This window comes from Protopterus annectens, chromosome 4.part0, assembly GCF_019279795.1.
Source record: "Protopterus annectens isolate FY-2018-M chromosome 4.part0, PAN1.0, whole genome shotgun sequence".
Lineage (NCBI taxonomy): Eukaryota > Metazoa > Chordata > Ceratodontiformes > Protopteridae > Protopterus > Protopterus annectens.
This window is the reverse complement of record NC_056733.1, coordinates 92,787,802-92,859,890: the sequence shown is the minus strand read 5'-3', so window position 1 is coordinate 92,859,890 and position 72,089 is coordinate 92,787,802.

Sequence of the window (72,089 nt, the reverse complement as noted above, 5' to 3'; positions counted from 1 at the left end):
TTTGGCTGAGTGATGTTGTACTAGGTTTTTGAGGGCAGGACACTTATTGGGGAGGTAATAGATAGAATGACAGAGGCAGAGCTGATTGTAGGTTAGGAGGTTGGGCAGTTCAAGCCAATGGAGCTGTCTCAAAGCAGTACAATGATGAGTTCTATATGAGCAATTTGCAGCAAAATGGGCAATTCTGTTATAGCAAGCTTCCATTTTGCTTAGTTCAGTTTTGTTGAGATTAGTCAGAATGGGAGATGCATAGAGTAGGGTGGATAGAAGTTGGGAGCCAGCAATGGCTGATCTTGTGTTGTTGGTAAGAAATGGTTTGATACGGTAGAGTGACCCCAGTTTGGCATGTACTTTTTTAATAGTTAAGTTCAGATGACTATCACATTTTAGGTGGGAGTCTATGGTTATTCCCAATAGCTTAGCCTGTGCCACTGGAGCAATTGGAGTAGCATTTGTGGAGTAGATAGTGAATTGACTGTTAGTGTTTTTGTTAGAACTGGTTATAATCATAAGCTGAGTTTTCTTTGGATTGAGGATAAGTTGGGCTTTGGTAAGCTAGTTTTCAACATCAGAGAATGCTAGTTGAGTTGTTTGCAGGAGGGTGGGAATGTTTTGTGCAGCACAGATTAAGGTAGTGTCATCTGCATACTGAATTATAGATGCATGCTGTGTGGAGGTGTGGAGGTCATTTGTGAAGACTGTGAATAGTAGTGGTCCTAAGATAGAACCCTGTGGGACTCCTATAGTTATGGGCAGCTGAGGAGAGAGAGAATTTTCCCATTTCACAGCTTGGTACCTGTCAGTTAAGTAGCTTTGGAACCAGGTAAGAGTGGAATTAGATAGATGATATTGGTTTAGTTTGTTTAGCAGGATTTGGTGTGAGACTGTGTCAAATGCTTTGGACATATCCAAAAAAAGAGTTGACACTTGCAGGCCTTCATTTTTGAGACGGTTTACTGTGTCTGTGAAGCAGAGGAGAGCTGTAGTGGTACTATGGGCAGGTCTGAAACCATGCTGAGTAGGTGACAGGATGTTGCAGTCTAGGAGATAGTTTAGCATCTGGGTATGGATGCATTTTTCTAGGATTTTGGCCAGGGGGGAGAGTAAAGCAATGGGTCTGTAGTTATTAAGTTCAGTGGAGGTCCCGCCTTTATGTATGGGTGTAACATAGGATATTTTCCAGAGTTTGGGCACATAGTTTTCAACAATTGATCTGTTTATGAGAGTGGAGACTGGGATAGCAATAGCATCTGCTGTAAGTTTCAAGAAATAGCTGGGGAGTAGGTCGGCTGCTGTTGATGAGGTTTTTAGTTTGGAGAGCATGCTTTTGATTGAAGTGGTGGAAACTGTTTTGAGGGTAAAGCTTGTATTAGTGTTATTTGTGTTGGGGGGGATAGTGAGGAAGGAACTGTCCTGTGATACTAAGGATAGAATTGAGTTCACAAAGTGGGAGTTGAATTGTGTTTCGATGGGAACTTTAATGCCAGGGGTGGTTGCTTTGGGGATAGCCTTTTGGGTGGATTTTAGTAGCTGGTTTACATTTTGCCAAAATTTTTGCGGATTGTGTTGGTATTTAGTTTGTAATGTTGTGTAGTAGGATTTTTGTCCAGCCTAATGCATTTTTTTGCACGGTTGCGCAGTTCTTGGTACTTAGTTAGGCTTTGTGTTTCTTTGTTTTTTTTGATAGTAACGCCAGACAGTGTCTCTGGACTTGAGGATTTGTTTGGTTTCTTTACTGAGCCAGGGGTTTGTAGAGGTTCTAACCTTGATTTTGCACAATGGAGCGACAGTGTCTAGGTGTTGTAGAAATGTTTTGTTGAAATATGCTACAGCCTGGTCAAGTGGGAGGGTTTTTAGGGGAGTCCAGTCACAGTTACACAGTAAAGTGTTGAGGACCTCAGGAGAGAATTTTTTTGTGTTTCTAGTGGATATATAGTTAGTGGTTTTGCATATGCTTGTTCTACTACGTACAAAGTATATTATGTTGTGGTCACTTAAGGTGTCTGGGAGACTGCCTGTGTGAGGGTACAATGTGGGGTTGCTAGTTAGGACCCAGTCAAGGATGGATTCCCTTTTAGATTTTTTATCACACCTAGTTGGAATTTGGACTAGCTGCTGGTAGCCATGGGGATTTATTAGATTACTTGGTGATTCTGATATACAGGTGAACCAATCTAGGTTGAAGTTCCCCAGAATAAGGGTTTCTTGTGAGTATGTGGAAGAACACCAGGATAAGAAGTCTTCAAGGCTAGCAGGTGTATTACCAGGTGGAATATAGATCACAATTGTGGTGATGATCTTTTTAGGGTGAAGTTGAAGTTGTGAGATAAGTATGTCCCAATTATTGGGGGAGGGGTAGGAGTTTGGTAATTGATGGACAGTTAAGTTGGACTTGTAGAGTAAGGCAGTTCCACCCCCTTTACGAAGTGGTCTGTCTTGTCTAATGATATTGTAGCCGGTAGGGAGAACTTCTGAGTTAGCTATGTTTTTATTTAGCCAGGTTTCTGTTAAAGCAACTAAGTCTGGGGAGTAGTGTGCTATTGTGGCCTGGAGTTCAGGTATTTTATTTTTGATACTTCTAATATTAATATTTAGCATTAAAAGATGGTTGGTTTTGCTGCTGTTGTTGATTTGCCCAGGGATGAAGAAAGTGGGGGTGTTATGTTCTGACATTTGTGTTTGCGCAGTTATACATAAATTCATAGCTCATCTATATATTCTTACCTACTCAGCTGACATTATTCTGTGACCTATACTAACGTTTGGCACCTTGAATGTCATGTAAAATACTTTCAAATATGTTTTCTGGTTTGCTGCATCCCAGCAGTATTATTATCTACCTGCTGCAGGATATCCAATATTGTCTTAAATACTCTAAGCTAATAGATCTCCATCTCCATACATCCCTGCTAATAATTATCCCAAGCCCAAGCTTGCAATATGTTTTCACTGCAAGTGGAAGGGGAGAAAACAGGGAGTCCTGTGGGTCACAGTCACTGTTTGTTTTTTTCTAATAAGCTTCACTGAGTTGTGATGCATAATATATAGTAGGAATGGATCCATAAGGGGTTGTAAAGTAAAGCTGTCTTCATGAATTGCTGAGTTGGTTTTGTTATAAGATAAGTTTACAAATTTACAGTTTATTACAACTGGAGCTTTTTGAGTATGCAATATGCTTAGTGTTTAGAAAGACGATTATTTAGAAGTAAACTGATAAAGTGGGCATCTTTATGGTGATGTTGAATGATGAATAAGTACACAGGGGTAAATGCTGGGGATGGGGCTACATAAGTTTAAAACTGTACCACAGAGTATTGGAGGCATTTTGGCTTAATTTATTTTATTTATTTATTTTATTTTACATTTGTTGACCGGGCTAGTCCAGCTGGATAATTTCCATTTTCAGTGGAGGCCCGGGGAGAAAAGCTCCTCAGATTAAAGCAAGGTTATAGAAATGAAACATTTACAATAAATGCCTGTGACACAGACAGAGAGCACTAATGCATACATATTAGTCTAGATCAAGTAATAAAAAACATATAGTGCTATTTTTTTTTTTTTCAGTCATTCATTAAGTTATTAGTGATCATTGAGAAAGGTTGCAGTTTTGAAATGAGGAAATATGATAGTAGAATAAAGATAGTAGATTAGTCTGGGTTGGTACAAGAGCAGAGCCAGAAGTTGTTCAGATGTAAAAGAAGTTGTTTTTTAAAAAGATGAAAGGAGCCTAGAGAGGTAATGTGTGAGGAGGTTATTCCATAATTTGCCTACTGAGTTAGAGAAAAGGCAGTTACCTGCAGAATTTATAATTCTAGTTGTTTTGACTTGTAGCTTTTCAAGGAACGCAGTTGTTTCAAGTTATTATAGGGGTCAAGAGGTTACTAAGAGCAGGTGTCTTTGCTGGTTGATATAGAATGTTATGTGTTATTAAGAGTTGTTGATAGATAAGTTTGTTAGGAAGTTCCAACCAGTGTAAGTGTTTTAAGTTTAGACAATGGTGGGTTCTATACTGGGATGCTGTGGCAAAACGAGCTATATTATGGTAGGATGTAGTCAGTTTCCTAAGATTGCTTTTAGAGAGATTGGTGTAAATAGAGGAGGCATATAGTAGGGTTGAGATAAGATGTGATTGTGCTAAGGTGGTTCGTGCTTCTGGTGTAAGGAAGGGTTTAATTCTATACAGTGAACCAATCTTTTTATTAACTGCTTTTATAGTGTTATTGATATGAAAATCATAGCTAAGATTATTATCAATAGTAACACCAAGCAGTTTGGTAGAAGAGTCGGGGGAGATGAGGGAATGATCACTTGCAGTAATAGTGAAGTTTAGTTGAGAAGATTTGTGGGTAGGTGAGAATAGTAATAGTTTTGTTTTCTTGGGGTTGAGGAGAAGACATCTTTTTGAGAACCACTGTTCAACGGTAGAAAAGGTAGATTGTGTCAGTGAATGGAGTTCAGTTTGAGTGGAAGCTGTGCAAATGATGGTAGAGTCATCTGCATATTGTATACAGGTAGTGTTTTGGATAGATGATTGGAGAGCCCGTAGGGCGAACGGAGCGGGCAGAGACAAGAGAGGGGACAGCCAAGGAAGACAATCAGTAGTAAGGGAGAAAGAAGCAGGTAAATTAATTAAGTTTAGTAGTGTGAGAAAGCTACAGAAGGTCAGCAGGCTAGTGTATCCTAGGTATAGTCAGGAACACAGAGAAGGGTACTACAAGGTGCTCAGACTTCAAGAGATCTCATATTTTAATGAACTTGATATCTACGTTTACCTCTTGCAGGAGACTATGCCTTTTCCTTTCAAACATGACAGACGTTAACAAGGCTAGGGTAAGTAAGGAATTTCATTCCTCCATGGTGGAAATGAATGGAAGAAGAAAAGATGTGGTAATTCTGTACAAAAATTGCAGAGCGGAAGAAAGGAAGCATAAAGTGGCAGTGAAGAAGAGAGTACAGATAGTCCTGGTGCTCTGCTGAGGACAACGCATGCAGGTGATAAATGTATATGTTGCCAATGTGGATAAAATAGTTTTTTTCAGAGCTCTTTTGAATCGATCTACTACTTGACAATAATTTGATCTTAGGAAATTTATTTAGCATTTGTTTACCAGTAAAGTCTGACTTGGAGTGAAGCCAATTTTCAGCAGAGGTCTGGGGAGAAATGCTCCAGACACATGTCTTTGTAACATGGGAGGAAACCCACACAGATGCAGGGAGGACATGCAAACTCTGCACAGAAGGCACCTTAGCTGAGAATCGAACCAGAGAACCTCTTGCTGTGAGGCAACAACACAACCGCTGCACCACTGCACTGTCCTTATTAATATTTTTTTCTTATCCAGTGATAGATACAGCACCCCCTCCCATGCAAAGGCCAGTAAGTGAATTAGTAGGGCTGCCAAAGGACCTGATCAGTAACCTGGATATGGTAGATTCCTTGAAGGATATAAACCAGGGGCATAAGGCTTTATGTACTATTCTTCTGTGCATGACTAATTCTCAAGATTAGACTTTTTCTTGGACTTCCAGTAATAATCCTGTAAGAAGATATGTTCCCTGTTTACTCTAGTTTTTTTCATTCTAAAGAAGTTTGAAGTAGGCAGTGAGTGTAACTATAGTGTAGTTTTACAATACTAAGATTATTGATGCTTAATATGAGGAAAAAAACTAAAAAGAAATCAAGGAAAGCAGAAAGTCTGATGTTAGAGGTGAGGGAGAAGTGACTGTGTTTCACCTAGGACTTTATAATAGATGAGTCACTGAGTACAACCTGATCTTTTTGAATATAATGAGATGTAAATGTAAGAACTTAAAGAAAGTGATCATCATAGAACAGAAAATATTGCAAAATCTAGAAAAGAAATGGGTACCTACCTGAACTGGATTAAAAAGAGGAAAGCATGAACTGGGGAGACAAGTGTAATTATAAGAGGATTGTTGTTCTTTATACCCCTTTAGTTATAAGTGAATAATTTCACAAGACAGGTAAGCAGTTGACATGTATAGTTAAGGTATTTGATTGTTTTCAGTTTAACTATTTTTATGTGGCTGTTTATTTCACATTTTATAACATTTGTAAAAAGCTTCTCTAAAAGTCCGTTTTATATAAATAAGCTGACTGGGTCAACATAGAGGACACATTTCAAGCAGTTCATAAAGTTTAAAGCAATAAAGCATTGTCTAATTGGGGATGTCTTTATATTTGTAAGCACATATCTGTTGATTGCATTAAGAAGACTGATTAAGTTGAACTGAACATAAACAGTAGATGGGATTTATATCTTGGAGTGTAACTGAGCTTATAAATCCAGTTGAAGGGAGTAAAGTTCTCTGTTATGTAAGGAAACTTGATCCCTTGATTTTAGCCCTGCAAGAGGCTCATTTGGATGACCATAAATACGCATGACTAGTAAAGGGATAGTGCTCACGAAGAATAGCATCTGTCCTGCAGGATGCAAGAAAGGGGGGGGGGTGTTGCTGACTGATTGATTTCTCCAAATCTTTTGGGTTTCTAATAACATGGTGGGAATGGACCCCATTCCTAAGTCAATTGCTGACTTGTAGGCAATGCCGTGTGTCCTGGAAGATACAATAGATCCTTGAGGTTGTTATGTGGGGCTGTAAAGTAAGACAGCTGTAATGTTTCTTACAATCTTTAGTGTTTACTTTCCCCTGGATGTAGCTGATTTTTGAGGAACAGTGAGGGAAGTGAATGCCTTTCCGGAAGGGTTAACTCTTTATCTAAGATAGGAACTTGGAAAGTGCACAAGAAGTTGAATAGGACAGGGGTGATGTTGTGACTTGGAGACAATGCCCTGTGTCCTGGAAGATACAATAAATCCTTGAAGTTGTTATGTGGGGCTGTAAGGTAATACAGTTGTAATGTTTCTTATAATCTTTAGTGCTTACTTTCCCCTGGATGTAGCCAATTGGATTTTTGAGGAACAATGAGGGAAGAGAATGTCTTTCGGGAAGGGTTAGCTCTTTATCTAAGATAGGAACCTGGAAAGTGTACAAGAAGTTGAGTAAGGCATCAGTCACTACATATGCCATATCTGGGGAAGTATATCGATGCTTATGTTTCTTTAAACACCTATATTAAATTCTCATATTGTAAACAATGACATAGATACGTATGCATTGTTCGAAAAGAAAAAACACAGTAAACATTTTTCATTTTTTATGTATTATACATACATGTTTTCTTTTAACAAACATCATTCAATCCAGCATTACATAAACTGCTCAGTTCCTGCATTTCCTTAAGCCAGAATCCTCCTCCTGAACGTTATTCTGCGTGTTTTGTTCCCACAATTTCCATTTATTTCTGTGTAATTTGCTTCTTCCCTTTTCAAAAAATTTACTTTAACTTCTTTTATCTCCTTTACAGTATTCAGTACTTCAATTACTCTTGGTTTACTTTTTTATTTTAATTTTCTAGTAATCATTTTTGGCAGCCAGTAGCATTATACTTAATAAGGCTTTTCTGTATCTGGGCAATTCAAATCCACTATACCAGCTCAAAAACATTATTTTGTTAGTTATAACCATTTGTTCCCCTAACATTTCTGACAAGAGTACTCTCTATGGAATTTACTAAATCTGTCATCTCATTACATTCCCCAGAAAACATGTTCCCAATTACCTCTTCTCACTTTCCCATCACACCTACAGCATTTCCTATCTACCTGTAGAACAATTGTCTTCTGAAGTCTGCTTGGGGTATAAAATATCTATGCAAAAACTTCCAAGCACAAATCCTAAACCTTCTGGACATTGTTGCATATTTGGGAGTCAGTCAGATGTCCCTCCATTGTTCCTTTGTATACTGCTTTTCCATTCTTTCTCTTCCCAATATTTTCTAACCTACTCTGAGTGATTCTTATAGTTATCATGCAATGTTTTAGATGCCCTACTAATTTCTCATTTTAACTGCAACTTCTGTTCTAGACTCAATTAAAACATCTGCCAGAACTGGTCTTTCATTTAGCACTCTATCCCTTTCTGTCTTCATATACTCTGTTATCAATACCTGGTAAAAATAGGCAGTCTCTAAGTTGCAGTCCAAACTTCTGCTTGGTCATATTTCACACTATTACCTTTTCATGTCTAGCTATCTTAGTTATTTGTCCCCAATACCGCCATTCCATTCCTAGTTTTCTTCAGTAAATTCCAGTCCCCTCTTGTCTATTTTCTATACCCCGACTTGTAGCCATCCCTGTTTATAAAATCTCTTTACTCACTTCCCTTGTTGACATAGTTCTTAGAATACTTTCTCCACTTTATGAATATAATATTCTATATGGTTGTTATTATTCTCCTTAAGGACCTGCATCCAAAATCCTACTCTCTTCTTACTTCTCAAACTCATCCCTGTTTCAGCATCATCCCTTTCCACTTTGATTCATAATGGTTTGTATGTGAGTGTTTTTATAAATATATATATATATATATATATATATATATATATATATATATATATAAACCTTAATTCATAGCTCTAAAGTATTTCTTCCAATCAAGCAATCCTAAAACATGTTGTTCTATGGAGAGAATTAAGTTATTCCACTTAATTCTTGCCCTCTTCCCCTTCCAAATAAATTCCTTCAGCTCTTTGTTGATTATGGTCCACAATTTTTCTGAAGAGATTTCAGACCTGCATAATCTAAAGCACTGCTCTTAATTCACTGTTGGGTGAGGAAAGTAAACCTATATTTTCCTGTCTGTGAATGATAAAGCTGCTTTGTGTTTTACCTGCTCCATTTTGCTTTCTGTTTTAAGAACTCTGCTTGGCTTGGTATTTTGTTCTGTGTGAGAGATAGACATTTAATTAGTTAGGCTGCACATTTCACATGTTTTTTAATTGGTTAAATTGTTTGAATGATACTTAAATGCACATTGAATTTCTGGGCTTTTGTCTTTTTTCTGAAAAGATTTCAAGCCGGCATAAACTAAAGCACTGTTGGTGATTTCCTACTAGTGTTTCCCCTCCCCTCCCCTTCATTAATCTGATTTTTAAACCTGGTGATTTTAAGCTGCCCACACCTGCTGTAAATTGAACTTAATAGGCTCTTCCCTTTCTACACTGCTGTTGATATCTTGAATTATTTATTTGCTTTTCCTTGTGCTTATATTCAGAAAGTACATTTTGTCTCTCATTGTCTGTTCTACTGATTTACGTGCTCTGAATTCATTATCTAGCTAGTTTTTTTACACTCTAGCAAGCACTTTATTTTACATCAAGAGGTCAGTCAATTTTCCATTTAGTGCACTGGGAAGTAGCCAGTTGTATTTAGGTTATGGAAACACTTGAGATTTCTGCATGTAGTTTTATTTGCTGGAGGGCTTATTAATCAGCTTATCTTGTTTTTAGTGCCTTTATGAATTCTGTACAATTGAGTGTCTTTTGGCTTATTTATAGAAAGTGGAGACTTTTATTGAATAATCACACTTTTATAAGCTGTTTAAAGTACATTGCTGTATCCATATCTTTAAGTGTTTTGGGTAGCATTTCATATCGTTTAAGTTTGTTTGTAGTAGCATTTCACTTCGGACACTCCTTTACATGCAGTGTTTTTACATTGGGAGGACTGGGATTATTCATTTAGTGGCAGTAGGTGTTTACCTAGTCAGTCTGAGCTGGAAAGCACACAAAAGGGTGGTAAGCATCTTTTTGCACTTCCCTTATATACTGTGACTGTACTTCAGCAGTTTCAAAAAAACACTGTATTGTCTGCTGCTGCTTTAAGTAGTTAACTGCACTGTATTACATTATATCTGTTAGTTGTAGGGCTGTTGTAGGTAGTTTGTGTGGTCTTGTTACACTTGGGCTCCAAACCAGCTATTCTACATTAAAGCGTGTGTTTTTCTGCACCCTTGTTGCAGAAGTGTGCTGATGTATCCTGCCTGAGTTGGGGATTGCTGGTGGAAGTCTTATTGTGTGCTTTCCTGACTGGTAGTTAGCTTAAAACTTGTTTCTCTTTGCTTGTATTTAAGCCTCATGTTGGAGTGGTTCTGCTCTTTGTGCAACAGTGGTTTACAGTGCCCTTGTATAGACGCAAAAGCCTAGAAGCTCAGTTTTTCCCTAAACAACTGTCAGTGAAACCCTTCCAAGCTTTTCTGCTGCTCTACGAGCAACTCAGCTGAGCACTGAGCAGCATTGCCTTATTGATTAACCTTAACCTACACAAATTATAGGTCCCTCTTGTAGTCTCAGTGCTACCAACACAGTCCTGTCAAATTAACTGATTCCTTTCCCTAATAAAACATACAGTAAGAGCCTGCTATCATGGATGGGCAGTTTCCCATCATCTCTCTGGCCAGCCTGATAGATACGGGCATTCTGAGGCAATGTAGCAATTGTCATATGTATACTGACAACCATTTATTCATAAAACACACAAATACTTTATGTGAGAGATGTAGTTACACTATGAAACTGGAGGCCAGACACTCACATAAGGACAAATCGAATGCCAAACAGGTTGTCAGCATATACATACTTCCTGCACTAAATAAGGACATGACACATAAGCCCACATATGTGGAGGTACTCACTAGTAACTTACCACAAGTTCAGAGGCCTCCCACACAGGAACCACTTACACATGTACCAATGCAAAAAACAACCACAACACATAATAACACACACACACCAATGTCTCAACAAATAAGCCCATAAAGTGTAACACCACAAAATCTAACATACTGGTCATAGATGGCTCCATTGCGAGACACATGGATGTTCCCCTCACCAGGCTGGATAAGGAGCAGGTTAAGGTTAGCTGCCTGTCAGTGCCAGGATCCATCAAGTCATTCAAGCACTCATGTCAGTCAACCACAAGTACTGGTATGAATCTGTCATAAACCATGTGGGGGTGAATGATTTGAGATGTACCTCACTTACTGTATGAAAAGAAAAATGATTGAGTTTTCAAATTATGTGTCACAGGCAGATATAAGCCTAGCCTTAAGCAGCATTCTACCTTCTCCAAGAATGATGCCACAATACAAACAAAAAGTGATTGACTTTAACAATTGGCTTAGCTTCTGGTATCAGTCCAAGGGGATACAATATCTGTCAGCCTGGGAAGACATGGTTGACAGGCCACTGTGCCTTGCCAGAGATGGTCTGCACCTGTCTCCTCTAGGCTTTCAGATACTGACAATGGTATTAGTCACCCCTATTGTGCCTTTTTAGGCTATGTCAAAATAATCAACCTCCCAGCATAACAAAACCCTCTCTAGATAAACTCAAGGTACTGCTGCTTAATGCTAGGAGTCTAAACAATAAACTGCACTCCCTGGAAGCACTCCTCTCATTGGAAGATGTTGACATCTCTGCAGTCATAAAGACATGGTTCAAAGGCATGGGAAGCACCCTGGTGATGCAAGGCTGCAATTACTTCAATATGTTCAAACCACAAACTCAGCATGAAAGAACCAAAGGAGGATGTTTATAAAATAGCATGAAACATTACTTCTCTCATCCACTTGAATCACTTATCAAGTGGTGCCATCTGTCAGGTTAAGTGCCCAAGGAACGGATGTTGGCTACAGTCATTCTATGGCACAAAGGAGGACCAACCACCAATCTTGGTAACTACAGGCTCATAAGTCTGACCAGCCTCATATGTAAGATGGAAAGAATTATCATGGACATGATAAATGAGGACATAGGTAACTGCAAATGCTGGAGCCATCACAGTTCAGCTTTGATTAAAGAAGATCATGCCTATTATATCTGGTGGACTTATCTGAGAGTGTCACCAAAGCAATGGATGAGGGCAAGACTGTGCACACAGCTTACATTGACCTGGCCAAAGTTTTTGATACAATACTCCCCTCAGGAATTGCAGACTAGCTCATTAAATTGAGTATAAACCCTATTATCACCTGCTGGATAGCCAACTGGCTCACTGACAGGACCCAGGAGGTCATATAGGTGAGACCACTTCCACCAAAAAGCCAGTCGCTACTGGAGACCTCAGTACTGGGCCCACTCCTTTTTGGCATCTATTTCTCTGAAGTAGAAGCAAAAGCTGAAGGTTTATGGCTGACTAAGCTTTTAGATGATAGCAAGCTGGGGGTTATCATCAACACCCCCGCAGACACTAGCATTCTTCAAGAAGGTCCATCTCTGTCTAACAAATGGTGCCAAAGCTATGGTTTTAAACTCAGTGCTAAGAAATGCATAATTATATCCTTTGAGAAGTCTGTCATCCCAGCTAATTACCATGTTGATAGTTCACCCATAAGAGTGGACCCTGTGGTCAGGGATCTGGGTACGCATGTAGACAGTAGCCTTAACTTCAGCCACCATATGGCCACAGTGGTGAGGAAATCCTTTTATGTTGGGCAACTTATAAGTAAGGGCATGGCTTCTAGGTCTAAAGAGGTCATTATCCCATTGTACTTTGTCCTTAACAGACTGATCATAGAATACAATCCTCCCTTCAGTATGCACCTGTCCAAGAATATGCAGCAACTAGAGCAACCTCAATGGTTCCTCACAAAAAGAATATAAGGCATAACAAACCTGCCTTCCACAGAGCATCTTAAAACCCTTTCTCTCTACTCAGTCTCCTATAGATTGCTGAGGTGTGATCTATGCCTGGCTTTCAAGGCATCCACAAAAACCCACAATTATGAATATTCTGCAAATTCATAAGTCAAACAGTACCAGAAATATAATGTCTAGGAACCTGAATTTTGTCTATGACTTAAACAGAACATGTTGGAGAGACAAATATGCATCCCAGAGATTGCCCCTCCAACAGAAGAGGGTTCCCTTCCATGTGAAGCTGATTTTGTCTGTTACCCAATTTAATCACAATCCAGACCAGTAGATGGGGAAAAATAAATTTACACTGTGCCTGATGCCAAAGTCCTTTATGGAGAGAGAGGTAGCTTATAAATGCCTGGCCCTCAATGTCCTATTTGGATACAGGATGTCATTAATCTTTCAGGAAAACTGGGCTAGGCTTACAAAGGTCATCTGGGTCATTAGCCTAGTAATAATCTATGAATCTATAAGAATTAGAAGCAGAGTCCTCTTCTGTTTGATGGCTCATTTTTTTGTTGGATAAACTGTTGTAGTTCCTGCTTAGCCTGTTCTGGTTCAAAAAATGACTTTGTTCCTCCAGGAAAAAAAATATTCTGAAGACAACTGGATACAGCTGCTTGAATCTCACACCTGCCTCTCAACATTCCATGACTGGTGGAATAAATCTGTTACACATCTGCTTGGTGTACAGTGAATAATCATTTCCTACAAACACTCTTCTGTCTCAAATTTTTTAAATTTTAACCTTTTGCCAGTGTTTTGTCAGGATCAACTCTTTCTACTGGCAGGTTTGCATCTTTACTAACATGGGTCTTGACTGCGTTCACATGGCCATGTTTGCAGCATACACATGGTATGTCCTTTCAAATAACTGCTCCTGCTGTGGAATACCACTGCAGTTGCTTATTTGTGTAATTATAAAATTAATACAGTTTATTCCTTCTAGTTTCTCTGGTACTGCAGAAAATCTTAGATTTTCCCTACATGCTCTGTCCTCTAATTCTACCATTTTTTGAAACATCTCTTTTTGAGACTTATACTCAGCCAGCCTTTTCTTCATTTTGACATCTGATTTTTGCAGTTTTATCAGTTCATCTGAATATCTTTTTAAAGCTTCTTCCATTTTTCCAGTCTCTTGTAATTAGCTCTGAACACATTTGACTTATTTTTCCTCTAGATTACTGGAAGCATTGTCTTACACCAAATATGGAGTTTGAACTGCGTTTTGTTGAACATCTGCAGGATTCTTCACAGTCAGTGTTTTCCCCTCACCTTTTCTAGTTGATTTTCTTTCAAGCTGTCTTAGTTTCTTCTTTGTTGGCATCTAGGCAGTGCACTTACTAGCTAGTAACTGAATTTACCAAAAAAGTCAGAGTTCCTGGCCTTTGTCTTTCAGTTTCTTTTTTCACAATGGAAGACCTGAAGTTAAGCTGTTGATTGATGTGCAGCCATCTTGGAGTGCCAACATGCTACACTTCTTGGTATAATTCAGTACTCTTTGACTTTTGTTCATAAGTGTAAGGCAATTTATATTCAATGATAATATGAACAGAATAGCTGTTACTCCCACCTATTATACATGATATTTAATTTGAATGTATACATTCTAACTTCTAACTTTCATGCACACTTTAATGTTTGGCAAGATGATCTCTTATGTAGTTGCTTCTTCTCATCTCCATTTGACTCTATGTCACATTTTCAATACTTATTGTTTCAGCCAAAACACTCAAAAATATATATATTTTTTTCATTTGAACTTAGAAGAAACAGTTGCCCCAAATCAGTGGCTGTACCTACAGGCATTACCTAATCTAAAATGAAGGTTACCTATGCAAAAGTGAATGTTATGGCCAGTGTTCCCACATACATTAATTATTATCTATTTTTTCTTATCTCTGTTCTCCTCTTAGATTTGAAAATCAGTCTGCATGCTTTCAATAAACATTAACTTTTAGCCCTAAGAAAAAGTTAAAGGTTACGTTTAAATAAAATAACTGAATTATGCATTGTTTTATTAAACGCATTACAGTACCAATGCTGCTTTGGAGACAACTATTTGTATTTCTTATTCACTTCCAAAAGTTTAAAACTTCATTTATTTCACTGAACCACTTGCTAATGTACCTTTCAATGTTAATTATACAATTCACTCCACAGACAGTGTTCAGATGTCATGGTTAATTGCTTGCAGTTACATATGTCTTTCTCCAACTTGGTAATGAAAACAACAGCTAGTGACTTTGTAGATATATGAAAGATTCTTTGCAAATTTCACTCTGAGCATATTGTTCATCCTTCTCATGATTAATTATGTGCACCTGTGTACTTCTTGTTTCCTACTGAAGACCACTACTAATGGAAAAAAAGATAGCTTATGACTTTGCAAATACAAGAAAGCACTATCATTTCCATTCCTTAATCATTTTATCTTATTTTTCAAGCCTATTTGTATAGGAAAACCTTTGCCTAAAGCTTAAAAACAAGGACATTAATGTGTATGTCTACCTCTATAAAAATGAAAAATTATTATCTTAATTCTATATATCATCATCTCCTTTCGGCTTATCCCAGTTAGGGGTCACCACAGCAGAACAATGTTTCAGCAGAATGATTGGCAATGTAGTTTTATGGTGCTGAGTTGCCAGCCCGGTGCCCAACCTTCCACAGAAGGCACACACACGCGCACACTCACACCTAAGGCCAATTTGGTCCAATCCGCCTACAGATAACAACATTACATTAACTTTAACTTGCTTCTGTCCAGTCTTTCTTACCCTGGATATTTTACAACTTAGAAATAGTAATTTCTTGCTTTAATAACTTTAAGACATGTACCATACAAAACAACTTTAAAATATAGCATGCAATTTCCATCATGAAATTTTTTATGCAAGTATTTAGAACAACTGTTTTACATTCAGTTATTTCTTCAGTCCCCTCATTTCCTTCTAAACAATGATGATATAAAGTGATACATATGCTTTTTATTTCTCCCCAGTTTAACAAAATCAGCCAAATTCCTGTCTTTCTCAACCACTTCTTATAAAGCCACATTTCAAATGTCTAATTGTACATATAAATGGAATTGATGCTTTGCAGTCACTCAGTTATTCACCAATTTCATTATGCTGTTGGTTGTCTTCCTGATTATCTTGCAACACTGATCTCTAGTTCAAGACCAGGGTACTCCTGATTCTTCTTGCCAGTTCCTGTGCTTTTATCTGTTGTTCAAGCATTTTCCTTTGGAAAAAAAATCTTACTGGCAAAGTCTCTCTTTGGGCATTGTTACTGTCAAAGGTATAAGAAGCAGAGCCCTCTTCTGCTTGCTGACTCACTATTTGGTGGCTAATTTTTTTATTTCCTCCTTAGACTGTTCTGCATCCAAAAATGTATTTGATCCTCCAGAAAAAAAAATATTCAGAAGAAAGTCAGGTACAACAGCTTTAATTTCACACCGGCCTCTCAACATTCCTTGGTTACTGGGATAAACTTGCTTCTCTTCAACCTGGTGTATAGGGAGTAATCATTTACAATAAACACTGTGTTGTCCATGAGTTTTAATACCTTTCCCTTCCACTACAATTTTGTCAGCAACAATTCTTCCTGCTGGTGGGATTGCATCTTTACTAATGCAGGCTATCTTGGCTGTTTCTTATGGAATGATTTGGAGTATACATATGCCTCTCAATTTGCAAATCCTGCTGTGGAACACCAGCCCAATTGCTTATTTTTAATGCAGTCTGTTAATTTCGATTTCTCTGGTACAGCAGAAAATTCATGTTTCCTCTGTGTGCCCTGTCTTCTAATTCTGTTATTGAAGTATTTATTTACTTTTTTGAAACAGCTCTACTTGAAAAGCTTCATATTCAGCCAGCCATTTTTTTATTTCAGCTTCTGATTTTTTTCTGTTTTATCAGTTCATCTGAGTAGCCAGTTAAAGCTTATTCTATTTTTTCCAGTCTTTTGTTATTTTACTTTATATCTTTGTTCAGTGCTTCACTTATTTTAAAAACCTCTGAGTCCATGTAATTTATTTTTCCTCTAACTTATTGGAAGCCACCTTCTGTACCAAAGCTGAAACTTTTTCTCCTTCTCTGATTAACTTTCTCTTATGCTCCCGAAAATTCTTCTTATGTGGCATCCAGACAGTTCATTTACTAGCTAGTAACAGAGATTTACACAGGTTGATTGTATTTACTGGCTTATTTATTTATTAATTTTTAATTTCATTTTCAGTTTTCACACTGGGAGGGCTCTACTCAACCCATTGATCAGTGTGCAGACATCTTGGAAGTCTTATATGAATACTTATTTTAAGATAATGAGACTAACTACCATTTTAAATACTAAATCAGGGGAGATGCAGTATACATATAACTCTGATAAGTATAAATAATTCAAGATCTAGAGATAAAGGGAACAATACTACTAAGCATGTTTACTGAATGCAATAGAGATTCATCGTATAGTAGTATCACATCAAGTGTGACTTGAATGTACTTTGTAAATTTGTCAGCTTTTGTGTGATAAGGCACTTGCAGTTTCAAACATTCTATTTTATTTTGGTTATTTGGTGTAAACAATTAATTGAAGGTTGGTAGAGATAGCTATGGATCTGTAAGAACTGATGACATAATGGGTAGTTTCAAAAGAAATTGAGAAATGAGGTGAAGTTAGTGTTTTGGGGAAGACAGACATGGTAGGCTAAGAAGGAAGTAAGATTAGTCAGCAGAATTGTTTTAGATAACTTTATTTACCTATGTAAGCAGCGGTGATGATAACTCCAATAACTCAGAAGAGCTGAAGACAGTTTTGAGATGGCAAGTAATAAGAAAAATAGAAGATAGTGATATTCCAGTAGAATTGTGGAAAATACATTAAGACAAAATAACACCTTTTTTACTTAAGCTGTACAATAAGGTTTTAGAGACTAAACATATTTTTGTCTCATGGGAAGAGATGATGATTAGTGGTATGTATAAAGCAGGAAAGAATGCAAGTTTGTCCTATTAGTATAGACAAATTTTAGTATTAAATCATTATAAAAAGCTAGTAGAAAGAATAAATAATAATGCTTAGGAGCAACCCACTACAGAATAAAGTCTCCAGCATCGATCAAACGATAATTAAATGGCAAAAATGATTTTTGCCATTTAATTATCGTTTGATATAATTTTTGCCATTTAACTATCGTTTGATCGATGCTGGAGACTTTATTCTGTATTGGGTTGCTCCTAAGCATTATTATTTATTCTTTCTACATGCTTACTTGTGACTGGCTTGGGAGCATTTACCCCTTGGTGGTTTGCATTTCATTTATTTGCTGTACATTATAAAAAGCTGTTTGTGGCAATTCTTGTAAAGATGTTGACAGGATATAGTCCATGTTTAATTGAAAACAGTGAGCATTTTTATAAGTTAGTGCAGAGGAGTAAGGTTATGAGTTGTTACTGAGCTGCTTCCTGTCATATAAGGTTTTATTTCCTCAGCCTACATTTGCCTGCTGTGTGACATTGCGCAAGTTTAACCAGACAGTGCTTTGGGGCAAATGGGAAATTGGGCTAGGCTCCTCAGTGGTCTCCTGGACTGCATGCCTAGTAACAATCTATGAGCAGCCTTTGATGCTATTTTTAAATCATGGATAATCAAGCTGCATCACAGAAATTAAATAAAAAATGAAAGTAATTTCAGATGTAAGACCTTTGGCAAGGTAGATTTTTTAAATAAAGGTTCATTTAGACTTTCGTTTGATATGGAAGGAATAGATTTAATGAGAATTATGGCACACAAGTTAAAGTTCACAATGAATTGTCTTTCTCTTTTAAATTGCTCAGAAGTATGAGGTAAGGTTATCCACTTTCAAGAGTTTTGTTTTTCTTATACTTGGAACCCTTAGCAGTCACAGTGAGAAAGTCACATTCAAGGGATTATTTGGATATCACAATATAAACTTTTCATTGTTTGCTGATAATGCATTGGTATATTTAATGAACCCTAGGCAGGATACAGATAATTTATTTTAGTCGCTGGACCTGTTTGCTGTGGTTTCAATATATAAGATAAGTAAAACTAAGCTCCAAAAATAGAATATGTTTACTTAGGACAGGCTAAGTACTTGGGCATAAGGCTGGGTTGCAGTTTCCTGGAATCTGCATATTTAACTTATGATTAGATGAGGAAACAATTAAAAGTGGATTTTCTTATGTAGAAGATAACTGCGTTGGAAGTGGATCAGAAGCTTCAGTCTTTACTTTTAACTGTACAATATAGTTCAAGCATTTCAGGCTGATATTTCAGGTAATTTCCTGCAAACAATTAAAAGTATGATACTGGATTATGATTTTGGCAGTACAGCTCAGTTGGCATGAAATAAAATTATACTCCTGAAGGAAGTAGGTCCAAACATTCCTACCTATACTTGTATATGATGCAATACAAAAGAAAATAATGTATCAGGTATTTAATGCTTAATGGAAAATGTTTTTCTTTATGGATATATTGTACTAAGAGATTTGATTCATCTTAAACAAAAAAGAAAGCAGTAGTAACAGAGTGATCTTCCTACTGGGGTTGGAACTGAATACCTAGTCAGTATTATTGCTGTCTTTTGGATCTAGTAGAGTTAGCTTGTAAGAGGAGATACATTTAATAAAATGGAGAAACAGAAAGGCTATTTTTTTAGGCACAGCTAAGAGTTGTTTCACTGTAAAATACTTATGCCATCTTGTTGGTGTAGAGAGATTCAGGTTACCTACTGAATGGATTTCTTCATAATGCCATTTGATATAAAACTAATAGCTAAAAAACACTTTCAGTGAACAGAAAAGAGGGATTTTTTGCAAGGGCAAGCCCCACCTGCACTTCCCATTTTGGGAGGTACCCCTGCACCTTCATGTTATATTTGTTTCTCACCAACTCCAAGGTTGCACTACAGTGGGAAAAACTGCAACCTTGGTGATTGCCTAAAGTAATTAGTATTCAAACATCATTTGGAAATAAAGTGTTCTGTATATTGACAGGCTCTTAGAGAAAGGATAAAGCCCTGACTATGGCCCAGGTGACCTGGAATCAGTTAGCAGCTCAGGTATCTGACTGAGTTGGCAAGGAAGAATGGACACGCCCATCCTTGGGAGAGCAGGGTGGCACTGACCTTGTACAACCACAGTTTCTTGTGGTAAGGGCATCAATACAAATTCATAGCTGCGGGAAGGGCATTAATTTCATCAAACCATCACCTGGAGGCAGACTTCAACACTAATGTGCAGAAGTCTGAACTTGCATGGGGAGGGCATTCTAAATTTCTGCTGTGACACAGATTTCATATCCTCCAGGCCACGGGTGGGGTTAGGCCATTACAAACATCCTTATTGCTGGAATTTTAGTAAGGACACAAGGCAGACTTATATCTGTCTAAATCATAGCTCCATCTGGACAACTACTTGGTGGAATTCTCAGTACAGGGGAATATATAGGTTATGTCTGACCGAGGGCATGGGAGCAAAAAGCACATTAAAAAAGGAAGTGTGAAGCACTTGATTATAGGTTCAGCAATGATTTGAAATAAGTATGAGGAATTGATTGGACAGCAAAGCAAATGGGTTTAACACAGTTAGTGGGAGTTACATTTACTAACAGAAGGAAGGGTTAAAATTAGAGTGAGGCAATAAAGCAAGTTTATTTAAGGAAACAGTAAAGTCAGACAAGACTATGGTACTCTGATATACAATGAGTTGGATGAATCCATCTTGGGAGTGTATTTGACAGTTGATGTGATGTGTCACTGGATGAAGGGGATTTAATGTTTGTGCCTGGAAGTGTTTTCAGAAGAATTCTGTACTCTAAAAAGACTGAATAGGATGTTTCCACTGGTACACTGTTACTACTGGTGGTGTAAGGAGGGACATGGGAGTATATTTTCTAGTCTTGTTCTGGTTTAACAAAATTCAAGATTTGTTGTGTTGTGTCCTTCGGCTTTTCCCGGTTAGGGGTCGCCACAGCGGAACTCCGGTCCGCTAATGATTGGTAGTTGATTTTTACATGCCGAGTTACCAGCCCTGATGCACAACCTTCAACGAAGGTACACCCATTCACGCATGTCTCCACGCAGAAGACGCTCTAGCTGAGAATCGAACCAGACAGCGTCTTACTGTGAGGCAAAATCTGACTATAGCCTTGAAGAAAGAGCTACAACAAAGATGTCATGGTTATTGTGAAATGATGACAATATAATTTTTTCTAAATCTGAACGGGTAATATTATTTTAGTCGACTGTAGCAGATAACATTCTGTAACAATGAACTGGAAATTGCGAGTATTCAAAACACTGAATGATGTATAGAAAATAGGGATTATTTGGATTCAAGGCAAAGCAGCATTACTGAAAATATTTCAGTGAAAAGGTATGTTGCAAATGATTGCTATGGTGAACATATAGGAATACAACTGATGGCTAATATTACTTTTTTTAAGATTGTATATCCAGAAGTTAAGGTACAATGACTGTTCCTTGAAATGTTTTATCTTTGGTTTATTACTGGAATCTAAAATTCTTAGCAGATTGCATGTCTTCAAACTGTAAAATTATTATATGACCTATCTCAAGTGTTGTTTAGGAATATTTACTTGGACCCATCTCTTGTTGTTATGGTTTGACTGTTTGTTTTATTTAGTTATTTATCACAATCCTAAAGTGATATGGGTGTTGACTGTGAGTGCTCCTACCAAGATTAACATGCATACTCATATTCATTGTTGAGTCAAGCAGTGTAAAATACCATCTCAGGTCTCACCTGAAAAGAGGTTACTAGCCTAACGGGACTAACCTGGCCAACAAGAAAGGTCAACAACACATATAAACTGTCTTATTCTTGTTTCTGTTTTCTACTAGACGTGATGGAATCATTAAATACATATATTCATGAAAATCTATTGAACAGTGGATATTTGTGTAAGTGTAAAGGATGTGGTGTGTTCTGAAAGAAAGACTCTTTTTCACTCTGTTATTATTAACTGTTGTACATTAAATGATCTCGGTATTTTTTAGAAAGTACAAGGACAGATCTATCAGAGAAGTGCTCTTGTAGTAATGGACTTAGCTTAAGGACAATTATGGCATTTGAAACTCAATAGTTGGATGATGTGAGATATGAGGTTGGAGTTTTGCAGAATCACAAAACAGGAAGTATACAATTTAGAATCCTTTAATGGAGAAGCTTTCACACATAATAGTTTTTCTAAAGAACTGACCTGTGCTGACAATGACTTAAGTAAGGATTATAATCAAGTCAAGTCCAAGAAGAGGAAAAAGAAATCTGTTCAGGTTCTTAAGAGCAAGAAAAAAAAATGTGTCTCAAAATGTTTGTCAGCAAGACATAATATGAATAAGAAGCATACATCTTCTTCTTCGTCTTCCTTTTTAAAAATGACTTTTTCTGTAGTTGACAGTGCTGTCTCATCTGCTCCATGCAATCCAGCCAGTAATGATACATATTAACACTCGTAGATAGAGGCTGAATTGCAAAAATCAGTTAAAAGGATATGCAAAGTACCTTTACAGACTAACTGTGATGAGGTTGATAACTATACTGATGTGAACAAAAACATAGAATCGAACAGCCTGGCTCTATTAAGGTTTGTATAGACAGTGGTAATTGCCTGAATTCTAAGGTGGTGATATCTAATAGCTACCTTGGTATAGAAAATGTTGAATTTGTAGAAAGTATAGTTGTGTAAAATCTTACCATAATGGTGGATGTCCTTGCCTTCACTGCTGCAGTATTGTTAACAGATGGGATTCCCTACTGTGGAAGCCCAAACATCCAGCCATTCTACCAAAGACTACTTGTTGTTTTTAAAAGGTATGCCGAACATCAAAGGTAACATTCAGGCCTATCATAATTAGTACTGAAAGCCCCAGCGGGAACACAGTCCAAAAAACCCAAGAGGTAACCTGTACATCCAGGAAGGCAAAAGACTAGGGGGATGGAGGGAGGGAGAGAGTACTGCAGCAGTGAAGGCAAGGACATCTACCGTTATGGTAAGATTTTATACAACTGTACTATATCCTTACATTCACTGCTGCAATATTCTTTACAGATGGGAGACTGCCAAAGCTCAAGAGGAAACTTGGGAGCAGGAAGGCGCACAACAGCCCCGTAAAAAGCCATGAAGAATGGCACTAACAAAACCAGCCCTAGATCTAGACATACCATCCAACTTGTAGTGCTTGGTAAAGGTAAGCCCAGAAGTCCAGGTAGCTGCCTCAAGAATAGAATTAGTATCTAAGCCCTTGGAAAAACTGCAGAAGAAGCCACAGCTCTAGTAGAATGAGCCTTAACTGAAGAAGGAAGGCTCTTGCCATGAAAAGTGAATCAAAAGGAAATAGCTTTAGAAATCCAAGAAGAAATAATTTACTTGGATACAGCAAGTCCCAAAGATCTAGGATGAAAAGAAACAAATAACTGATTAGATTTTCTAGTAGCCTTAGTCTTATCAAAATAAACCTTGAGTTGCCTCTGCATGTCCAAAGTATGCAGCAACCCTCTCACTGTCAGATAGCAGACAAGGGAAAAAGTAGGCAGATTAATAGACTGAATCAGTGATAGCTCATTAACCACCTTAGCCATAAAAGAAGGGTTAGTGTGCAAGGACACCCTGTCCTCGTGAAAGACCAAAAAAGGAGAACAAGGCATAAGGGCCTACAACTCAGATACCCATCTGGCAGAAATAAGAGCTAACAAAAGAACAGTCTTCCAGGAACAATGTAGCAAGGAAACCGAAGCAGCAGGCTCAAAAGGAGCCTGAGTCAACTTTTCAAAAATAAAATTAAGATCCCAGGAAGGAGGAATAGGCTTCCTGGGAGGTCTAATATTAAGGATGCCTTTAAGAAATTGTTTAAACTCAAATCTAGAAGTTAAAGGAGGTGAAAAAGGCAGATAAGCAGAGATAGCTATAAATGGGCCTTAACAGAAGAATAGGCCAAACCAGCATTGAGCAACTCACACAAATTAGAGAGAACCAAAGGAACATCCACAGTAAGTGGGTCCAGGTTATAAGAGAGACACCAAATAGAAAACTTCTTCCATTTGCATAAGTAGGATTTCCTACTAGTAGATTTCCTGGCCTCCTGCAGGACTTGCAGCATAACGTCAGAAAAAAGGTGCCTGTGAGGAATCAAAATCCTATTGCCCACAGTGTCAGTTGAAATGTGGACAGGTGGGGATGGATGAGAGATCCCTTGTCTTGTGTGATTAGATCCACCTTGTGAAGTAACTTGTGATGATTGCCCCGGCTAGATGCAGATGCAGAGAGAACCAGTGCTGTCATGGCCAAAAGGGAGTCACCAACAAGATTTTGGGAGCATCCTGTTGAATCTTGAACAGGGTGTTCAGAATTAGAGGAAGGGGAGGGAATGCATAAAGAAACATCCCCTTCCAAGAAAATGAGAGGGCGTCCACCTTCCACACCAGAAGACCTGGGACTCTGGCACAAAACAGAGGAAGCTGTCTGTTCAGAGAGGAGGCAAAAAGATCCACTTGAGGAGTACCTCACTGATTGATAATGTCCAGAAACACATCCCTGTGAAGCATCCATTCATGGGACTCAGTTAAGAACCTGCTCAGAGTGTCTGCAACAATGTTCTGACCAGAAGGGATATAAACTGCCTGAAGAATCACTTGATACTTGACAGCAAGATCCCATACCAGAAGAAGATCTGCCACAATGTTCTGACCAGAAGGGATATAAACTGCCTGAAGAATCACTTGATACTTGACAGCAAGATCCCATACCAGAAGAATATAAGAAGTCGTTCCTCCCTGTTTGTTGATATACCACATCACTGTGGTATTGTCTGTTAACACCTTGAGAGGTCCTGGAGAGAAAAGAGGATGAAAGGACTAAAGAGCCAACAGAAGAGTTCTCATCTCTTTGACACTGATGTGATCCTTCTGCTGACAAGGTGAGCACATCCCCTGTACTTTTAGGGAGACAAATGCCCATCATCCCATGTCTGAAGCATCTGTGAACAATTCCTGAGATGAAAGAGGGGGATGAAAAGAGATCCCTGGATTCAGAGACAACCAAAAAGAGGCATCTGCTGTGTCACAACTACATTTAATAGAATGACAAATGACTTGAGAGGAAGTCCCTAGCAAGGAAATAACAGAAGTTTTACCCCCGGAGTCTGGAAAATCAGAAATAAGTTGACTGGCTTGAGAAAGAAGAGCCACCACATACCTAGACATATGTGTCTGATAATTAATAATCCTAAAAGCTAGGGTAGCAGAAGTGTAAATCTTCTTACCCAACCTTTCCATAGTTCTGCTGTCCCTGTCAGAAGGCAATAAATTGGGCAGAGGAAACAACTGAGATGCCTTATCTGAGGCTACAGACACAATAGAGGGGTCAGCAATGGGACATTTATATAGGAAAGAACAATCTGCAGGCACCCTATAAAACTTGTCAGACTTCTTGGGAGTAGGGGACAGAGAATCAGGTGCATGAGAGGCCTTGGAAAAAGCATCCAGCAAAGGCAGCCAAAACAGGAGGAATAGCTGCAGGTTTAGGATATGCCAACTGCAGCAACTCATATTACCTCATGTGGATATCAGAGACCTGAGCACAATCCCACTTAAAAAAATCCATCATCCTACAGAGTGTGTCCCTGAAAAAAATTTTCTCAAAAGGAACACCTTGACTGATAGATTCCTCCTTCTCTGACTCATAGTCTAAAGAAGAGTGAATTTGAGTAGAATAAGTCAGGGATTCATTATCCGAATCTTACTCATCCTTAGAAGAATCCTGTTCCGTAGGCCTTTTAAGGGGAGTGGAGGACCAATGAGGAGCAGGAACCAAAACCCCTTGAGAAGGCATTAAGAACATTAAGGAAGTAAATAGCCCCTGAGTGAAGGCCTGCCACTCACTTTGCAGATCTCCAGGAGCAGAAGAAACATGTTTAATTTTTTGTTTCTTTTTTAAGGAAATGTCCCCTCCCAAAAGCTGAGAAGGTTCAGCCCCAGGAAAGCAGTCGAGAACCATAGTAGGAACTTCTTCCCCAACCAAAAACTGAGGAACTCCCCTAGGCCCTTCAGAAAAAAATCAGCCATTGTTCCCCCTGAAGGTCTGAGACAGATGCCTGCAAAGCCTCTTTCAACATAGTGCCAGCCAGACCCTTGCCAGCCTCTAACATGGTCACGGCAGAGAAATCTGAGAACACAGCCGGGTGAGTCCCCAGGTTTGTAACAACCTCGGGAGAAACACCTGGCAGAGGCTGGTCAGTGGAAGATTCTGGTCGTACCTTTTTCACCTTCTTCTTCCATAACGGCTGACCCTCAGGCCAGGAGATTCCTTCCATTGCATCTTTGGTGAGAAGCTTAAGACACTGGTTACCAAGATACAAGGAAAGGGAAGAAAGTCTATTGTCAAGGGTTTTTGGAATGAATGCCTGACAAATACAACAAGACATATGGTCATGAGAAACTCCTAGACAAAAAAGACACTTAGCGTGGCAGTCTTTATGGGGAATCTGTCTCCCACACTGGTATTTGCCATTTCTGGATGACATTAACTCCAAGGAGCACAAAAAAGTAAGAAAAAACAAAATTCCCAATGGGGCATCTTTCTGCAACTGCAATAGAAGTCTGCAAACAGGTGTAGGTAGTCACTGGAGAATGAAAATGCATTCAACTGGAAGAAAACGGAAGCAGGATAACAGATCAATGGTTAAAAGATACATTCAGAATGGTAGCAAAGAACTTCTGATTATGGTAAGCCTGAACATCACCTTTATGCCCTATGCTATGCAAGAAGTGTTTGGGTGACATTTGACGTACCTTTTAAAAGCAACAAGTAGTCTTTGGTAGACTGGCCGGACATTCAAGCTTCCATGGCAGGGAATTACATCCGTTAAGAATAGTGCAGCAGTGAATGTAAGGACATCTTGCTGTTATTGAAAATAATAAGAAATTTAAGAGGAGGGCTCTAGTATGAAGAAGTTGTAAGGATCTTGAGAGTACCTTACATGATCACACTGTGTGTGGGTTTGGAAGTAAACATAGTAGTTAATCTTGTTGACAAAAATTACATCAGTGAGGTACTCATAATTGGTGACTCTTTTTTGTGATCTACTGTAGTTCCCTTATATAAACTTGATGGGAATAGAGTAACTGTGTTCTCTTTACCTAGTTTGAAACTGACTGACTTTGTAAATAACACCTAGAATACTTAATGTTAAAAGTGAAATTATTCCTTATAAATCTTGGAATGGCTACTTATTTACCAAACCTCATTTATATAATGACTGGTTGAGGCAACTATGTCTTGTTTATAATAGTCAACTAGTTAAATACTAGGAGGAACTGGTTGGTGGCTACCAAATGTTTTTAGTGGCACATGGTACACTTGAATGAATGCAGGTCTTCAATAGTCTCAAGTATGATTTTTAAACATGTAGAGTTTTAGGAAATGACCTTTTACCAGCAGGACTGAAACAAAATCTAGTAAATTTAATAGACCTTTAAGTTGCTATCTTGCAAATGCTCAGAGTTTAGGTACTAAAGGTGATGAAATAAAAAGTGTTGCTACTATCAAGAAATGTAAAATGATTGCAATAACTGAAACCTGAAATTCAGCAAATTTGGTTATTCCAAAATTTACCAAATTTGAATGTTTAAGAAATGGCTCAAGGGATGGTGGTGTAGCCTTATGGATACATAACATTATTTATTCCTGTCTCGTTCAAGTTAACAGTGAAATAGAATGTGTAGCAGTTCTACTAAGATTCAGGGTTATAAGTATCTCACTGGTGTTACATTATAGCTCTCCCGGTATGGATTCAAAAAATCACTGGGAATTCTTGGATGAACTAATGTGGTACTAACTAGAGAAAAATGTAATATTGTTGGGTGATTTTAATTATCCCAATATTGATTAGGTTCCCATAACAGCTAATGACTGTTACACTAAGGTATTTTTGAACATCCAATCACCATTTCATGGACTGAGTCAACTTAATTTGCAACCCACAAGAGGGGTAACATACTGGATATTATTGCAATGGACATTCCAACTTTTGTTGGTAATACTTGTGTCTCCTTACCATTAGGATCTTCTGACCATGCTTCTATTGTATTTGATTTAAATATAATCAAAACTAATAATAAGAGATCTAAAATATTTAATTATGATTTAGTTGATTATTAGAATTTATTTAGACTGTTAAAATATTATGATTGGTCGACTGCTTCACTACAAAACAGTTTTGAATATGTAACCTTTAACAATGCATTAAAGCAAAGGGTTGAAAACATGGCTTACCATTACCTATAATGTATCAAATAGTATGAAAAAATCTGCCAATCTGCCTTGTTGGTAGAGTTACAGACTATGAAAACAACAAGACTGTCAGGAAGCACAGTAAGGTATTTGGGGATTCAGGAAAGTCAAGATGTGGCAGTGCTTTTCAAGTATAATTCTTGCTCATGGCTTCAGGAGCTAAAATTATGAGTAACTAGATGATACAGATCAGTAATTAACTTTTGGGGATGTGGATATAGCTTTATGCATGCCTGCTGCGTTTCTACTCGGCACTACTGCTCCCTTTGCTTGGGAACAATTCAGTGGACCTTAGTAACATACTGTGGACCTCTCTGTGGTCTGGAGGAAGTACTCTGATATTGTGAGAACTGTTGGTGAAAGTAAGACTGGAAGGAGACTGGAAACTACTGGATTTAAAGATGTATTACAAGACAGCAGTAATATATTAGCTTACAGCTTTGCTGGAGTACACTCTATTGGATTTGGTTGAATAACAGCTAGATCATGGACTACAGTAGAAAATATTATCTCTGTCATTGATGAAAAGAGAATTCTAACCTATAGGTGAAAGGTATGGTGGAGACTTTGGAAGGGCTTAAGGAGGACATGGCAATAATGGGGTTCCTTCAGCTGTTGGGCTACAATGTACTATATTAACCAATGGAGCTTCTTTAGTAAAGTGGAAGTGAAGCAAGTCTTTGGATCTACTTTAGGAAGCCCTTTTATAATTGATCGAGTTTTGTAATATGTTAGGCAAAATGGAGGGTGTTACAAGCTAGATCCCCATCCAGTAGAGGCACAGATTTTGGATCTGGTAAATAATCAAAGAGGTATATAAGTTTGGATGGAAGTGCATGTTAATAGTCTGAACATAAGTAGGAAGGAATCTGGGAAGTAGATTTTAACATGTTAACAAGTAGTTGTTGGAGGTTTTTTTTCTGTAAAGTAATTTGTAGGCATTTCACACACCATATGTTAATGTGCATTATCTAACAGGCAAGGAAAATCTGTGGAGATGAGGTGAGCCAGTGAGGAATCTAGTTATATGTTCTTGGAGTGCCCTGCACTGAGACAGTTCAAACTCTTGGAGTACATTTTAAGGAAATATATGGAGTGATTGTAAAACACTAGCTGAAGGTAGGACAAGGTCTATTACATCCTTATCTCAACAAGGCCTTCTCCTGACTACACCAGTGGAGTCCATAGACAAGCTTACATTTCAGCCTAGAGCCCTGACACAGAACATGGTTACACTTGCATAAGTGGATTGCATGTAATGGAAGGAGTACCATGTAATTTATGCTGAGTGTTGGATCAATTTAGGACTAAGTGTGGAACATACTTTAGTTTCTATGGAAATGCAGAAGGTATTTCATTCACAGGGCAACTGGCATTTCATTCACAGGGCAACTGGCAAATTGGCATATATATATATATATATATATATATATATATATATATATATATATATATACATATATATATATATATATATATATATATATATAAATGTGAATCAGAAATCCATATACATGAGAGCTTCTAATTTTGAGACAAAACATTTATGATTCTCTATGGAAATGATAAAGAGTGACTCAACGACTTTTCACAAGAACCCCCTTTTTTAAAGAAAGAAATATCTTTGCCTATATCATACATGATAATTTAATAATCATACATTTATATAAATGAAAACAAACCATACTGACATAATTTTAGTTGCAAACATTATACATCACAAGCCATATTGACATAACTGTAGTTGCAAACATTATACATCACTTATAATCTATCCAATCATTGTCTGTCAAATATTACATAGCTTATTCAAATCTTGCCTTCTTTTAAACCTGGTTCCTCCTTTGCATGTATTGTTCCTACAATTCTTATTTTTTCCTATGTAATTTACTCCTACCCTTTTCTAAAGATCCCAGTTCCATTTGTTTTATCTCTGTTATTATCTTCTCTACTTCTAGTAAAGTTGGTTTAGACTTTGATTTCCATTTTCTAGCAATTGCTTTTTGGTAGCCACCATAATAAGACTCAGCAGGGCCTTGTTATGTCTAGGCAATTCTGATTCTGTATCAAAACTAAAAAAAAAAAAATTACTTGGTTACATCACTTTGCTCACCGGGAATCCCTGACAGAGCAGTCTGCATGGAATCTTTTAAGTTTGCTAACTCATTACACTCCCAGAAAATATGTTTCCAGTTAACTGTTTCTTCCCTATCACATCTCCAACATTTGCTGTCTACCTGAGGAAAAATTCTTTGGCGTCTACTTGGGGTATAAAATACCTTTGTAAACACTTCCAAGCAAAGATCCTAAATCATCTAGACTTTGTTGCATATTTGGGAGACATACATATATTCCCTTCCCCACTGTTTCTTTGTGAATTGCTTATCTAATCTCTCTTCCCAATCCTTTTTAAAATCTTCTGATTGATTCTTATAGTTATCATGCAATATTTTATATGCTGTACTAATTATTCCTTTCTTAATGGCAATTTTTGCTCTAGATTCTACTAAAAATTTTACCAGTGCTGGTTTTTCATGTATGACCCCGTTTCTTTTTCTTTGCCTATAATCTGATATCAGTCTTTGATATGGAAGGTAATCTCTAACCTGCAGTCCAAGTAAGTTCTTGGTGTCTTCCCATTCTATTACCTTCCCCTCTCAAGTTATTTGCTCCCAGTACCTTGGATCCTTTGCCAGTTTTCTCCAATACTTTCAGCCTCCTCTTGCCTATTGTCATTATCCCTAACTGCAGTCATCTATATCAGCACAATCTCCTTTCTCCATTCTCATGCTGGTTTAGTTATTAGAATATGTCTGCTACTTTATGAATATAATATTCTGTATGATTATTGTTATGCTCCTTAAAGGTCTGCATCCAAAATCCCAGTCTCTCTTTGTTTCTTGAGCACCTCTCCCCCCATTTCATCATCATCTCTTTCCACTTCAAATTATAGTTTTCTGCTTGTGCTATGTATAGGAGCCTTAACTGTGTTGTTCTGAAATACCACTTCAAATCGGATAATCCCAGTCCACCCTGGTCTATTGGAAGAATAAGCTTATCCCAGTTGACTCTTGCCATCTACCCCCTCCCAGATAAAATCCTTCAGCTCTTTATTAATTGCTATCCACAATTTCTTTTCTGGTTGATAAAAATCTGCCTAAACTGTGTATAAGACTAAAGGGACTAAAAACATTTTAGCTGCTTGTATCTTACTTATCAATATCCATATAACAGAGCTTCCATTTTCTCAGTTTTTGTATTATCTTTTATTTAGTCTCTTCCCACATATCCTTAGCTGCCACACTGGAATAATTTTTAACCCATACAACTAAATATTTATTTTATCATATCCCCATAAGTATGGATATTGCTAAACCAATTCATATGTAGGTACATAATTTACTGCTATTGGCTTTGTTTTAGCTTCATTAATTTCATATCCCAAAAAGATCTGAAACTGCCTCAATATGTTCCACAGCACTGTTATGTCACCTTCTGGTTTTGTCAGGTATAAAATAATGTCATCTGCAAACAGAGGCAGCTTTTCTTGACTACCATGCCAATTATATCCTTGAATTTCTGAGTCCCTTATTTTCTTTGCCAATGGTTCTAAATATAATGCAGATAACAAAGGGGAGAGAGGACACCCCTGCTTGTTCCTCTGCACAAGCAGAGATTATCAGAGAGGATCCCACCCACTTTTATTTTCACCTCTGATCCCTCAAATATGCTCCTAATCAGCCTTATAATTTTATCAAGGAATGCAAATGCTTATATTGGTATGCTCATAAAATCCCAGCTTACTCTGTCAAATGCTTTCTCTGCATCAAGACCCACCAACAACCTTGGCATTTTCTTACATTTGGATCATCAGTGTTCTGTTAATGTTGTCAAATGATTGCCTCCCCTCTCTAAAACCACATTGATCCATAGCTATGAATATTGGTATCACTTTTGTCATTCTTTTAGCCATTATAGACATAAATACTTTATAATCATGGTTCAGTATTGAAATGGGCCTGTATGAAGCTGGATCCAATGGCTATTTACCCTTTTTATGTATTACATCTACCACAGCTTTTTTCCAGGATGTTGGTACTTCTCCTCCTCTTAAATACTGTTAAACAAAACCTTCCAGATTTTTATCAGTCCCCCCCTAGCTTCCAAACTTCCACAGGAATACCATCCATTCCTGGGAACTTTCATGCAGATTGGTTATACATCACCATTTTTTCTCATCTCCTTCTATCCTAATAGTTAGTAATTGGACATCCTCTACCTTTTACCTTGGCATATTTAATTCTTCCATAAACATTTTTATTTGTACTTTTTCTGATTTCCATATTTCTCTGTTTTATACAGACTTTAATTGAATTTCCAAAATATTTCTAATACTTCTACAGCATCCCTTGTTATCTTCCTTGTTATAGTCTCCCTAAGCTTGGTGACAGCCCTTTCTACTTTCTGTTGCCTGAGTCATTGTGCTAAACATTTTTGTGCACTAGAGTTATCAAACAACAGTTGCTGAACAGCAGACTTTCTAAACTCATGTATGTCATTGAGGTAATCCCTTATCTTCTGTTTAGCATTCTGCAGTTGCTCCTCTTGTTCTGTGAGATTCCACCTATTTTGTAAGACTTTAAAATCTGTCAGTCCCTCTAAATAATTCTTGTTACTTCTTAATCATATCAACTTTCTTCCACCCTATTTTTAAACTCCACTTTAATTTTATCCCACTACCTAGCTATATTTTCAGAAGAAATTTCTATTTTCTCTAACAGCTATTGAATAATTTCCACTACCCATTCCTTAAATTCCTCACTTTTCAACAGATAGGTGGGAAATTGCCAATGTCTCATTTTTATTTAATTACCCTGTGTTTTTATTTTAGTTATTATTGGTGCATGATCTGAAATAGTTATTGGGTGTGTATCAAGACCTTCAATTAAATGCACAAGTTCCTGTAAAATGTAAATTCTGTCTAGCCTAGCCCAGTTTTTATACCTCGGGGGAATAATATGTAAATTCACTCTGAACCCCTACTACTGAATTCACATCTTCCATGCCAAATATTTTCATACATTTCTTTAAAAATCTACCCTCCTTTGTTATATTTTCCCTACTGGGCCTGCAAGACACATCTTCACTGTTGCAAATCAAATTCCGTCCCCACCTATAAGTAATATTCCTTGCTGAAAGCTAATTATTTCTCCTAGAATTTGTTTTTGCAAGCATAGTTTTATCATTCTGGGAAAAACAGTGTTCATTCACTCTGACTACTGGAATAGCACTCTTTTATATTTGAGATTTCTGGATGACATTCTTATTTTTTTGGAAAGGAACAGTTGATAGTTTGACTGATTTCATTACATATATAAATAATACAAGTTCCATTTTGCAATTTACTTTTACTATAAATAATGAGAAGATAGTTTATTTGGATATTACTATTTATTTATAAGGATACGCATAAACAAACTTTTGAAACTACCATTTTCCATAAATCTACCTTTTCTAATTGTTATTTGCATTTCACTAGTCACCACCCCTTCTGTTAGAAGAAGAACTTGTTCAAGGGTCAGTTTGTTAGGCTATCCAGAATGGTCTCCGAAGATTTTATTTTTTTAAGTCAATGTTAAAGGTTATATGTTATATATATTGAAAGATGCTATCCTGTTGAATTAGTCAACAATATTACTCAGGATAGAAATACTAGATATAAACCTATTTTGAAAGACACTATAGGTATATAACCAGTTGTTAGAAGGGTAGAAGAAGGTTTTGATAAGGCATCGATAACGGCATACTGTAACCAAAGTGCGCAGATTAAACAGCTAATTGTCAAAAACTGGAATCTGATTAAAGATCTGTTAGGTAGCTATACCACCAGTCTTTCCATTCTGAAGTCTGCATATAAAATAAATATGAATATTAAAAATATTGTGGCAAGGCCGTGTAATTTTAACAAATCATATGGAATGTCTAAATGTGGTAATTGTGCACAATGTAGATGCATTTATGATAGTGTGAACATCACCATTATGACTTATCCTAGGAGTATACATAATTGTAAATGTAATTAAAAAAAAAAAAAAAACAGGAAAAAACTTTGCAGTGCGGAGGGTGTGATGTTCACTTCCTGGATTATGTTAAGCACCTACTTCACTTAATAAAAATCAAACTGCAAAATATGTGCTACAAAATAATAAAATAGAAAACAGTATTTAGTCCACAGTTGAGTTAGAAATGGAAGGTAGTTGACAGCTGAGTTAAAAATGGAATATCCTTTTATTGAAATACACAAACAAGTGATCCTAGTTGAGTATAATGAAAAGCATCAAAAACATTCCTTATATATAACAGGTTGTTTGGAGCAAGGGAGTGGTTACAGAGGGCACTTCTGTTAAAAGCAATAAAGCATTACAATTATTTCTTTAATCAAGCCCCCTTCTCCCTTAATACCATAGTGAAATCAGAGACTGTGCTATCTAAAACTGAAAGTAAAATGCTAGAGACAAATTACAATATAAGACCGGCTTATTAACACTTTATATAGGCTGACCAAATAATCCAAATTATATTAATTAATTAAGACTCTAACTAACTAAAAAAATGATTACCTAGCTAACAAAAAGATCTGCCACTAGACATCCATCAGAATAAATATTAATATAAACTAAACCACTTTCAGGGTGGCCATGGTGGTGCAGCAGTTAGCGCTGCCGCCTCACAGCAAGAGGTTCTCTGGTTCGATCCTCGGCTCTGGTGCCTTCTGTGTGGAGTCTGCATGTCCTCCTTGTGGTTGCATGGGTTTCCTCCGGGTGCTCCAGTTTCCTCCCACATCCCAAACACATGCTGTAGGTGGATTGGACAGTCTAAATTGGGCCTAGGTGTGAGTGCATGCATGTGTGTGCCTTGTATGGAAGGATGGGCGCCGGGCTGGCAACTCGACACTGTAAAACTCCACTGCCAATCATGAGCGGACAGGTGATCCGCTGTGGTAACCCCTAACTGGGAAAAGCTGAAAGAAGAAACTAAACCACTTTCAACAAAGATCGCTTTTATGTCATATAAATATTTCATTGGGTTTGTGTCAATAACAAATTATAAAATGAATGAACACATGTATAAATCTAAAAGTGAAAACCTAAGTAGGTTGAAAACCAAAGCTATAATTGCTAAGGTGGAAATACAGTGATAAATGTTAAAAATAAAGCACTAATGCCATTGGGATCTGTTAAAGCATGGCATCTAACTAGGAAACAATTTGCATGTATAAGAGTGCACTCAAGAGAAGTGTCCCATTTGAAAACAAATGTACCTTTATATGTGGAACCATCAGAAATGCACCATATGGACTTAAACCAGCTGAATCATGTGCTTTTTACACTTACAAGTATGTGCAGAACAAAGTTATATTTAGTAAATTAATTAATTAAAAAACTGTCATGAAGCTAGTCCTGCGTGAATGCACCTAGTATTAACAGGCCCACTCGAATGGTTGTAAAGTAAAATGATGCAATTAATCACCCTGTTTGGAAGTGAAATAATGCAACTAGTTGCCCTGCTTGGAAACTAAACCTGTAAAACCAGAAGGGCTGATGGAAAAATAATGTGACTTGTGTATATAATATGTTACATACATTTTAAGTGTTATAACCAAGGTTAATCAAACTAGAAAATAGAACCATCAAACCACTTAATCCCAGTCAGAAAATAAGGTAACCTGTATAAGGCACTTAGCAAACTAACTCCTGAATTGTATGAAGCTAATAAAGTAGCCTAAAATTATTAAGAATACAATTATCTAACTTATAAAGTAACATTAAATCTTCCTAATAAGTTAGCAAAGAATGTTAAGAATGTTAAAAAACAGTTATAAATTTGAGAATGTTTAACAGATAAACCATGCTAAAACATAAATAAATGCTAAATATATATATATATATATATATATATATATATATATATATATATATATATGTATGTATGTATATATAAATATATATATATATCAGAAAAAGCACCAATGTCAGTTAATTTCATTGTAAAATATTTACAGTTTGGTATTTGTTTTTAATAATATTTGCCAGTAATGTCATCATTAATAATTCAGCCCCGGTTTTCTAAAAGAGTTCAGTTTTAACTACTACAGTAGTTCACATTTTTCTAAAAGATTAGGGATGTCTCCATCCAGTTCCAAAAGGTCCACATGGTCAATAATTTGAAATTTAAAGCCAGTGTGTCTTTTGTGAAGCTACAAGTGCTGAGCCAGTGTGTTATTCTTGCACTTAGCTCTAACTTCAGAAAGATGGCTAGAAATCCTTCTTTTAAGTCTGTTGAGAATTTTTCCCATATAAAATGCTTCACATTCATTGCAGCTCACCATGTAAACCACCTGCATTGAGTTACAGTCACCTCCTGTGTTAGTTTTAATAAGTTTCTTTAAATAAGGGCAGAAAAAGCATGTTTCCATCCTGTATGTACTTACAAAAGACACAGTTGACTCCACACTTATTGGTGCATGTATCCTGTGTTCTGGGCCTACCTTCAACCCAACTGCCAATGTTTCTGGCTTTACTATACAGAAAAGAAGTGGCTTCACTAAGGATGTCCATTAAATATGAGCTTTCAGTAATTATGGCCCACTTCTCTCTAATAACATTAATGATGCCATGATAGTCAACAGTAAAAGTCAAGATACAACTGTCTTTAGATTTGTTGTCCATAGATTTCTTTAACACCCTACTGAAATAGTATATATTGCTATGTGTGCATACTGTGATAATTTTTATGTGGGCAAAACTGACAGACAACTTAGAATTAGGATCTATGAACATTACTATACAATGAAGAAAAAAGACTTAAGAAATGCACTTTTTAAGCATTCCATGCACTGTAGGAATTAAAAAAATGTTTTCTGTATTAGAAAAGATGCCAGTACCTACATGTGGTGGTTATTAGGGGTGATGATTGAAACTAAAGAGTTTTAATGGCAGATAAAATTAAATGCCACATCCCCCAGGGATTAATAATACAACATCACTGAATGGATTGTTGGCATTAAAATCCATGGATATTTACAATAAGTTTTTATATTTATATTTATTTTGATGTTGTTATATTTTGGATTTTATACAAGTAAAGTAGGTTTTTATTGTATATAATGCAAGTATTAACCTAAAGCTATCCTGTAAATATGTGCAATCAGTTAATCACATGACATTTTTGTATTATATTTAAAGGGCTGTTTTAACTTGTGTCATCTATCTGAAGAAGTCCTGGAAATTTAGGATGAAAGCTCTTATATTATTAAAAGATTTACTTTTCATGTGTATGGACATTGTTTTTTTTTTGTTTTGTTTTTACTGCTTATACATTTTTTTTCTAATTATTTGCTCCCAATACCTTGTTTTTTTTACCAGTTTTATCCAATAGATTCCAGACCCCTCTTGCCTATTGTCTGTATTCCTAATTGCAGTCATCCATATTGGCAGAATATCCTTTCTCCATTCCCATATTGGCTTATATCTTGGACAAATTTCTGCTACTTTATGAATATAATATTCTGCATGGTTATTGTTATTCTCCTTAAGGATCTGCATTCAAAATCCCAGTCTTTCCTTGTTTCTTGAGCTTCCTTCCTGTTTTCTCATCATCCCTTTCCACTTTAAATTATAGGTTTCTGCTTGTGCTCTGTATAGAAGTCTTAACTGTGTAGCTCTGAAATACCCTTTCAAATTGGGTAATCCCAAACCGCCTTGTTCAGTTGGAACAATCAGCTTATCCCACTTGACTCTTGCCATCTTCCCCTCCTAGGAAAAAAAAAATCTTTCAGTTCTTTATTAATTGCCATCTACAACTTCTCCTCTTATTGATAAAAATATACCTGACATGTGTGTAAAACTAAAGAGACTAAAAACATTTTAGCTGCTTATATCTTGCTATATATATATCCATATAACACAGCTTCCAATTTCTCAATTTTTGTATTATCTTTTTAGTCTCTTCCCACGTCATTAGCTGCCACACCAGAATCCTTTTAAATCCATATTCCTAAGTACTACTTCATTTTATCATGTCTCCATAAATACGGATATTGCCAAACCAATTTGTGTGTGCTTACATAATTTACAGCTATTGCCTTTCTTTTAGCTTCATTATTTTTTTACCCAGAAAAGATTCCAAACTGCCACAAAGTGTTCCACAATGCTGAAATGTGCTTTTCTGGTTTTGTCTGGTAAAAAATAATATCATGTGCAAATACAGCCAGCTTTTCTTGACTACCATACCAATTATATCCTTGAATTTCTGAGTCTCTTTTTTTGCCAGTAGTTCTAAATATAGTGCAAATAATAAAGGGGAAAGAGGACAACCCTGCCTGGTTCCTCTGCTCAAACAGAGAAATTATCAAACAGGAACCCACCCACTTTAATTTTCATCTCCAATTTCTCATGTATCCTTCTAATCAACTTTATAATTTTATCAGGGAATGAAAATGCTTCCATTGCCCTCCTCAAGAACTTCCAGCTTACTCTGTCAAATGCTTTTTCTGCATCAAGACCCACCAACAACAGTGGTATTTTCTTACATTCAGCTTCCCTCTTGATTGTCAAAGTTCTGTTAATGTTGCCAAATGTTTGCCTCCCCTTCACAAAATCAGTTGATCTATGTCTATCAATTTTGGCATCACCTTTGCCATTCTTTTAGTCATTATCGACATAAACACTATATAATTATGGTATAGGATTGAAATGGGTCTGTATGAAGCTGGAGCTGATTGGTCTTTACCCTCTTTAGGAATTACAGCCATCACTGCTTTTTTCCAGAATGTTGGTGGTTCTCCTCCTCTTAAAATACCGTTAAACAAAACCTTCCAGATCTTTATCAGTTTTTTCCCCTCCTAACTTCCAAATGTCCACAGGAATACCATCTATTTATGGGGAAGTTCCTGTAGATTGGTTATGCATCACCATTTTATCTCATCTTCTCCTATCCTAACTATTAATAATTCAGCCTCATCTACCTCTAACCTTGGCATATTTAATTCTTCTATAAACATTTCCATGTGTACATTTTCTTGATCACCATATCTCTCTGCTTTATACAGACTTTCATAAAATGTCTGAAATATTACTAGCACCTCTACAGAATCTCTTATCTTCCTTATTATAGGCTCACTAAGCTTGATGACAGGCCTTTCTAATTCTGTTGCCTGAGTCATTGCACTAAAGGGTTTTGTGCTCTGGCATTATTATCAAAAACAGTTGCTTCAAACTTTCTAAACTCATGCATATTATCAAAGCAATCCTTTATTTTCCACTTAGCATTCTGCAACTGCTCCTCTTCTTGTTCTGTGAGATTACCCCTATTCTGCAAAACTTTAACATTGATCATTCCCTCTAAATAATTATTTTTGCTTCTTAACCATATCTCTCTTTCTTTTATTTCCACCCTTTTTTTAAACTTCACTTTATATATACATCCCACTCCCTAGCTATACTTTCAGAAGAAAGTTCTGTCTTCTCTAATAACTCCCAAATAATTTCCATTACCCATTCCTTAAATTCCTCTCTTTTCAACAGATAGGTGGGAAAGAGCCAGTGTCGCATTTTGATTTCATTATCCTGTGTTTTATTTTTATCTTATTGGCACATGATCTGAAATAGTTACTGGATGCATATCAAAACTTTCAATTAAATGCACATGTTCCTATGAAATGTAAGCTCTGTTTAGCCTAGCCCAGTTTTTGTATCATGTTTTATGGGGAATAATATGTAAATTCACTCTGAACTCCTAGTACTAAATTCACATATTTCATGCCAAATATTTTCATAAATTTCTTCAAAAATCTACCCTCATTTGTTATATTTTCCCTTCTAGCCCCCCCGACACATCTTCCCTGCTGCAAATCAAATTAGAATCCCCACCTATAAGTAATATTCCCTGCTGAAAACTGATTGTTTCTCCCACAATTTTCATAAGCTCCTTTATAGCAGTTTTAGGTGGAGTATAAATACATGCCAGTGTAATCCTCCTCCCTTGCCAGTAGCTCCTTAGTACTACAGGTCTACCATTATTATCTTTTTTATCCTTTTCTATCATTATTGGAGCTCTTCTTGCAATTAATATAAGTAGTCCTCTACAAGGACTATGTCAAGATATAGGCATTTCATAAGTGCAGCAAAACATGTTAAGTTGTGCATTATAGATTATAGGTTCATAGATTAATACTAGGCTAACTGCTCTTGTGAGCTATTTTAAGCCTAGCCAATTATCCTCTGTGAGATTCAAACCCTGCACCTTGTGTTTGTAAGGCAAACACCTTAACCATTAGGCCACCCTCCCAACCATGAACAGGTACTACTTCCCAGTCAGTGGTAGGGCTGCCACCTGTCAATAGTTGTTTCCTGACTGTTGGGTAATTGGGGTCACTATCTGGAAATCCTGTTTTGGTGAGTACTTGCCAGGTATTTTGAGTCATTCTAAGAGTTAACACATTGCAAAGTATATTTCCCAAAATGTTTACTGTTTCACTTGGATTTTCTACTTGCATTTAAATTATTTTGTTTGAAGAATCTTTTGTTTGTTTTAAATGACATCCTGGATAATGTGAAATGTGACTGTTATCAGGCAGACTAATCAAAATAACCCTCTTCACAGTGCATCATATAAACATACACAAAAAAGTATGAGTTTTTTTAATAAAAGTCAAACAATGGCTGTGTTTTGTAGTTACATTTCATGTTTTCTATGGTAAAACTGCAAATGCTGTTTTGCCTTCAGTATAAATAATACTGCAGATATGATCAATACTTGGATTTAGGAGACTGTAAAATACACATTTCAGGAAGGAAAGAGAGTACAAATATTATTTGTTCTTCTTCCAGTCTTCATTTGCTCAATATGATTTTTAGAACCCCATGCTTAACTAGTATAATGGTTTAAACAACCATACTAGTTTCCAAAACAATATTACAAAATATCTTTTAACATGTGAAACATATTTATACATTTACTCACTTGATGTATTTAGCATTTTATTTGCTGTTCCTTCAAAACTGTTGCTAGCATGATTATTAATTATGAAACAGAAGTGCTGCATATTTACTTATTGAAATGGGTGGAGCAAAAGGAAGTTGTTTTGTCAGGTTTTTGTCTGTTCCAAAGATGGCAACCCTACCTAGGGATGTTGATGGAATTATGCTGATAACAACTTGAATGTCTAGTAATATATGCTTAACACATTCCCACTTGTGTGAGTGCATATGTATATCGTAGTGTATTTAACAGACTGAAGATTTTTTTTTTTTTACAATGAAAGGTACTCCCAGAAAAAAAAACAAGTAAGCTGTTCAAGTCACTTACAGTTCACTTTGTTTTTTAAGATTTCTCAGAACCCAGCAGTCCTTGTAGCTCACTGCCTATAACTTCCAGTTACAGCCACAACTTCTTAAGACTCCTGGTAAATCCACAGGTAAATTCTGGGTACTCCACATGTAAATTCATGGATTCTAGTATTCCACAGGGAAGTTCACAACTTCTAGGTATGATATCCCCAAGACTGTCTTGCAAATTTCTCTTCAACAGAGACCAGCATCTCTCCCTGTTTAGGCTACAGGCCTTCCTTGTAACTGACCCTCAGCAGATGCTTTGTAGTTCACTAGCTATCACAAGAATTCATTATCGTATTGCCTAGTATATAAACAGCATGGTTGAAACAAGCGTTTGTTACTGTAACAGTTAGTGACTGTTTCACTTGTGTAAAGTGCTTACATACCATACCACATTAATCCTCTTTCCAGCATAGAACTCTTAATCCCATCCTAATGGGGATGGGTTGTGTATCTGAGATTGCTCATTCACACTTGTGTTTATGTTGCCCAGTTTATGTTAAACAGTAAACTTAAAAGGCTGCAGGGGTGAAGTCCATCTACAAAATTTATTGCTGATGTCTTTTGTTTGTATAACCATTGCAAGTGTGCATGACCAGTTACCATGATGTAGCTGCATTTCAGTAAGTAATATTATAGGGACATTAGTGCCCACGTTGTTGTTGTTCCTGCTATATGACGAAATACCCTACTTCATCTCTACTAAATGTCCTACTTAGGTAACAAACTATCACTATATACTTTCTGAGATGACAGCTTTTAACCCAAACTAAAATGTATCTATGTATACAACAAAGTGTCTATCAAAATTAGGGGCAACTAAAATTGATTCTGAAAACAATCGTTTTTCCCTTTAGTTAAAAGCCTATTCTACTTCTACACCCTTATTAGCTGGATTGAGGTGGGGAGGGGGGCTCCTATTAAATCTGTCAGGAGACAGGCTATGGTAGTGAATGTGGGCCAAATCTTCTGTAGTAGTCTACTAAGCCTAAAATAGTTTCAGTTGTCATTTAGTACTGGGTATAGGCTAGTTATTGGCAGTCTGTATTTTGTTTGTTTGGAATCTAATCACCCCTCTCCCAATCACATACTTAATATCCGGCTTCTGTCATGCAAAGCTTATTTTTGCCAGCATAAACTGTAAGTTATGCTCAGCTTTGAAGTTCAGCACAGGTTCTTTTTTGGCTGAATGTGATTCCCAGCCTTCTGAATAAATTACTATCTCAACAAGATAATTAGCCAAGTATGTAGCATGAGGTTTCAGAACTTTATCCATGAGCCTCTGAAAAGTGGCAGAAGCTTCAGGAAGTTCAAAAGGTAAGACATTATAATGAAAAAGGCTTTCAAGGGTAGACAGCACTGTCTTCTTTGGCTACAGGAGTGAGTGGAATCAGCTAGTACCCCTTGGTTACATCTATGATGGTTATAAACCTGGCGTTGCCTAGCCTCTCTGAGTTTTCAACTGTGGGCATTGGATATGTGCCAAATTTGGGTACCTCATTCACCTTCCAGAAATCATTACATCATCTTATGGAACTGTCTGGATTTAGGACCAACACAATCAGACTGCTCCATTAATTCTAGGATTTCTCAATTACTCTACATTCAGCATTTTCTTCACTGCTTTACTTACTGCTTTTTTATAGGATTCTGGTACCTTATACCATTTTTGGTTTATCTTCTTGCCTGGTACAGTCTCAGTATGATGTATTAAGTTTGTTCTGCAATGTAGTAGTTCAGAAAAAAATCACTTTCTCATTTCAAACATTTAACTCTTGTTTCTCTGCCTTGGACAAAGTTACATCTTTTTGAACATCAAGGACTGAATTCCCTGGTACACCCTATTGGCATCTGTGTCAGCTCCCAGGTTGATTACAAATGTTTCAGCTTCCCACTCTGGTTTTAACACATGATAAATATGTTGTCATGTTCTCTTTTCAGTTTATTGTTTTTTTACTTCACTTTATTTTCTGTACCACACCAGAGTCCTTGCCATCTAATTCATTTTAAGCAGATGGAAGCAGAAGTTATGTACTTATCATAAACTCACTGTTTTCATTGTGGTCCATTTGTTCCAACTGATAGGTTAGAATCCTAAGCTACCCAAAACCCTAGTTACACAGCCACTTGTTAGATCCAGTCTGGCACTGCTAGTGCTCCAAGACCTGAGCTCTTTTCAGATTCTTTCCCTCTCATAATCCCTCTGTGCACTAAATCTCCTCAGACTGAGTTTACTGAGTAATGGTAATGGAGTATGAAATGTATAGGAATACAGAAGAAACAGGCAGAAGAGTTTTAGGACAGTCTACCAGATTCTCAGGAAGAATTTATAATTTGAATGAGAGATAGAGGCAGGGATGTCATACCAGACAGACCAGGATAAAACGATCTAGTATTATGGTAAGTATATAACTTTGGTTCATCCAATTTCAGTGAATGTTCACAATCCAAAGCTACATGAAACCTGCATTATATCATGACATGATACTCTTAAGGATTGTTGTTCCAAAGGAAGCAATGGATCTTATGGATTGTTGTCCCAAAGGAAGCCCTGGATCTGATGAATATATCCAGTTTAAAGTATTTGGAAAAAAAGTGTGCAACATAGACCACATTGCTTCAGCACAAATTTCAGCCATAGTGGAATTTCTGAAAAAAGCCATTGAAGCAAGTGATCTTGTAAAATGAGCTGCTGGTTTGAATTTTAAAGATGCGTTCTGTGATGTATATGCCAGAGCAATATAATTGGATAGCCATCTGGACAACGTCACTTTAGACACTTTTTGTCCTAATTTGTTAGTAGTGAAGGAGATAAACAAGTGCTTATCTGTTCTAAATACTTTTGTCCTGTGGTGATAAAATCTCAGTTATCAATGAACATCTAGACTATCCCTTGTTAGAATACTTAGAAAAGACAAAAGACAGTTGTATAGGCTGGTTCAAATTATTCTCCAAAGCAATCTTGGAAATAAAGGAAGGATTCATTCATATGTCTTTATGGGAGATCAAGTATGGAGGATTAGAAGGAAAGGCCTGTAATGCTGAAATTCTTTTTGCGGATGTAACTGCTACCAAGAACAGAGGTTTCCATGGTAGGAATGTTAGCTGTGTTGAAGATGCTGATTTAAAGACAAAATAGTGGTCCCAGGGTGAATCCAGGTCCTTTACTGGAGGGCGTAGAAGAAAGGTTCCTTTCAAATAGGCCTTGCCTAATTTGTGTGAGGCAATGGAATGAGTGTCAATACCATTATGGAAATTGGATATTGATGCCAATTGTGCTTTGATTGTGGAGTATCTTGAACCTTCATCAAATACGTCTGAAATAACTGAAGGATTTCAGGAATGGAAGCAGAAATTCCCTGATTGGTTGCCAGACAGAGAAGCATTTCTGTTTGCTTTTGTTATACTGGATTCTTTTTGAGAAACAAATGACATCATACGATAATTAAGGGTATATGGCCATTAAGGGAACTGGAGAAATCGAGTGGGTAATTTCAGGTTAAGTAAATCTGCGTAAGGCTGACTGGATGGGTGTGAGAGAAGATCCAGGTAGATGTCTAGAATCCACGGGTACTTTGTTAGGAGAGGCCTGAGCAAGGAAAACCAAATTTATCATGGTCAGCATAGACCAGTGAAGAATACCATGGCTCTGTGTACTGCTGCTTTCTGTAAGAAGTTTGACATCAGAGGAAGAGGAAGAAGGTATAGAGAAGCACAGTAGTCCACTGGCCAGCTAGAGCATCCCACAGGGACTGTCCCTCTGCAGGGATCAGGATGAAGAAGTTGCTGTATTTGATGTTGGCCTGGGAAGTAATGATACTGTGGGAAGGTTGGCTTCAGCAGAAGAATATTTGATGAGCCACTGCTGGATTGCAAGACCAGTTATAAGGCATCAGGATGGATCTGCTGAGACTCTCTGTAAGGAAGTTGGCTCTCTCTGTTATGTGTGTTATGACTAGAAAGGGATGTGAAGCTATCACCCATTCCAAAGCCCTCATGGCCTTTTGACAAAGAGGGCAAGAGAAGATTCCTCCTGGGTTTATGTTTGCTTACCGAAAATAAAAAAAACCGCGAACTGCTAAACTGGGAACGGAAAACATCGAATGTGAACATTACCGAACGGCTTCTACAAAATTAAATACATCGAATGGCTATAGTCGGCCAACATCGCAAACACAACCAACACCCCACAACTATATATACCAACTCTGAGATCGTACTACAGTGAGGAAAAGGGCAAATTTACAAGTTTTCCCTTTACTTACCTTATGCGTCATGTTACTTCCTGATTGTTGGCCAACCATGGCCATTCAATGTATTTATTTTCATAGAAGTCATTGTTTGGTAATGTTCGTATTTGCTGTTTACCATTTGCAGTTTATACAGATGCGCTTTTTTATTTTCAGTAAGCGAACATAGACCCATTCCTCCTTGCTTGTTCATATACCACACTACAGACATATTGACTGTTTGAATGGAAATCACTCCCACAGACAGAAGGTCCTGGAATTCCAACAATGTTAGGAGAACAGCTCTCATCTCCAGGATATTGATGTGAAGATTTGCATCTGTTTGATTCTTTTTCCTTGGTACATCATGCCATTGAAATGCTTCGCCACTCCAAAGAGGAGGTGTCTGTGGTGATTATCACCTCAGGAGAAGGATGAACAAACAATCTCCATCATAAACGTGGGAAAGGTTAGCCACCATTTCATAGGAGCCTCACTGAGATATGTGATGACTGATGGGATCAAAGGGTGGTCTGAAATCTGAGACCACTGGTCTCTGAGTAACCACTGCAATATATGCATGTAGAAGTATGCATGAGACACCATGACTATTGTCAAGGCCATCAGTCCCAGGACTTGGAGTATCAGAGTTTCTGATGAATATGCAGTGATTTAGAAGATGCTGAATTGACGTTCTGAGCATCTAGATTCTTTCTGAAGGAAGGCTGACTGCATTTTGTTGTGTCCAGATACCATCTTATAAATAGTAATGACTGTGTTGGTTAAAGACTTGATTTTTCATAATTCACATAGATGTTGAAGGATAGGTAGAGCAATAACTAGTAATCTCTGGCTTTGATAGAAGGCTCTCTGGTCATAGCAGCAAGGAGCCAATCATCCAAATATGGGAACATGTGGATCCATCAGTGTCTCAGGTAGGACATGTACTTGGTGAACACCCACTGGCTCTGGTAAGGCCAAAGGGCAGGGCACTGACATGGAAATGACTGACTCCTAGCTGGAAGTGTAGAAATCTCCTGTATGTCTTGGCTGTCTTGATGTGGAGGTAGGAATCCTGAAGATCTGTGAAACACATCCAGTCATTTGCTTTCAGACAGGGTGAAATCACTTGTACTGTGACCATTCTGAAGGGGGTCTTTTTGATTTGAAGGTTTAGGCTGCTGATGTCTAGAACAGGCCTGCAATCCGTGTTTTTTCTTTTAGAACTAAAAAAAAATATGTGTGTGTGTGTGTGTGTGTGTGTGTGTGTGTGTGTGTGTGTGTGTGTGTGTGTGTGTGTGTGTGTGTGTGTGTGTGTGTGTGTGTGTGTGTGTGTGTGTGTGTGTGTGTGTGTGTGTGTGTGTATGGGGGGGGGGGTCTGTAGATCCAAAAAGAATCTTGAATAGATTCTAGATCATCTCTGGCCTGGCAGGATGTCTTGCATGGCTCTTTTTTTCTAAAAGATAGATAATTTCTCTTCTGGCCACTTTTTTTGATGGATGGAATGTCTTGAAGCAGCTGAGATTGAGTGGGATGGAAAATAGTATAATATAGCCCCTGGATGTATCTCTCTCACCCAGAAATCAAGCATGATGGGCATTCACACAGGCAAGCATAGATATGAATACCACAACTGCCTCCAGAGGGTTGTAGTCAGGCAAGGCCTCATGGATGTTGGTATTGTTTGCTTGAAATGGTCCTTATTGGAATTCTTAATTTTGTGAACATACTCGACCTCTGGATTGGCATCCATTTGAATGGGCGACCTCTGCCATGGCCATCCCTGTCTGAGGTGGAGTCAAAGAGGCTGATGCTGAGTTTTCTTGAACCATAAGGATTTTGAACCTTTCTGGTTCCTGTTTTAAGATCTTTGAGGAGCCTCAAATTTGACAGCTATGGCAGACAGAGTCTTACCTTCCTACTTACACCTTGATAATTTTTCTTTCTCTGCAGAACTGAATAAGGAGACACCATTCTATGGGGCGTTCATAAAGGGCACCTTACAATTATCTTCAAAGTCACAAATAAGGAGCCAGTCATGATGCCATTAGTAAGGCCTGTGCTCACCTCTCTGCTCAGTCCATTGGCAGCATTATGTAGTAGCCAAATGAACAGGCTGGTAATGTTTGGCATCAGCCCCACTGCAGTCTCTATATGTTTTATAGACTCTGGTGTGGATGCCTTTCACAAAGAGTCTACAGCTTGATTCTCTAAATCTCTTTGGAAGCCATTCACGTGTGTGGTATAATTCAATGCTCTCAGGGCAAAGTGCCTGATGTGAATGTATGCTTTCCCATTCAATCCATTGCCCTAGACTTCTTGTTGGGTGGAAGGACAGCAGCTGCATTATCAGACAGGACTCACATGGTGGCTGCTTCAGCAATCAAACAGTCCACCAAAGGTCTCTTGGACCAGTGCTGCTTATCATTAGAAGGATAAAGAATCTTATCAGGCTTTCTTCAGATGGCTTCTGAAGAGTCAAGTTTCTCCTATGATCTTCTGGTGACCACATCTGTCAGACTGTTAGACAGTTGACAGGAAGGACTCCCCAGGAGGTAGAGGCTGAAGAACAACAGGTCTCAAATATCACCTCCTCATCCTGATAAAGTTGATCCATAGGACATGACCCCCTCTTTCTCATCAATTCCAAGATTTTGCCAAATGTGGTATCTCTCAGAAGAGATTATGAGAGCCTTCTCAGTCTTCAAAGTCAGTGTCAGATGTCAATAACTCTGCAAGGGAGTCTATTTGCCTCCTTTTGCATGTTCTCTTTCTAGGGATATCTGGGGGAGAACCAGTATCCCTGGAGGACTCAGATAGAACCTGAGCAGGTTGAGTGAATCTATCAGTTAAGCCTCTGACCTTGGGACACTTAAGGAATGAGCTAATACACAGATTGTAGTGTGTCTGGAACTGGAGGCTGTGTAGCTGCCCTCAGGGAGAGGTAATCTTTCTCTCCATCACATCAATAGCCAACTCCAGACAGATCTACCAGTACTGGAGCGCCCTGACCTTGCACCGTGTTTGCCCCCACTGAAAAAAATGTAAATGAAGCTTGGAACACCTTTCTTACAGCAAAAAGGATAAAGGGAAGTTACCGGTTCCAGTTCTTACCATTTGTTTTGTGACCTTCTTTAGCATAGACTTCAGTTTTGTTAAAGTGCTCTACTAAAAAAATACTTGCAAAGTTAATTCATTACCCTGAACATAAATGGAGTTCCTTGGTATTTCTTTGGGTGTCCCTACTCTAGAAAAAAACATATTAACTATTTTTGGCTATTGATTTAACATTGTTTTTTCACAGGGTTACAGCTTCAACAACCCTACTGGCATAGTCAGTAATGAATATAATATATTGGCCATTACTAAACTACAACAATGGACCTTTAATATCCATGGATATTTGCTTAAATGTGATTTCAGTAATAGGCTTAGGTATCAGTAGACTTCTGAACCCAGGATATCGTATAGTCTTTTGATGTTCTAGGAGAGCTACACAGAAGTGCTCAATATTTCCCATTACACTGGATTTCCAAGATGGCTGCTAACTGATCAATAGCTTGGCTTCAGCTCTTCCAGTCTGAAAACAGTCAGAAACTGAGAAACTACAGCCAGAGATATTGTCAACTTGAGTAAAATTCAGTTACTGGGAAGTAAGTGCAGTGTCTGGATGCCTGCAAAGGAGAAACCAAAAGGACCTGAAAGAAAGTAAACTAGAAAAGATGAAAAGGAAACACTGATATGGAAGAATCCTGCAGCTGTTCAGCAAAAAGCAGTTTAAGCTTCAGCTTTGGTGCTAGAGAGAAAATGAAAGTGGAGTTTAAGAACAGGGTGGAAATAAAAGAAAAATAGATATGGTTAAGAAGTAACAGGAATTATTTAGAGGGACTGACAAATGTTAAAGTATTGCAGAATAAGGGGAATCTCACTGAGAAAGAAGAGGCACAATTGCAGTGTTAAAGAGAAAATAAGGGAGTATATGGATAATATGCATAAGTTTAGAAAGCTTGCTGTTAAGCAACTGTTTTTTGATAATAATCCCAGAGTATAACATTTTTTAGTACAACGACTTAGGCAACATAATGTAGAAAGGATTGTTGCCAAACTTAGGCAACTTATAACAAGAAAAATAACCAAAGATCCTGTAGAAACTTTAGAGATATTTTGAGAATTTTATAAAAAAAAATTGTATAAAGCAGAAAAATGTAGAAATCAAGAAAGAGCACAAATGGAAATATTTATAGAAGACTTAAGTATATTAAGGTTAGAAGTAGATGAGGATCAACAATTATCAGTTAAAATAGGAGGGGAGGAGATGAGATAAATACTGTGGTGTACAATCAATCTGTAGGAAAGTCTCCAGGAATAGATGTTATTCCTGTGTAATTTTAGAAGGTAGGAGGGAAGAAACTGATAAATATCTAGAAAGTTTTGTTAAACAGCATTTTAAAAGGAGGGGAAGCACCTGCATCCTGGAAGAAACCTCTGGTGGCTGTAATACCTAAAAATGGTAAAGTTCCCTTTACAGTCAGCTTCATATAGGCCCATCTCAATTTTAAAACATGATTATAAAGTGTGTATGTTTGTAATAGCTAAAAAAATGGCAAAAGTGTTGACAAAATTGATAGATGTGGATCAGTGTGGTTTTGTGGAGGGGAGGCAAACACATGACAACATTAATAGAACAATGATGATCCAGAGGGAAGTGGAATAAAAGAAAATACACTGTTTTTGGTGGGCTTAATGCAGAGAAAGCTTTCAACAGAGTAATGAGTAGGACAATGGAAGCACTGCATTTCCTGACACAATAATAAGGTTAATAAGAAGGATGTGTGAGGAATTGGAGGCAAAAATCAAAGTGGGAGGGTTCCTCTCTGATAAGTAGTATCTGAACAGAAGAACCAGGCCAGGATTTCCTCTTTCCCATTTGTGATTTGTGTTATGTTTTGAACCACTGGAAAAGAAATAAGGAACTCAGAAATTCTAGGATATATATGGTATGGTGTTCAAGACAAATTGTCTTTATCTGTAGATGATATTATTTTGTACATGATGGAACAAGAAAATGACATCTCAGTGTTGTGGAATATTCTGAGACAGCTCAAGATTTTTTCGAGATATAAAATTAATGAAGATAAAACAAAGGCCATAAACTATGTACTCACACATGAATTGTTCCAGCAATACCCATATTTATGAGGACATGATAAAAATGAAGTATTTAGGAGTATGGATTAACAGGGATTTGGTTATGGCAGCTAAGGATATGTGGGAAGAGATTAAACAAAAAATAAGTAAAATATAATACAAAAGCTGAGCAACTGGAAGTTCCTTCCTATGGATATTGATAAAAAGATACACGCAGTAAAAATGTTTTTATTCCCTTCAGTTTTATACACAGATCAGGCATATTTTTATGAACCAGTGGAGAAGTTGTGGACAGTAATTAATAAAGAGTTGAAGGATTTTACTTGGGAAAGGAAGAGGGCAAGATATGAATTTCTCATTTTAAGGGATATTTTAGAGCTACACAGTTAAGGCTCTTATACATAACACAAGCAGAAAACTACAATTTCAAGTAAGAAAGGATAATGATAAAAGAGGGGTAATTCAAGAAATATGGAAAAATGGACTTTTGGATGCAGACTTTTAAGGATAATAACAACTGTCATACAGAATATTATATTCCTAGAGTAGCAGAAAGTATACAAATAACTTAGTCAACATGGGAATGGAGAAAAGAGATTCTGCCAATAGGGATGACTGTAATTAGGGCACAGGGAATAGGCAAGAGGGGGAAAGAATTTATTGGAGGAAGTTGGCAAAGAAACCAAGGTATTGGGAACAAATAATTAAACAAGGAAAGATAACAGAATGAGAAGAGGCCAAGAAGACGTTTGGACTGTAGGCTAGTAATTGCCTTCCTTCCACTCTCTAGGATTAGTACACCTAAAAAGAGATAGAACTGAGTGTTTGTTCATTGAATGAGCTGTTGCTTTTCTGTTTCCCCACACAAAATGGAACAACTCATTTGTGCTCTGTAGCAGACCCATATGAACACTGGGTCAGTATATACCGGATCTTCAGAAGAAGAGTTTTGCTCTCCAAGAGAGGAGTGAGGTTACTAACAAACACTTGATTAGTCTCTATGGCCAGATAGCTTTATTAGCCTCTGAAATGGTCACCCCAAAGAGCACCCCCATTATAAAAGAAACTGAGTAAAGATGATGATATGGAAGCATAACTTGTTGCATTTGAAAGTTATGCCCACTAGGAGAACTCCACACTATCTCACTGAGCTAAAATATTATAAAATCATAAAATCATATCTTCACAGCTTACAGGCAAACCATTACATGGAAATGGACAGTGCTGACTATCTGGACTAACTGCTTACTGGGGCCAGTGTGCCTTTTAAAATACAAGCTTTGAATTTCATAATTGGACATTTAATTCAAGTAAAATAGTAACAGATCAAATGTCTGATTTTAAGCATGTTTTAAACTTGCTTTTAGAACCTGAAGTGAACAATAAAATTAAAATGTTCAAAATTCTAGTAGTTGATAAATTCCCCAAAAAATTATGGTAGTGAGTTTTTTCTTTGAGTGACTGTAACAGTACTGATAACTTCCACAAAAAATAGTAGTACAGTACCAAAACCACAAAATCAAAGCCACATTCCACAAAGTCCACTCGTTTTTCACAGATAGGACACTGTTTATTGGACAAAAAGAACTCAGTAAAATAGGATTTAGCGCTTTCGTCTCCACACTGGAGACCTCTTCAGAATCAATTAGAAGCACCTCTCCCATTCCTTTTATACATCCATTGGGGAGTACTAATTAAACAATTACACAGTTAATCAATTAAACAATAGTTCCAAAAATGCATAGTGAAATGCAGTTGGAATCAGAAAATGTCAATACAACTTATATGTATATGTATAAAATATATAACTTCTCTATAAAAAATGTATATATATATATATATATATATATATATATATATATATATATATATATATATATATATATACCTTCTCTATAAAAATAAAAATAAAAATAATCTATAAATTAAGTAGAATTGATGTGTTGTATTACACATGACACACCAACACTTTTGTGTAAAAATGTATAAATATATTAATATATAATATATAAAATATATAAATATATATATATATATATATATATTTGTATATTTTATACATATACATATAAGTTGTATTTTTTTTTTCCAACTGCTACTTTCTATATTTTTTTTGGAAATTATTATTTTTTAATTTTTATTGTGTAATTGTGTTTCTAAAAAGTAATATAATGGATGTGGGAAAGGAATGAGAGGGGTGTGAGTCTCTAACAGATTCTGGTGAGGCAATGTTTGCCGAGAGATTTTTTCTTAATTTTTTATAAACTGTTCTTTGTCCAATAACTTTTTTGTATGCTTGTGAACTATTTTTTTATTTGAAACAACTTTTGTTTTGTTGGTTTTGACTGTTTATACTATTTTTTACATTTGAATGATACTGATTTTGGAAAGTTGAAGATAATTGACTAAAATCACAAATGAATTGAATAACAAATGTTACATAAGCATAGCTAATGATGTAAGAAACACAAATGGCAAGAGTAATAGTACTGAAATGATGTTGAAAAGATGATAAATGAAGTATATATGAGGAAATGTTTTTAATTAATGATGAAAATGAAAATAAATGTGAATTTTAATCAACATGCTGTGAATGAAAATCAAATCAACATGTTGGCCATTAAAATGTAAATGAATTTAAATACAATGAAAATAGACCATGAAAATATGATGTTATAATGTGATAAGCTGCTAATGAGAAATACTATGAATGAAGCTACTATGGGATACAGACATACTATTGAAATAGAAGAAACAGTACTATTAAGGAAAATTAAACTGCAAACATAATACATATGAGGAGAGACAGGTGGAAGAAATGTATTTGTGGAGAGAAGATGAATATCCTATAAACACATGGATAAATTCAAACACTGCAGGGTAATGTACTACATCCTGTAGCTTTGATACCTAATTTAAGGCACATTGAAACATATGGAGTGAGGAAACATAAATCTATGTGGCCTAAATATAATCTTGTAAAATGGTGGGGGGGCCTTATACACTATTAAGAGCACACAGTCCTGAATGTACCCCTAGTAAAATGGAGAGGCACCCACAGCCTGATACACTTAAAAATAAAAATTCCTGATAAAGAAAATGGGATAAGTATAGAAATGTCAAAAGGAAAAAAAACTCTGGCTTTAGCTGGAAAGGATAGAAGAATATTTGTGTTTTCATAAGCCAGTTATACAGCTTTACTAGAAAAAAATGTTGGTAAAATAAAGCCAGTGCAGAAACTGAAAGGTAAGAACCCTACGTGCATGATATGAAACCTTGCCAGTAAAGAGGTGTATGTGCACTGGTACTTTATATTGCTTCTGGGATGATGTAATTTTAACCTTTGTCCTTTACAGGTGGAAAAATGGTTTAGTTACTTTTGTTGTGGGAAAGCAAACTGTTAAAAAGGCTAATGTAATGTTCTTCTGCAAAAGGAAATGATGTACTGTTTTTTGGGAGAACAGAATCATGGAACTGCAATACATATATTTTTCAGACTGGTCTTTGTTCTGCTTTAGATTTAACTGAAGGGTATTGAGGTGACCACTTCTTTGTAAATCAGCTACCTGAATTTTTGTCTTTTATTTTCTAGGAAGTTACAACAATAAGTGTTCTATTCTTTTTAAAATAGAGGTGTTACATTTATGTATCTAGCTTAGGTAAGGGGTTTCTTTAAATATTCATGTCTGTGTATCTGGTATTTTGATATTCTTGTGCACTTTTTTATCTCTTTCCATACTTAATTTGTAACTGCATTGCTTTCCTTATTGTTTAAATGGGCATATTGTTTGACTAAAGTTTATTTATTCAATTTTAAGTTCTTGTAGCTGGCCTTTTGATTATATATGTACTACTGTTATCCATTAACTGAAAAAGAGGGTTATCATTTTCCATTTTATATCAGCATGATGCAGCTCCCATTTCCACTTAGCTAGATCACATGGATCTATTAGAAATTAGTATATTAATGTGAATACTTTCATACTTGTCAAAATCAAGAACAGCAGGCAGCTAGATGTCTCTGGTCATTCAAAAGTAATGGCTGTACAACTGTGTAAGTAAGAAAGTTGTGGGGAATTGAAAAATTCTGCAAGCCTTCTCTGGGAAGTGTGGTGTGTGTGTGTTTGTGTGTGTGAGTATGTGTGTGTGTGTGTGCATGTGTGCGTGTGTGCGTGCGTGTGTGCGTGTGTGTGTGTGTGTGTGTGTGTGTGTGTGTGTGTGTGTGTGTGTATGTGTGAGAATAATTTATGTGAAAGACAGCTACTTTGAGTAAGGGGCACTGGACAGTAAGATACTGTGGTTTGCAGACAGTGATGCTGGGCCAAAGACTCATCTCTGTAGGTGGCCTGTGTGCAGTCTAATCTGGGTGTGGCTATTGGAAGCCCATATCATGAGTAGCAGTGCATATTTACTTCATGCTGTTTGGGGACAAGTTGCATTTTTGTGAATTGATTATTGAATTAGACTTGTCTGCACTTTCTTTCTTTAATTCTAACATATTGGATACCAATGGTATGGATCAAGATATCATTCCTCTGGTGCTACCTATGTCTTTTTCTTCACATTGGTGGCAGTGATACCATCAATCCATGGCATTTTAGGTGGCACTGGTAAGATTCAAATTATGCACACACACACACACACACACACACACACACACACACACACACACACACACACACACACACACACACACACACAGCACACATCCATATATTAGGATGTATATGTGTATGTGTGCATGTAAATATATATGTGTGTGTGTGTGTGTGTGTGTGTGTGTGTGTGTGTGTGTGTGGTGTGTCTGTATGCACACACACACACACACACACACACACATATATATATATATATATATATATACACACATATATATATATACATATGCCACTGTTTCCTGAATGTAAGAGAGAAAAGACCTGCACTTAAACATTGTATAACCTGCAACAGGTAATCTAAAATATGTGATTTAAACTGCAATATGTGTGGTTTACTGAGGCAGAAAGATGTGTGATTTCTAACCTTTTTCTAAGAATCAAAAAACTAAGTAACAACACAAAAATATCCTTCTGTGTTTAGCACTATCGTATTTTTAATCATTAAGACTGCTTCAGAAAAAAAATGTAAAACACAGATAAGCCATTTAGTTATTTAAAAAGACCACTATATCAATGTTGAATAACCAATCAAATGTTCAAAGGCATGTCATTTGACCCCACTTAAATACAGTACAATAAGTACAACTAATTGTATAAATACAAATCATTAAAATAAGCTTTAAAAATTATGTAAACAGAATTTGCAAATCATTTTTCTTTTTTAACTCACATTTTATATTTAAATGTCTGTTAAGCCCAGGGTCTCTGCCGGCATCCAAGAAAATGTGTCACTCGAGCGCTTTGCATTCTAAACAATTATTAATGCCACCACCCATAAATTCATTTTATAACTGATCGCTTGCACAAAAATGAAATTTATTAAACACATTACATCTGAAGCATTTACCTAATGAAGAGGCAATCAGACTCATTAAAACACATGTATGATACTCTGTTTCTTTAGGAAATGAAGAAGATACAGTCCAAAAATGTCTGAGAGAGAATCAGAGCAGTTGAAATTCAGCTGTTGGAGTTAGGGTCTATGTATTGTCATAGATAAGAATAGCCAGGGAAAAGAATAGCTGGGGATAGATGTTTTCTTTCTTGAAATGTATTTGTGCAAAATGGTTACTTTCTGTGTCCATGTGCAATTTATTATTCTTTTATATATGGAATTGTTAACTTTGCTGCTTAATTTATTCTTTTCTAAGTAAGGTATTTTTCTTTATTCACTTTTCAGAAGTTTGTGGCTGGTCGTCTATGTATTTGTTATGAGATCAGAGGCTATTTGTTATCAAAGGGTGACAACATGTTGGTATTTGCCTCCGGCTGACCAGACTGACCAGATATTCACTAACATTTGTGTTTATAGTTGTTGTACTTATTAACAAGAGTAAAAAAGTAACTAGGAAGTACCCAAACTCACAATCTGGGGTGGTGAAAATTTACTTCTCTGTGTCGGGACAGAAGGCTGTAATGATGCAGAATGCTACATGGTTTCCCTGGAAGTCAATGTCTGTATGTGAATGTAAGAGTTTTAAAGTCCAGTGACCAAGGGCAGATTAGCACTTAGAGTCACATAAACAGAGACAGATTCAGAAAAACTAGCAAGAAAGAAATCTGGGGAGCTAGACCAAATAATCTAAATGGTAAGGTGTTCAGCGTACAGCCTATGGATGAGTGTGGATAATGAAGGCCATAGCCGGGACAGCAGTGAATTATTTCCTGCATGTGGCCAAGCTTCCCTTTGTTTTGTCATTCATACTTGTATGCCCTTTTTATTCTTTAATCTGTTTAATACCAGTAGTATGATTTGAAAGACCATACCTTAATGGCCATCAGAGTTAAGATTTTTAGATGTAAAAGATTTAATTTAGCAGAGGGGTGGTAAAGTTAATCACAGCATTGTAACCCCTGTCTACCATCTTTCCCATCACATTGGTTGGTTAAGCTGGACTTCAAGCCCAATCTGTCTGCCACCATCATAGTCATATCTTTACATTAGTAGAAGTGACGGAATTCAAAACACGTTTTTTTTCCCAGTATAATGTAGTAATAGAATTTCTAATTATGGTATAAAACATGTATATGAATGCTTTACAAGTTATCCCTGCAAGCATTTTATTGTGTGGTGAAACAGTGGTGTTTTTTGTCGCTGTTGGAGTTTGTCAAATAATGTAATGGTTGAAGTTCATTATGAGCCAGATTCATGAATGCCTACACTAAGTGTACACCATTCTGAATGAATAGACACACAAGCATAACTCTCACCTTCTACCTCCTAACTTTAGTTTTCCTACTGATTGTCTTGCAACCTTAAATACTGAGGGGATTCATAAAGGTTACCACAATGTGTAGACTGATTTTAGTGGTAATTAATTTTAATCAGCAGTGAGTTTTTTCGATATTTTATGTTTCAGTCAAACTCACAAGTATTATAATCTTTCTGAGTGAATAGACAGCACAAGAAATGTAGTAGGGATGTTCTTGAATACAGATTGTATACACTTAGTGTATCTAGCCCTGAAGCTACCATTACATAATTCACATTTTTTGCCCTTTTTTCAAGTTTGTCTGACCCTGGAGTTATTATATTCAGTTTTATTTTTTGTTTTACTTTTTGTAATCGCAAATGTAACCTACTGGTTTACATTTGCTATTACTTTTTGCAATGATTTTAGTGATGATTAATAGTAATCAGAGATGTGTCTGTTTGATATTTTGTGCTTCAATCAAACTCACCAGTGATTTTGCTAAATTGCATCTTACTGCATCACAAAAAATAAAGTACAGTTGTGTAAGTAAACTTACCATTACAGTAGATGTTTGAATGATCAGTGCCACAGTAGCCTTAGCTAGATGGGTTTTATCCTGCACAGGATATAACAGAAAGCCATCTTCCAGAGCTTAAGGGCACCTTCCAACCCCTCAGACCTTTGATAGCATAAGCAGAGCTATACAAAATCAGTGGTTTTAGTACTAAGCCCTTCAGAGCTTGCATGCTGGCTGAAAGAGGCTGGATAGAGCCCTACAAATGCATAATGCTAGGTAAACCAAAAATCAGTGTTTATACCTTCACAATAGAAATACAGAAAAATAAGTGGGGTGGAGCGAGGAAAGGAGCTGCTATTACAGCAGTGATCATTTGAATATCTACTGTTATGATAAGTTTGCTGACACAGCTGTACTACAGTCATCATTTGATCACTGCTGTAGAAGCCTTAGCTATATGGGTAGATTACCATAGTTTATAATGAATGGGAGGAGGAAGGATAAGAGTGCAAGATCCCCAGGAGAATGGTCGTAGGAAAACCTGTTCTAGACTGGAAAAGGAATCTAGTTTGTACTGCTTTGTAAACATATAAACAGAGGATCAAACTGCTGCTTCTAGAATGCATTTAGAGTCCATTCCTTTCCAAAAAGCCACTGCTGAAGCCAAGGCCTTGGTAGAGTGTACCTTGACCCTGCTTGAAATTGACTTGTAGTGGGGGGGGTATAACAAAAGGAAACAGCATATGACAACTATTTGGAATAGTCAATTTTGACTCAGGTTACCCTTTTTTCTTAGTTTCATAAAAAATAAATAACTGATCAGAGTTTCTGAAGATTTTAGTTCTATCACAATGATATCTGAGTAGTCTGTGGACAACCAGAGTATGAAGAATCATTTCCCCATTATTTTTAAGTTTTGGAAAGAAGACAGGAGGATGAATAGCTTAGCTCAAAGTAAACTGATACAACTTTAAGTATAAAAGAAGGGTTAGTTCTCAAGGAAACTCTATCTTTGTGGAAAATGAGATAAGGTTGACCCACCATGAGAGCTTGTAACTCAGACTAACTACTTACAGAAGTCAGAGCTATCAACAAAACTGTCTTCCATGTTATGAACATCTAGTCAGCCTACTGAGCAGGTTCAAATGGAACAAGTGTTAATTTTTCCAGCACAAATTTAATATCCCAAGGATAAGCCACCTGTTTCCTCGGTGGATGGATGTACAGAACCCTTTTCAAAAACATTTTATCATGGGAATGTGTTGAAAAGGACAGGATAGATGAATAGACATGCTGAAATGGCCGACAAATGAACCTTCATATAGAAGTAAGAAAGGCCTTTGAATAATAACTCACACAAATATTGTAGAACCAGAGAAATACTAGCCTTAAAAGGGTCCTGGTTCTTCTTATGGTACCAGCTAAAAACTACTTTCCATTTAGTAATATTTGATTTACTAGTAACAGGTTTCTTTGCCTCCATTAAAACCTGCTGCAAGTTCTAAGAAAATAGGTGCCTAAAAGATATTAAAGCTCTATCACCCAAGCATTTAATTGAAATTGTTTCAAGTTAGGGAGTATCAAACAACCCCTGTCTTGTGTGAGTAGGTGCACTGTGTGAGGAAGCCTGTGGTAATTGCTCTTGGCCATTTTCAATACAAGAAAATACTATTGTTGTCCAGGCCAGAAGGAAGTCTGCACAGTGATTTTAAAGAATCTATCTAAATCTTTGGAATGACTCTGGATATCAGTGGAAAGGGTGGAAAGGCAGACAGGAACATTCCTGCCAAAGGAAATGAAAGTGCATCTGCTTTCCAGGCCTGTTTGCAGGGAATCCTGTAGCAGAATTTTTCCAGTTGTTTGTTGTGTATGCAGGTGAAAAGATCTATTTGAGGTATTCTCCACAGCTGGATCAAATTCTGGAAAACACCTGATTCAATTTCCATTCTTGAGGATCTTTCCTCTTCCTGCTCATCTTGTCTGCCACAATATTTTGCTCTGACATAATGCAAAATGCCTGAAGAGTGAGAGTGTGCTGAATTGCCATATCCCAGGCTATCATGACTAAACTCCATAGAGGGTAAGATCAGGATCTCACCCACTTTATTTATGTAACATGTCACTATGGTGTTCTCTGTAATTTCTTGTAACTGCCCATGGGACCATAGAAGATTGAGAGAGTAGTGAGAATTTATGACTATCAACACCTCTTTTATGTTTAAGTATATTGGTTGTTTTTTTTTTTCATTCCAAAGACTCTGCATTTTCACTCCCATATGCATTGCTCTCCAAGCAAAGTCTGAGGCCGCTGTACTCACAGACTGTGCTGGAGCTGGAAAGGAAAATGGGAGATCCAGATTAAGATAAAACTGGTCTCTCTTCCAAAGCAGTTCCCTTTTTACACATCCCAAAACTGAAAGCTGGAAAGTCAGGGGATGTTGATGCTGGTGTCATAGAGATTTTAGGTACCATTGAATCTTTCTCATGAAGAGTCTGGCTGGAGGAATTATAAGACTCATAGATGCTGGGACTTCCAGTATTGTACTGAGCTAATCAGATGTGTTTTCTCACCCTCTGGCCCTAAGAGAATAAAAGAGAGAACCCCATTCTAACAAAAACTGAACAAATGAGTACATAATCTATGAAGATGACAAAAGGGAGTAAGAAGAAAGAGGGGAAATGAAGGAAAATAAGCAAGTAAGCAATGAAGACATACCTTGTGCCACTAAGCAGGGAGATTAGCATGATGGGGGAATACAGAAAGAAGTGACAGAGCTGAGTCGGACAGAAGACCTCCATAAAACACTCAACAGAGTCTATCAGAAGGTAGTCGAAATGAATAGTTCTTTAACTGAATACATTAAAAAACTGACAAGAGGCGTGAGGAGAATAACAGCACACTCATGGAGCATTCAGACAATACACAAGACATGCGAAAGGTAGAGAATAACCATATCCTACATCTAGCAGAAATGGAAATCGGTCAGAAGGAAATATCTGAAAAAAGAATCGAGGTTGAAGGTAGAAACAGAAGGAGAATCTACATTTTAGTAATATTCCTGAAGGGAGTGAAGCCAGGCACTTCAAAAGATTTATGTTAGCTATATTGAGCAGCTGGACAAATATTCTGGTACAAGAGATCCTCTGGAGTATATCAGTCTGAAAGAACACTATACCATACACCAATAATAATAAAACATCAAAACTTTCAACTCAAAGATAGGTTATTGACTGAGCTTTGGAAAAAGGGGAATATTCTAAAAATTGGGGAGAACAGAGTTTATACAGAATATGACTGTTCTATAACTATGAGAATGAAAAAAAAAACAAGTATGCTCAGTGCTTTCATCGATATAAAACCCTTGGACTGATTTTTAAATTACACTATCCCACAGCTGTAAAGGTTTTTTTCCCATGGGTGGGTGTGGGGGGTTGCTGACTCAATGTTGGTTTTAGCTGAGCTTGAAAAATTTAAACAGTTTCAGAACCCAAACAATATATCAGAAGAGGGACATGAAATGGGACCAGGGAAAGCACTCAAAGGTAAAGCGAACAGGGAAAGACAGCCAATAAAACCTTTCCTGGTATTTCAATACTGGATGCAAGAAAAGCAGAACAAAATGGAAAAAAAATACAAGAAGAGTGAGAGAAGGACCGACATGATACGAGGGTAGCCATCAGCATCCTGATTAGAATTAGTGCGATGAATACTAATAAAGGAGTAAGGGCAAGTATAAAAGGTAAAGAAACGTTACTAATGTGACTCAGGGCAGGTATAAGAGGTAAAGAAATGTTACAAATGTGACTCAGGGCAAGTATAAAAGGTAAAGAAACGTTACTAATGTGACTCTACCAGCAAAACAGTGTGAAAGGTTGGGAGAGTTTAATGGCACAACTTATGGTGACAAGTATTGTCCACCATGAAAGTTCTAGTGATGTAAGAAATCAATAAGCTATTTATTTTTCCTTTTCTCATACATAATAGAAACCTGACTCATTACAGGAAAGGTAAATTGTTTGTTCAGTGAATAAAAACACAAATAACAGACTGAAGATTTTTAAATGCATTGTCATTATTGTTGATGTCATTTTATATAGTTTTCCTGATAACAGTCTGAGGCAAGCAGTGTGGGAAGGGGAAGAAACCTGGTTACTCATTGGAAAACCGAATACATACAAACATCACAGAGACAAGGGGAATACAGATTTGAAAGAAAACACATTACTAGGCTAGCTATCTATATAGAAAGTTTCATTAAGGAAATAAAATAATGGTTTGGGGCAAATCCTAAGAGTAGAGAGGAAATACATAAGAAATAAGTGGAGTATATGGGTTTACTTCCTCAACTGACAAATAAGGCATATGGCTAAGTTGGGGAAAGTCATAATAAGGCTTGACAAAGATAAAATGAGAGAAAGATGAATAGTGGAATAATGAGTACATGAAAAACGTAAGAAGGAACAAAGAGTATTGTTAAAGAAGGGCCATGGTCAAGGGAGCAAAGACCATTGTTTGAGGGAGTAGATGCACCAAGATAGAGCATGGATCTATTTCACCTAAAGAGAAAGAAAACTAGGAGGGGAGGGATGTCACAGAGTATATAGTTTGTTTTGGGTCTATATCAGAACACCAAAAGTTTACATTTTCAAATGTTCTTACATCGACCCCTAATCAGCGAACGCTGAACATTCAGAACAGCAAATTGTTTCCTAGGGAAAAAATTTGCTGTTCCAAAACACATACACACAACACAAGCACACCAAACAAACAGCAGTCCACACACATACACCCAAAATCTTACAGCTAACCCTACAACAAACTGTACAAACACCACTAACTATCCACTCACCTTAACCCAAACCCTAACCCTAAGGTCCGTCACTATTGCACAATCACTTCACTCGCACCCTAACCCTAACTCACCTAACCCACCCTAACCCTCACATCCACACAATCGCACACATACCTCCCTCGCACCCTAACTCACCTAACCCATGCCCAATCACACACTTACCTGAACCGGACCTGTAACTTTCCACCACAGTGCTGAAAATAGCGAAACGACAGAAACGGACAACCAAATTCTTTCCCTAGGAAAAAAATGTAGTTATCTGTTGTTTTGCTATTTTCAGCGTTTGCTGAATAGGGGTCGATGTAAGAACATTCGAAAGTATGAACTTTCGATGTTCTGATATAGACCTGTTTGTTTTAATTTATATTTTCTGGTTAGGGTTGAAAGATATGATAGGACAACTAACAGATAAAAAGCAAAGCATAAAACACTCCAAACATATTGAACATGGATTAGAGGAGACACTGGGCAGTCCTTGGCTTAAACAGAGATTTACATACAAGACACCATGAGGCTAAGAATAATGTCATGAAATGTGAAAGGACTTACTGACAAAAATAAATAAATAAAAAATAAGGGAAGTTTTGGATGACATTGCAAAAGACATAGCAAAAGTGATCACATTACCAGAAACCCACTGTCACAAGAAGGAATATGAGGAATTAATACATGGATTTGTTTCAGGGTTTTATGTGAACACAATGGAGGGTAGAAAGGGGAGGGGGTGTTCACATTTCTAAAATGAGGAGTTCTTCTACATATAGAGAAAAAGACATTTGATGAAACTGGGAGATTTGTATTGATTAGCGGAAACTGGAAGGACATAAAATAATGCTAGGAAACATTTACAGTGTCACTAAAATCAGTAAAGGAGAGATTACTACCACAATAAGGGAACTGACAGCTTTTATCCAAGGGTCAGGTCTAGTCACAGCAGACTGGAATATAATAACATTACTTGAGGATGATAGTGCGGTGGTGGTGCTGCGATAGCGTTGTCGCCTCACAGTTAGACGTTGCCCGTTTGATTCTCAGTTAGAGCATCTTCTGTGTGTCGACATGCGTGAATGGGCGTTCCTTCGTTGAAGGTTGTGCGTTAGGCCCGGCAAGCCAGCACGTAAAAATCTACTGCCAATCATTAGCGGACTGGAGTTCCGCTGTGGCGACCCCTAACCGGGAAAAGCCGAAAGACACAAACAAACAAACCTGAGGATGATAGTGGAGCACCTGGACAAAGAAAGATAACAACTGAAGGTAAAATGGCAAAAATATGTTAAAAGATTTATGGGCTGGTGGACAGATAGCTCAGCAATACACTCACTACTCAAAGCAATTTCAAACGCATTCAAGGATAGACTGTGCATATATAATGGTTGAGTATGGACACCTGATGAGAAAATTGTATACACATCCAGCACTCTTATCTGATCATGCTTCTTTAATCTTAGGGAAATCACTACAAGACAGGCTCAATAAAATAAGGCATTTGAGGTTTAGAGAAAGTTGGTTAAAGAGAGAAAAAAAAATAGTAAAATAGAAGTAATGGATGAGGAATTTAAAAAAATGCTTTGGAAGGAAAAGAGTAGCTTACAGTATTGGGAGAACCTTAAAATGAAAATGAGAATAAGGATGCAGGAACTAGAGAAAGAAAGAGTGGAAAGATTGGTGAGAAAACAGCAATGAGACAGGAAGGAATAAAAGGCTTACAACACAAAGTTCCCGATAAAGTAGAGCATGAAAAAAAGCTTGCTGAACTAGAAATAAAGTGGAAGCAACATGTAGAAGAAATGTTGCTACAAAAACAGATGTCTCTTAAGGTGTATGTGCATGAAATCAGCCATAAGCAGCAGAAAAAATTAGCACTGAAAACAGAATGTTGATAGAAAGGAAATGAAAAATAAGAGATCAAAAGGGGGGAGAAGAGTAAAGAGGGATAGAAAGGGTTTTCTGTGCCGACTACCGGAATCTCTACAGACAACAAGACACAGGCAGAAACTAGGAAATTAAACTGAAACATTTTTGGGAAGAACGGGAGATGATATCTCTAAAGAGAAAGTCTTGATGTTAGAGAGTCCTATATTAACCCAAGAGATAAAAGAACAAATTAAAAGACAAGCAGTGGGGAAGTTGTCAGACATGGATGGAAGCCCTGTAGACCTTTGGAAAGCATTCCATAAAGAAGTTATAGGGAAATGGGATAAGATGTTTAATTCCATATTGGCACTTCCAGAGTCATGGCAAATAGCAGTAATACCACTGCTATTAAAAGAAGAAAGAGATTTGTATAATCCAGGGTCTTACCCCCAATATCTATTTTAAATAATGATTATAAAATATTTGCAGCAGTTTTGGTGTAAAGACTAGCAATAATTCTCCCCCATTTCATCAATGGAGACCATTGTGGCTTTGTGAAAAATAGGCAATCATTTGGCAATATATTAAATACAAATATGATACACAGACAAGCAGAGAGAGAGAGCAAAGAGTTGGTTCTGATGGATCTAGATATAGAGAAGGCATTTGATAGATTACCTTGGGAGTATTTATGAAAAGTAATGCAGGAGTTAGGATTTCTGGAAGGGTGGATTAAAGTTTTAAAAGGGATGTATGAAGGTTTCTGGACAGTAATAAAACTAAGTGGCAGGGTAACAGAACAGCTAAAGGTTGAGAGTGGAATGACACAGGGGTGCCCCCTCTCTCTCCACTTGTGTGTGTGTGTATATATATATATATATATATATATATATATATATATATATATATATATATATACATATATATATATATATATATATATATATAAAATATATTTTAAATATTTGGCCCAAAAACATGCCAATCAGAAATAGAGGGATGTAGGTAGAACAAGAGGGAAAAATTATCCATGTTAGCAGATGATATGATAGAGTACACCAGGCAACCCGAGGATGGTATACCAAATTCTTTCAGAATGTTAAGATAATTTAAAAGGATTGTAGGGTATAAAATTAATGAAGATAAAATCAAAACAATATGTACTAATTATGCCTCATCATATAGTCTGCTACAGGAATATACTGGCCTTTGGGGACACTTTAGGTTGAAATACATAGGGGTCTGAATTGCCAAAAGCCAGAAGATTCACCCAAGGAGTCATGGGAACAGATAAATCTACAAGTATTGAAAAAGATACAAGACAAGAAGATTAGGACTGAGTGACATAGACTAGAGGATTCAAGCAGTGAAAATGTTTGTGGTTCCATTAATAATATACACAGCACACATTTTCATCTATGACCCAGGAAAACGTTTTTGGAAAATACTGATGAAGGAGATCATAGAATATATCTGTAATGACAAAACTTACAGGGTTAAGTGGTGAAAATTTATATTACCTTTAAACAAGGGACAGCTATCAGTCCCACTCTTTCAGGAATACTTCAGAGTGGCCCAGTTTAGAGTAGTAGTTTATATGCAAAATGCAGGATGCATTTCAAAACAAAGGAGATGACATTCAAGCAAATAGGAAGTTAATACAGACAGCAGAAGTTAAACATTTGGGCACTGGCTGCAGAAGAAAATAAAGGAAATCAGTTAGGCAGGATTTACAATTTAGTAAAGGAAATGTTCAAAAATAAGCAATATAATATGAGGAAGTCTGAAGTGTGGCTTATTGCCTAGGCAAGCAATCATTTAAAATAAACTCTAGAGCAGTGATACAATGACATGAGAATGAAAGGCCTTTTTACTTCTGGGAAAGAATGAGACAAGATGGTAGGAAGATAAAGTAGGATTCATTTTGTGAACTCTATAGCGGGAGCAAATTACACATAAAAAATGAGAATTGTGGGAACAATACATGCAGGATAATGTTTTGAAGGAATCATGAGGTTTAAGGGATGGCAGGAATTGAATGAGCTTTGTAATGTTTGACTGACAATGACTGGATAGATTATAAGTGATGCATAATATTTGCAACTAAAAATATGTCAGTATGGTTTGTTTTCATTTATGTAAGTGTATGATAAGTGATAATTTAATAAATATTTTAATAGTAATAATAATTTAATAAAGATGTTGCTTTACAAAATCTAAAAACCCCAGAGGAGAACTAGGACACAGAGAAGAATAAGATATTTGTACAAAATACTGTGATGAAATACGATCTACATAACTAAACCAAAACTAATAGAAATAATAATCGAAGAGAAGATGGAAGAGAGCCACAATAAGAAAATAATAAACAGGATTTATTAAGAACTAATACAGGATAGATGTGTTATAAAATGGGGCCAGATACATGCTTGGAATAGCAAGAACACATACACATTACAGACAGAGGCTGGAAAGAAATTTGCACTGTCACCAAAATGATAAGTAGATCAAGGAAATTCAGAATATTTGTGTGGAAATGCCTCCATAAACACTTCTGCACTCCAGCCAAAAGAACGTTAATGATAGCTGCTGGAGATGTGATAACCAACAATGATTGAATGGGATTGTATTTTTTAGGACTGTGAAAAACTAGTGGGATTTAAAAATGACTTGAATCAACTACTAAAGAGAAGTAGTGAGATGGAATGACAGGTGCAAAAAGGACATTTCCTTTTGGATTAATGGAAGAGATAGGAATCCTGGGTCACACTAAGGCACTGCTGGGGTTATTTTTTTGGTAGCAAAATGGGGATCACAATAAAAATTGAGAAGCTCTGCAGAACCTAGGACTGAGGAAATCATTCATCTAGTGGAAGCATTGTGAGTAATAGCAAACTGTGCAAATATAACCCCAATAAACTACACAGTAAGAAATTGTATTTTTGGAGATAACATGTCTCACCCCCTAGAAAAGGGGAAAATATGACTGAATAAATCCAAACAGAATAACACATAAATAAGATCAGTGAGAGGACAGGAGAGAGTCTAAATGCTGTAATTTGAAAAATGAAGTAACTGTTGCTATTGTTGTAGCTGTAATAGCAGAAGAAAATCATAATCCCTGGTATTGGATTGAGCCCATTGTATAAATGCTAAAAGACTAACTAAAGATGAAATAATTGAACATGGGTAAATAATCACCATGGGAAAGGAGTGCCTTTGAAATAAAGATTGTACAGATTTGAGTCTATGCTTAATGAAATGTTGGAAAAAATGTAATAAAAAATAATGGATGCCATGAATCCTAGCATCTTCTCCTCTTGCTAAAATAATGGAGAAATGTATCCACAAACAATTAATTACCCACCTACTCCACCACAATCTCTTAGCGTACTGTCAACATGGCTTTCGTCCTTACCACAGTACTACCACAGCCCTACTTTCTTTTACCAACTGTATCAACACAAATCGAAACAATAATTTCCTGTCATCAGCACTCTTTATAGATTTTTCTAAAGCCTTTGATATGGTCAACCATAAACTTCTACTCCACCTTCTAAAGTCCCTATCACTTGATAAATCCGCCTTGAACTGGTTCACATCCTACCTTGATAATCGTAAACAAGCAGTTCTCTGGCAGAATCATCTTTCTGAACTTCTACCTACTTCCCTAGGTGTCCCACAGGGCTCTATCTTAGGCCCACTTTTATTCTCCATTTTCATCAATGACCTTCATCTCTCTATCTCCTTCTCTACCTGCATTCAATACGCCGACGACTCCACAATTATTTGCTCAGCAAAATCCCAAACTGACCTACATTCTCTCACACAAAAATCCTTCACCACAATAGAAAAATGGTTTTCTAACCATTGTCTTCTCCTCAACCCTAAAAAAACCAAATTATTGCTGTTTACACCCTCACACACATCTCCCCCTCTTCATTTTACACTTCAATCCAACAATGGTACCATAATTTCTCCTGACACCACCACCAAACTCCTAGGAATCACAATAGATAATCAACTTAAATTTAACGCTCACATTAACACTATAATAAAATCTACCAACAAAAAACTTGGATCTCTATATAGAATTAAACAATTTCTATCACCACTAGCCAGATCTACAATAGCAAGAACTCACTTACTCTCTACCCTATTATATGCCTCCCCCATCTATACTAACCTGTCCCAATATAATCATAACAAACTAGCTAGATCTTATAATAACATTGCCAGATTCGCCACTAACTCACCATACAGGACTCATCACTGTCAAAACCTAAAACAACTAGGCTGGCTTGAATTACCTCACCTCCTACAATTTAACCAACTTATTATTGCCCATAAAGTCCTTTATCAACCTAACAATACCCCCACTCTCTCTACCCTCATAACGCCATACCAAAACCTGAAAAGTTACTCAACTAAAAAATGCAGATGCAAACTTCTTTATCTAATAATTCTGCAGGAGACTCTCTTTTTTCTAACTTTGTTGGTAAAATATGGAACCTCCTACCAATTGACCTAACAGCTCTTACATCTCTCCCACTATTCAAAACTAACCATAAACATTTCCTCTCCAACCACTGGTTATGCTCTTGCAATAACCCTGACTAATCTGCTTTTTCATTTCCTTGTCCTCTGCTTTATCATGTCTCCCTCATATTTTTCTCTGTTAAAGTTGATCCTTATATCATAATTACTCACTGACCTTTCTACTCTGTCCAGCTCTACCTATCCCATCTAACCACCAATCCTGTCTTCCAAATCCTGTCTTATCCTGTAGATGTCCTTAGTAACCTTATATCCCCATCTTTTCTCGATTTACTTACTTATTGTTTTTTTTTGTGGGAAAATAGTCAAATCATTTTTTTTTACTATGTACAGATCTTGTTCTTAGTAACATGTTGTTATACATTTTTGTACTATTGTTTTTAATTTACTTGTAACATTAAATGTTTTGAAAACTCGGAGCTTTTCTCCTCGGGCCTCCACTGAAAATGGACATGTATCCAGTTGGACTAGCCCGGTTAACAAATGTAAAATAAATAAATAAAATCTTTTTTAACATCTTTATTATATTATCTTTAAATATATGGGCAAACATACATGGACAGAAAAGAAAACAAACCATATTATTATTTTTTCTGTTTACAAAAGTGTTATATCACATATCTTTCCTTCTATATAACTATCATCAGTCCAATTAGATAAATTGCTGAATTCCTGCCTTCTCTTAAACCTCACTCCTCCTCCACCCAAAAAGTATTCCACAATTCCATTTACTTCTTTGTAATTTGCTCCTTCCCTTTTGTAAAGATCCTGTCACAGTTTTTGTATGTATTTTATAATGTTTAATATTTCAAATACATTTGGTTTAGACTTTGATTTCCATTTTCTAGCCAAAAGAATTAAATTTAATAAGGTAATTCTATGCATAGCCAATTCAGATCATGTGTCCCAGCTCAAAAGAATCAATTTATTAGTTTTAGTCACATGGTCATTCAATATTTCTGACAGAGTGCTCTGTAGGGATTTTTTAAAATCTGCTAACTTATTACACTCCTAAAACATATGTTATCACTTACCTCTTTCTTCTCCCATCACAACTTAAACATCCACTATTTAACTGAAGAAAACTTCTTTGAAGTCTGCTTCAGGTATAAAAATACCTATGCAAATGCTTCCAAACAAAGATCCTTAACCTTTTAGACTTTGTTGCATACTTGGGAGTGGTACATATGTCCCCCCTTTGTTCTATTGTAAATTGCTTTTCCATTCTCTTCCCAATCTTTTCTAACCTCCTCTGATTAATTCTTATAGTTATCATGTGATATTTTACATGTCCTACTAATTATCCCCTTTTTAACAACAGCTTTTGTTCTACATTCAACTAAAAACTCCACCTGAGCAAGTCTTTCACTTAAGTTTCCCATATCCCTTTCTCTTTGCCTATACTCTAAACTCAATCTCTGGTAGGGAAGGCAGTCTCTAGCTGTCAAAATGTCTTCTTGGCCTCATCCCACTGTATAACCTTTCCCTCTCTAGTTATTTGCTCCTAATACCTTGGCTCCTTTGCCAGTTTTCTCCAGTAAATTCCAGCCGTGCCTTGTCTATTTTCTCTATCCTTTCCTGCAGTCACCCCATTGGCAAAATCTCTTTTCTCAATTTTTAAGTTTGCTTAATTTTTGGAATACTTTTTTCATCTTTATGAATATAATATTCTGTGTGGTTGTTATTGTTCTCCTCAAGGATCTGCATCCAAAATTCCACTTTTTCTTTATTTCTTGAACTACGCCTCACTTCATCATCTCTTTCCATTTTGAATAATAACCTTCTGCTTTTGTTATGTATATGAGCCTTAACTGTGTAGCTGTAAAATATCCCTTCAAATCAGGTAATCCTAAATGACCTTGTATTATTGGAAGGATCAAAGTATCCCACTTAACCCTAAGCTTTTTCCCCTTTCAGAAAAATTCCTTCAACTCTTTATTTTTGTCCACAACTTTTCCTCTGATTTATAAAATATGCCTAACCTGCATATAAAAATAAGGGAATAAAACATTTTCAGTGCTTGTATCTTACTATCCACACCCATAAACATGTGTTTCCATTTGTCAGTTTTTGTATTATCTTTTGTTTAGCCTCTTTCCACATATCCTTAGCTGCTATAATAGAATCATTTTTAATCCATACTCCTAAATACTTCATCTTAATATGTCCTCATAAATATGGGTATTGCTGGACCTAGCTATATCCTTTGTTTTCGCTTCATTAATTTTATATCCTGAAAACACAAGAACTGAATATTCCTTTTTTGGTTCCATCAGGTACAAAATAATATCATCTGCAAATAAAGCCAACTTTTCTTGAACACCATATCAATTATATCCTTGAATTTCTAAGTCCCTTATTATATCCCTACCTTGCATTTTAATCTCATTTTTTACCATGATCTGAAATAGTTATTGGATGTGTATTGAAGCTTTCAATTAAATGAGCATATTTCTTTGAAATATAATTTCTGTCTAGTCTAGCCCAGTTATTGTACCTTTGAGGAGTAATATGTAATTTTGTCCAAGTTTCTACTACTAAATTCACATCTATCTTCCATACCAAATATTTGTATACATTTCTTAAGAAATGTACCCTGTTTTGTTATATTTTGTCTTCTAGGGTCTCCTGATACATCCTCACCCTTGCAAGTCAAATTGCATTCCCCACATGTAAGTAGTATTCCCTGATGAAAGCTGATTATTTCTCCCAAAATGTTCTTAAGCTGTACAATACCAGTTTTAGTGGAATATAAATACATATCACTGTAATCCTCTTCCCTT